We start from the raw sequence: 72,089 nt of genomic DNA, 5'->3' as shown, positions 1-72,089 counted from the left end.
TATCTTTTCAATTAATTCATACTTTATAAACGATATACAGCATTTTTTTTTTTGACATATGATTAATGGACGAAATTAAAAAAATTACATATTATGGAGTAAGTTCGGTATACTACTCAAAAAAGCCTTATTAGTTCCAATGATACAAGCATTATACGAAGTAGATAAATTAAAACTACTTAACGATGTTTAAATAGATACGAAGGAAACGGTTGGTAATTAATTTTAGTAATTTGTAAAAAGCAAGATATAAACTTGTTTGGATATGTTTTTTTGTTTTTTTTTTTTTTTTTTTATTTTTTTTTATTTACTACTCATAAATTAGATCACGGTAGAATAGATAGCAAGAAACTTGTTTCAAAAAAAAAAAAGATAGCAAGAAACTTGAGCATAAGACAAATGTATTACAAATTCAATATCATTAGCAATTTAATTAATTAAGGAATTTTAATTTTCTAATACTACATACAATTATTCATGAAGTTGTTATGAATTAGATTAATTAGATCTAGATATATACTCTCTTTCAATAGAAACTTGTTTTTACAATAAAATGCAACAGTCAAATTTGTATGATAGGTTAAAATATGTTACAAAGAGGATGACTCTTCTGTAAGTGGTTGGGTGTTTATGTTTGGAGAGGCGCCATTTCATGGTCTTCCGAGAAACAAACTTGCATTGCCGATTCCACTATGGCAGCGGAGTTTATTGCTCTTGCTTCAGCTAGTAAGGAAGCTGAGTGGTTGAGAAATCTCATGTTTGAGTTGCCTTTATTGCCAAAGCCAATGTCACCGGTGGCGATTCATTGTGATTCGAATTCGGCTTTAATAAAGGCATATAGTCAAGTGTATAATGGTAAGTCTCGGCATATTTCACTTAGGCATAGCCTAGTGAAAGAGCTTATCAATGATGGGGTCATAAGTCTTGACTATGTTCCTACAAAATTGAATTTGGCGGATTGCTTTACTAAAGCAATGCCAAGGCATTCCATCATATTTGCTTTGAATGGAATGGGCTTATGTCCAAGAAACACGAATTTGTAAAACCCAATCTAACACTTGAAGAAAGATCAAGTCTTAGATTCAATGTGGTTGAATTACATTTTTGATGTTTGTTAGCAATGTTTGATGACCCATATTGCTATGGTACTTGTGATGTGAAATGTAGCGTTTATTTAAAGTTCTTAAAGATTTAGAGTTGAGAAGCTCTAAATGAAGGTGTCTTATCACAAGGGCACTATTACGTATATGAGAACCTACCTATATAAGTTCGAAATTTAGCCGCTTAAGAAGTCTAGATGGACATATAGACTTTTATGAACTTATGAAAGATACGGACACATGGCTGTATAACAGTGTCAAGTGATGTTAAATTCGATTTGTCTTGTGTGTATTTCACCTTCGAATGGCCAAAGATATCTGTGTGATTCAATCCATAAGGAAATCATGGGATATGATCATCGTTAAGTGTGTTGTACTAGGTGTCAATTCAATCCGTAGGGACATTGGCATTGATGCATGAGATGTGGCTTAATTGATAGAAGTGGAGAAAGTTTTAAAAATGTACACTCTAAATGGGGGAGGATTGTTAGTAATTTAGAGTGTGGTTGGGGAGAGGCCGCGGCTGTGGAGCCTCATAGAGCCACGCCCGCGCCCTTATGTGCCGCGCCCTCTCCAAGGGCGCGGCCAGCCATCTCCAGAATCTATGGGTGAAACTCAATTCATCCTGTTCGCGCCCGCGACATGGGCCGCCGCGCCCGTGGCCTTTGAAGCTACACCCACGGCCTTGGCAGTCGCGCCCGCAACCCTGGCAGTTGCAGTTTCGATTGTTCTTTTAATTGTGAAATTAAAAGAAGAAAGAGGGAAGATTCAGTTTTTTCTCTCTGGTTTATCCCCTCGATTCTCTACAACTTTATTTGAAGAAACTTGCAATCTCTTCATCTAAATCTCTATTAATTAAGCTTTTCTTTGAGAATTTGATCATCTTACTACAATTCTTAGTGCAATGATTGTAGTGTTCGCCTATTATATCTCAAAGTGACTTTGCGGTTCAACCCAAGTACCGTGGTGGGGGAAATATCACTTTAGGAAAGTGAATACACGCCTTAGACGAGTATCAAGTATTGAAAACTCACGTGGTCATACTCATTCTCATGTTCTTGTTGTTTTCATTGGCTTGGAGTTAGGCAATTGATTATCTTTCATACTTGTAGTTTAGTTTGTGATTTTCAGTATTTAACTTTCTAAACTTGTTAGTGCTTGGTTTGTGTGTGTAATTAATTATTATTATACTTTGTAATTTCCTTTTATTCCCATCTTTCGTAGTACTTGAATTTGTACTAGTAGGAGGTATTTCCTAACAAAATACGGAGGATTTTGAAAATATATATTTGTTTGGTAGGAGCGAGTAATAATTTGGAAATCGAACTAAATAAAAATGGGGTGATCAAGTTGATTTTTATGAGATCATATATTGTATATATACTACCTAATTATTACTTCGTATTCTATAAGAAATTAAAAAAGGTGCAAAGAATAATGATATATATGTACGAGGGTACGAGGTGATAAAGGTAATAAAGGTCTGAAGTGTTCAAAGGTTTCAAGTTTTGCATATATAGCTAGACCACTTAAAATACGGTTTTATTGATAAGTTTTGAGCTTGTTAAAAAAATAAAGGTAGAAAGAAAGAAAATTTTTTAGCTTAACAAATGTGCTTGAAAAAAATATCCAAGGGTATATATTTTTTTATAAGGGAATGTCAACGCGGGTATATATTCATGCAAGTAATGAAGTAGGGTTCATCGTTCATGAGATGACTAAAATGATTTGAGCTCAAAAGTGACTTATTGCATAAAGGTGACTTTTTCATATTCAACATAAGATTTCCCATTGACAAATTTATTAAGTTATTGTCTAGTTAACATGGAAATTTAATAAGTACATGAATTTGGATTGCTGTTAAAGTGTAATATTGAGATTTTTTTTTATAATATATTCATGAAATTGAGAAGTTATTTGATGGGAAAATTTACTTTGTAATTTGCCATGTGCGGTCAGGAGCCTGCCTTTAAACTTGGTATTCTACGTTTATTTGTTAATAATCATTTCATAAGCCCCCAATCGATCTCTTTTTATTTTAGGAGATATAAGAAAATAAATAGGTAGGAAACGTTAGATGAAAACAAATATTAATAATGTTCCATTTTCTTATAGTCCCCCCCCCCCCCTAATTTTATGGCTTTGTAAAAAAAAAAAAAAAAAAAAAAAAAATAGCAATACTTCTAGAATTGAAACTTTAATATATTGAACCTAAGTGTAAAAATTAAATATATCTCATAAATTTGTATTTATATGGATGTAAACAATTACACTGACATTTAGTGCTAATAATGCTCAATCTTTCATTAGTTTATTCACTTTTACTTAATTTTTTTTTTTTATTTTTTTAATTTTTTTTTTTTTTTTTTGTGAAACCAACTCACTTTTACTTAATTAAATTAAGGGTTGTATTCATTAGTTTCCAATTTTAAACTTGCAAACGCACTAGAAATTTCATTTGCTGTTGATATTTAAATCGTTCCTAGGCTACATTTGAGGTATACGGTCTAGCAAGTGAGCAAATGAACCAATTGCTGGCCAACATGAACTCTAATTTGGGGAATAAAAATTGTGGGAATGAAGTTATGAAACCATCAATTAGCAAACAGCCAAAAACCCTACACTTTTTTGGCCAATTTACTATTCGTCAAGTGGAGAATTTTTTATTTTTTATTCTTTCTTCTTTATTTTTTAGGTTAATAGTTTTGTTTAAGGAGTTTAACGTAGGATACAAATTCAAGCTATGGAAAAAGGGCAAACAAAAGTGAGTGCCCTAAAAAGATGAAAAGTTAGCAATCTATTTGTTGACAAAGGGTATCCGATGTACATTCTCACAAAAGTCAAATAAAAATTGATGCCCATTTCTAAATTATGTTTATCCAATTGGACTAAATTGAGGTCACATTTGTTAGGGAAAGTGGGGAGAAAGAAAAAGAATTGAATCAAATTCTTTTAAATATTTCAAAGCATGATGCGCCATATTATGTGGTGGAGATGGACCACTTTTCTTTACTATTGTTCGAGAAAATATTTTTGTGTTGCCTTGTTGTTAGTATTGGTACTAGAATTATTCAATGTTTTAACAAATTAACAATATTATCCTGTGTCTTCTAATATGAACGTCAATAAATTTAGTTGGTAATAAATTAAAAATGATACTAAATTTGGACATCAAATCTTGTCTACAAGTAATATCAACTGGAGTATCAACGTATCATCACATATTTGCATGGACTAATATAAGTAGGTGTAAGTCTCATACCCTCGGGTGCACCACCCTCTCATTTTCAAGACCCTGGGGATATATGAGAAGGTGCTAGATTAAATCTGCATGGAGGATATATGTAGATTTAGGAAATGTATGTATACTACAAAAACAAAAGTGATAACTAAAGGTGGGCCAATTAATAGTTCGATGTATGTGTACTATTGTGAAATACTAGAAACAATAAATGGAAAGCAATATTAGCCGTAGAATATGGTATTATCGAAATTGAAAGCATTCCTAAGATTTAACACAACAATTTCCCTTACTGTACTCTCAAATATATATGGGAAATACAAAACTCATAAAATAGTCATAATTGTTGTGCAATCTATTTAGAAGAGAACTTGATTGTATTGTGTTGTTGTATAACATACAACACCAAAAGACAATGTTAAAGTCCAAAACAAGTTGACTTAAGAGAGAGTGAAGGGGAGAAATTAGTAGAGGGGTAAAATAAATCATGCAATAGTTACAAAATCATCGAAAATGTGTGAAATGTAATATATAAACCACATTAGCATACAATATATACTGTATTATTAGACTCTTAGCCACAATGTGACCCAAAAGGTAGACACACTATACCATGCAAGGATGCCCCCTTAGGCCCCTTTTAGTCCAAAATACTATTGAGAGATCTTCAAAAATAATACAATTAGACTAGCCAAGTATGTATACAGATCGAAAGAGTTTTAAACCCATTTTCAATTTTGTCTGTTAACATATGTATACAGTCTAAATTTCCAATAGAGTTTCAACTTTAATTTTTCCATGCACAAAAAAAGAAAAAAAAGACCACATATATCTAATGCATTCATAAAAATATGAAATATCAATAAAAATAAATTAGTTTAGTTATAAACTCATCACTTTCGGTTGTTATCATTATGCATGGGAACCCAATAAAATCATGGCCAAAAAGCCTTTGACTTGTACAGTAATAAAAAATGTAGAAATAAGGAGGTAATACAAGTGAATTACAATCAATGTTACTCAAGGGATACAAAGGTTATTTCGGTATGTAAGTTGGGGGTAAAATAGTCAAGCTCAGATTTTTTTTCCTTCTCCCTCCTTCTACCAAACTAGCTCACAACAGTAGATCCAAGGCTCCAAAAATTTTCCTTCTTGCTCCCTCTACAATGCTTCCACGAAATAATAGCTTTTCCTAAGGGGTTGATATGACCCTACTTTACACTCTTTGCTACTAGGTTGTCTTTTTTGTTTCACAGCGAAGCGGCGTTGGGGCCATTGTAAAGAAAAGAAGAAGATGACAAAGGGGAGATGAAGAGGAAGCCGGAGAGATGGTGATGGTTTTGATGGGTTTTGGGTGGTGGTTGTGATGGAGATGCGATGGTGGTTGTGATGGAGAGGCGGCGAAGCTAGAAGATGGGTTTGATTTTTTTATTTTTTTTTTTAAAACCTGCCACTTGAGTAACAAGATTTGTTGCTCCAAATGAGTAATTTACTTGGGCCAGCTCATAAGGACATATTTCCCAATGCTTTATTCCCAAATATATAGCGAAACTAGTAATAACATAATTTATTTAAACAATAAAATAAATACAAAGTTATATTATAGTTTTCTAATTGCAAATTTGTAATAATGCCAATTAAAAGAAAGTTGATCCTCAATAAATGAAAAACAATAGTTTAAACGTAGTTACAATCACATCCTTAACAGTTAACACTAACTAGGCGCCTAGCTAGGCCAACATATACTTCATTTGTTTTACAAATATTGCAACATGGATGAAATTACGCATTCCAAAGCATAATTTATATGTTAAATATCTATAATTATATAAGAATAAAAATTATAAAAAGTTGATATTGTGAAAGTATTTTACGAGACGAATCTAACAAAACCTCACATGACTATATTTTACTTTACGTATAAATCATAATTTGTGGTCAAACAAGCATGATTAATAGTGCAAAAGTCTCGTTGTTGCAATATTACTAAAATGGAGGAAGTATATTCCAATCCAAACTCAAGTAAGGTGAGCCATAACATGAGCGACCTCATTACTTTCCTAAAACCATGAAATAACATCAAAAATCCATAAGTGCATTAAGTCCCTGGAATTTAGATTAATTGATCAAGTCGTTATATTAATCAAAGACAATTAAGTAAAGACTATATCGCACAGAATTTAGCGACCCTTTGACTAAGGAATTGAAGAGGGTGGTCCCTTTCACCTTAGTAAAAGAGCTTACAAATTCGCCAAGAAAAAAAAAACGTTTGTAGCGTATGAATAAAATGGCCGTCATATAAATAAATAGGTGGTCCAAAAATTACAAATATAGATTAAATGGTGGTCAAAATTGTGAATGACGGGGTCACTTTCACAAACATGGCCTGATGAATTATTTAATTTAGATTTCTAGGGTAAATTAGCCTTTAACATCCACTAGAATTTTATTTTATTTTATTTACTGCATTTATTTATTTATTTATTTTTTTTAATTTTTTTTTGTGAGTATGATTAATGATCCCTTAAACTGAAACGTCAGCCCATTGAGTTGGACTTGAGATTTTCATCTAAAACTAAATTTAAGTTGAGCTTGGTTCATCTAAAACTTATAAACAAGCTTCCTCATTTAGATTTACTTAAAATGTGAGCCAATTAAGTTGGACTTGAGATTTTCATGAACTTCTTTAAATTAAGCTTGATTCATCTAAAAGTTATAAACAAGTTTAATTTGAAATATATATATATCCTAATTAATATAAATAAGTTAAAATTTTCAGGGTCAAGTCGAGTTTTAATAAATCAACTTACTTATATTGAATGTAATAACTCTATAGTACTCAAAAAGACTCAATGCTAACCTCGAACTCACAATATTAAAGTATGTTCTTATTATCTAATAAGCGAGTAGCCGTAAACTATAATGCATGTAAATAGTATGTTTTGTATGATTGGCTAGGAAGCTTATTCTATTAATTGTGTTAAAGCTACACATAACTGGTCAAATTTAGCATGTCCATCCTAACCATTAAGTAAGTAATGTTAAGACAAGTACGAAGATTTGAAATCATACGTGATTATTCCCAAATAAATTGAGAGGCGTAAGGAGACCTTGTATGTTATTATAGCTAATTTTGACATAAATAAGTTAGATATAGAAAGAAGCAATTTACTCATTTCATTAATTAATCAAGGTGACCGATAAACTAACATTATTGCCCCATTTCGGTCAAGTTTAAAATAGATATTGATTTCATATGACATGTATATATCTAATATATATAGTAATATGCGTCTAGAAATTCAAGGTTACATACTATATAGGTTTATAAGCTGTCATACACAAACCATCAATACCCTTTGTTATTCTTACAATGTTTGCGAGATGACTCAAAAGCAAAAGGACCAACTGTGTAAAGAGCATATGGAATTGATTGTTGTTTTACACCTATTTCTAGGTTTAAGAAGGCACCGCGCTTGCGCTTTCCTCTGTTGATGTTGCACGATGAGCTCTTTGGTGCAGATTTGAACACCACTCTACATCTATATATATGCACCACCAGCACGGACCGTCCTTGGAGCTTGGATGAAGAAGTAGCCATTCTTGTTGGTTATAGCTCTTTGCTTTACACCACGTAAATAGTTTTGACAATGTAGTTCAACTTTGGCACCTTTTATAGTTCATAATGAAGCAAAGAAGTGTTAGATTAATAAACCTTTATTTAACAAAGTTTAAGTGCATAAAAATTATTACAACAAATCCGTATGTATCATCCCTTAATAAGTTGAAAGAGTAGCACCATGGTTGTCGGCAATCTTTAGGGTGCTTCTACATATGGTGCAAATGGACAGATCGATATATTACAGACTAAATAAATACTCTTTTACAAAGGAACCCAACACCATTTAATTTGATTTATTATAATATCCTTAATTAAGTTTTAGTTGTCAGCGTTAGACCATGCAAATATATGCGATTAATCAATATAAGATTATAGGCTTATAGCAATTTAACTTGGTATTCTAACGTATAAAATTAACACCAAATTATTTGACATAACTTAATTTCACTTTAGAAATTATTTGACATAACTTAATTTCAGTTTAGAAATTATAGATGTTTTGTATAATAATGCTTATATGAAGTCCTATAAAGAAAAAAAAAAAAAAAATTTAAAATACGAGTACGTATGTAGTATATATTGTAATGCTTGTATGTAGCCCTAATTCTATTTGTTTTTTTTTTTTTTTTTTGACAGGTTGTTTAGTGTTAATATATTATGATAATGGAATTTATGGACAACTACATCTCTTTAAAAACCTTAGTTTTAGCTTTGCAATAGATTTTAAATTTATGACGACTTTGAAATATGTCTAAACACTATATTTCCCAAACTGAAATGTTTAGGGACTTCTGACAGTAAAAATTGGGTGCTTATAGTATGTTAATGGTCCCTTAGAGTTAAGGTATCAAGTCATAAGTGACTTTCTAAAAAAAAAAAAAAAAGTCATAAGTGACTTAATTTGTGTTGTTAAGCTATGATCGTTTTATTTTTCTACCCGGCCATTTACTTAATGTTCTAGTCTGTTGGTGTCTTTTAATTTTCAACTAGTTAAGTTGTATAGCATGTGAAAAAACTACGTATATGTTCTTCATTCGTCCTTCCTTAGCTTTCATGAGACATAACGATAAAATTTGATCATATTTGAAGGCAAATGCTTAGATTTTCAAACAAGGACAGAGGGGACCTTCCACCGGGGCCATTTGGGGCCTGGCCCCGGTAAATTATTGCTATTAATTAGTTAATAAACTTAGATTAACATATTTTACTTATAAAATATTAGAACATAGTGATTAGTTTTGAGTGAGAGGTAAAAGATTCAATCCTGGCCCCTCTAATATTTTTGGCCAAGATCCGCCACTAAATAATGGCGACTTGATTGAGAAGACTTGATCGAAGATGCTTAATTAATTAGTAAGTCAATGTACGTAGCAATGCCTAAGCTAGTTAATTAAAATTATCCAAAAAGTCCAAAACCTTAATTACCTGTTCGAGCATGCTCGAATATTGACTTTGCCATTTTAGAATAGTTAATGGATCGCCGACATTGATGAGCGAGTTTAATTAATTTACCCAACTTTTTTTAACCTATTTTGGGTTTTGCACCATGTACACCTGTGGTATTATTATTTTTTTACTATTTTTAATCACAACATTTAATTTGGAAATTTACATTTTATACTTACCACTCATACTTTCTTTTATTGCTAATATACTTTGTACTCGTATTTGGTAAAATATAGGGGGTGTTTGTATTTGAGAAGTTTGGGGCAAAAAGACTAAAAGAGAGAGGTTTAACTGACCCAAGCTTGTAATGTGAGTGTTCGATTGTGTGAGGATTGAGATTTGAGAGAGAGAGAGAGTTTTAAATAAGTTCTAAATGTTTAATAATCTTGAAAGAAAAGCTAGTGATTGAAGCATTTTAGTGAAATGAATCTTTAAGTTTATCCTAAAGTTGATCAAGCTTGCTCAAATTAGCACGAGTAATAAAATATCCATCCTTAGTGGTCAGTTTACTCTGCAAAGTAGTTACGAGTATTGGCTAACAATTATTTATCAAATACTTTTATCCTAATCGATCAAAATTGAAATCATTTTCTTACATGTCTAGATTCTTATTACTAACAGCTTGTATTCTATAACTATTTTATAAGAAGCATACACAGTTAATTTTATTCAAGAACAATGGTTAGGAAAATCGCTAAATATCATAGAATATACCAAAATAGTAACAGAATACCAAATTCTTATAAATGTAAATATGCTAAATTCTTATTACTAAAAGAATACTACAAAGTGGTACGTAAGTGATGAATATTGACCCAAATTCCTCCCCTATATATAATAAAGTTATGTAACCGATCATAATTTGTAGGGAGCCAATTCTTCCCGATATGCTCTATAAATCCTTGTCTCTAAAGAACCTGGTTCTATAACTTCTTGACTAGCCGATTTCATATGTTATGTTAAACTTCATTCTAAGTATAAAGCCTCTCAATTATACTACGTATAAGCTATGGCTAGCTCCTTAATGTTTACGAACGTTATGAACTTACGGTTACCTTCCATAAAATTTTGAGTGGTAAGCAAGGGGTTATCGACGTATGTACCATGATCTTCTAAAACTAAGTTTTTCCTCACACACGTTTTCAAATCACGATAAAATTTATTATTTTGATTCGTCAAGACCTGGTGAGACGTTAGTTGTCCCATGGAGAAGACTGATCCGTGTAACTCTTAAACCCCAAATTATTCTTAAAGTTTCATTTCACAATTAATTAAATTAAATGTTGACATTTTACGTTCATTTCAATTTCAGTGTATGTTTAGAGGATTAGTTAATGAAAGTGGGTTACAAGAGCCACAGGCCCACAGCCTGTAAGGAAAAGTTGGTTATTTAGCCCACTAGACATCAGCAGATACAAATTTTTCCCTAGACTCTAATGTATGCAGCTTCCCCTACACCCCCCTTTCTATACTACGTCGTTTTATCTAGTAGCACTTTTTGTATATTTTTTTCCTTTCCTTCTTTGCTTTCAATTCAAACAAGTATATAAACATTTTTACAAACCTCATTTGCTTCATTTTCTCTCTCTTCTTTTTCACTGATATCATTTTCTCTCTCTTGTTTTTTCTTTTTATTATAGTTTTTTAAATTTCTCTCTCTTCTTTCATGGAGATCAATGTAAGTAATTCGTACTTTTAATGATAATCAGTCAATCGATTTTGATAATGCTTTGTTTTATGATTGTAATTGTATGATTATAATGTTTTGATTTCATAGTTTTTGTTGTATTGATTTTAATTTTGATAATGCTCTGGTTTTGGTATTATTGTTGTTGTTATAAGTTGATTAATAATTTAGGTTGTATTGTTCTTCTAATTCGATTGTTTTTTTGTTTTTGTTTTTGTTTTTGTATTTTTTTTATTGTAATGTTATTATTTGAGTGTTGTTTTTTTTTTCCAGTTTTGTGTGTTTTATATGAGCATTTATTGTTGTTTTAATTTTGCTAATCGATTATTTTTACAAGTTTTATGCGTCGTATAAAAATAATCTTAGTTAAAATAATGATCACTTCTGTAATAGTAAATGTTCATTTATATTTAATGTATGTTTTATGTAGTAAACTATATGTTTATTGTAGTTGTATTTGAATATATATGTTGTATATGTGAATTTCAATTATTTTCATTGTTTTGTAAACGCTCATATACATTTTAACTAGTGAATATATTTTAATCTTTGTTCAGTCGTAATAATATTCATTTATGTAATTATAAATGTCATTTATATATATATATATATATATATATATATATATATACATACATACTTGTGTTTATGGAATTATATGTTGTACATGTGACTTTTAATGATTATCACTATTTTGTAGTTTCAAAAATAATGTAGTTATGTAACGATAGATGATCATTTTTATTTTTACATATGGTAATTTAACTTTAATTGACCAAGTGCATCATTATAATTGAACATTATTGTTGATGTATTTGTTATTTATTACATGTTACATTATTGCAGTGGGGAAAAGGATGTTATTATTTTTGAATAAGCAAGTAAGTCTGAGTTAGTGGGGAAACAATTTAAATCTGCTGAAAAAGTTTATGAAATGTGTTCAAATTCCAATTATGTGGTCAAGCCAATGATCAAGTTGCTTCTAGTGTTCAAAAGATCGAGTGCTCAAATTCCTCCCGTTAGCTTCCAGAAATGTACAAATTCCTATAAATGCTCAAGTGGCTCCTAATATATATAAGAATACCTTTAACCTTTTGCTATTAAGAACTATTTTTCTTATTGAAATATTAATTTTTTTTTTTTATAATTCTTCTATAAGTTTTATTTTAGTATTTGAAACTGATCATCAGTTTCTAAAAGTGATCATTAAGTTTTTTTACAGAATCATTTAGCCTTTGTCAATGATCAAAATTGATAAACATAATACTTTACATAAAACCCGCAATTTTCATATAAAATTGTAAGAATTATTCTGTAAACAAATAATATCTAGCAAACTTTAAACGTACAAAATAAAAATTAAACAACATAGAGTAATTCTGTTAACAAATAATATCTATAAGTTTTATCAACCAGCTATGGATATATATCTATCCATAAGTGAACATATTATATTATGCCTTTGCAAATCTTCTTGCTGATATTCTATTATTCTTAGACTCATGGTTTTTTCTTCTGTAGTATTAGTTGAGCAATGTGTTGCATCCTCAGCCTGCCTTCTGATTTGGCCTACCTGTTAATGAAAATAAATTGTTATTAAACTGAACATTAAGTGCTATATAAATGATCATTATATGCTACAAAATTGAATACAAATTAATATAACTTGTTTATTAAATTTTACTTAAACTATTAGCTTTAAAGGCACAAACCTAGATTTCTTACTTATTGTTCTCTTTTTGCCCAGATTTTGAAGAAATTTTAAAGTTGAATTGATGGTTTATATATACTTCCTTTATTTTATGACAAGAATGTATAAGTATAACTAAGTTTTATATTTATATATGAACATTTAGTTATCTATATTTGAACATACTTTTTTATTATGTATGAATGTGTGTCTTGAGTTTCTTAAAAAAAAAAAAAAAAAAGTGTGTCTTGAGTTGTATGTACATCATCTCTTGGTTGTACTTGATATTCACTTAGCTTGTGTGCACTTCAATTGATTAGAATCATTTAAATAAAAATCAATAAAAAAGATGTTTATTATCAACTAATATGAAAATAAACATATAATTTATTAAAAGTAAACATTATAGAAATCATACTCTAGATTTACTAATTCAGGTTGAATTTCGTCATCAATATTTGGATTATCCGTCTCTTATTCACTGAAAATTATTTAAATGTCAACATAAAATGTTATTTAAAATATCTATATATAAATGAACATATATCAATTTATAAATACACATACAATACTACTCTTTTGCAAATTTCCTTGCTAATCTTCTGTTGATCCTACATTTAGTAATTTCTTCAAAAAGCATTAGTTGAGTGTGTATTGCATCCTCAACTTCCTGCTTTGGTCTACCTATTGATAAAAATGAATAATAATGTTAATTGTTATTTAGTAATATATAAATGAACAATATATTTTAACTAAATAAACATTTAATGAACATTATATAAATAAACATTGTTTGGTTTAAAGTCACAAACCCATTTTACATTTGATTAGAAGTGAATGTTTCCATGTGTTTCATTATGTAAACTCCATAGTTTGTGTAATCCGCATTACTATGCCACTTTAAATGGCACATCACTGCAATATATATTGTTCTTGTATATTAGTTTATATACAAAAAAGAGAAGAAGGGAAAAAAAATGTTATGTATTTCATAAATGTTCATATATTTATGTACAAATGAACATTATATTTGAAGACAAATGAGCATATTTTTACAGGTAAATGCTCATATATGAACTATTAAATATGAATAGCATATCCATCTCTAAATTTCATCAAGTGTTTCACTTAAAATGGTATAAAAATTACAATCCAGCTTTGTTTATTATGCATTTTATAAATATTCATTTATGTATGTAGAAATGCTCATTATATTTAAAAATAATGAACATATTAATAAATGTAAATGCACATATATAAACTATTAAATAAACATTAAAATGTATGGTATTTCAAGTTTTGTATGCATTCATAATATTTTATACAAATCATTATTCGTACATGTTTAAAAAATAATCAAATCAGAATATGTTAATGAACACATATTAACATGTAATTATAGGTAAACATGTAAATAATTTCATTAATATGGAAATGAACATATAGTGCTTTGTAATTGTTCATTTTACCTATGCATCCGAGATATTATTTTTTCAACGGTAGAACTCTACGCTTGTATATTTTTTTAAAAGTGTTGGATCTACAATAGGACAATTTTGTACATGATTTTTTTTTTTTGTATTTTTTTCCAATGAGGTGTTTTATCATCATCACTGTTTTTACATTATATATTTTTTATTAATAATTTTTTTGAAGAAATACTTGTAAATTTAAAAAGTTTGAGTAAATATATACTTACATTTATGAAGAATCTTGTTTTTCGTCTCTGAAACAGATTTCTCTGAACTGAAAATTAAATTGAAACAAGTAGATGTTGATTTTATTACTACACTACTAAAAATTACGGTTTTTGCGTCCGTCGCAAACGGTCGCTGAAATAGCAAAAACGGTCGCTAAAAATAATTGCAACTGTCAACGGTCGTAACGTGGTGGTCGTTATTCACTTGGTCGCAAAAAGTCATAATTGCGACTGATTGGAGGTCGCAATAAATTTGCGACCGTTTTCTTTATTTTCAACGACCGGTATAACAGTGGTCGCAAATTTTTCATTTGCGACGACTGAAGGCACTTTCTAAAAGTTTTTAAAAAATAAAAAATATATATAAAAGACGGAAACAAACGAAAGCAAACATCAACGAAAATCCATAAATCAAATCAAACCAAACCAAACCTCAACCTAAATCAAACTACAAATCAAATTAACCCAAAAACAAACCACAAAAATCAAATCAATCCAGAAACAAACCACAAAAATCAACCCAAAAACAAACCACACCAAAGTCAACCAACAATGAAACCTAGCAGAAATTAACCCAAAATTACAAAGCAAAAACAAACCACACAAATCAATCAAACGAAATAAAAAATTACCAAAAATCAAACCCAAATTCAAAACGAAAATCAAATCCAAGATGAAAAAAAACCAAACCAAAATTAATGAAAAATCACAAAACCCAGAATGAACAAAAATTCGACCAAAAAAATCGAACAACAATTCGGCCAAAAAAATCGAGAAATAATTCGAGTCAAAAATTAAATCCACAAAATTATACGAACAAAATACGACCAAAAATTGAACAAAAAAAGTAATAAAACCACATAAGTTGAAAATAAACAAAAACAACCAAAAAATTGAACCCACAAAAATAAAATCGAACAAAAATTATACCCACACATATAAATTCGAACAAAAAAAAAACCACATAAATAAAATCGAACGAAATAAAACCACATATATAAATTTGAAAAAAAATTAAACCTGCATAAATTTGACCAAAAAATCGAACAAACAACGAATTACACCCACAAAAACGAAAATAAACAAAAACAAACAAAATTTTAAGAAAAATCAACATACCTTTCCAAATATTTCTTCCTCTTTGGATTTATATGGTCAAATTCAACCATGAATACTCCAGATCTGGAATTTTTATGGTCGTATTTTACCATGAACACCATAATCCGGACAAGAAAAAAAGAATAAAGAAGAAAAAGAGAATAGAGGGAGGAGGAGAGGTAGTGAATATGGTGGTGGAGGAAAGAGTTGCAAACGTCGGTAAACATGGAGGATGAGGAAAGAGAAAGGAAGGAGAAGTGAGGAGAGAGAAGAAAGAGAAAAGAGGAAAAAGAAGAAAGAGAAAGGAAAGAGAAGAGACAGAAGGCCGTGAGAAAGAGGAGAAAGCGGCGTGAGGTTTAAGAGAAAATTAGGGTTAGAGTGAATAAGGTACCCTTTTATACCCGTTTTTTATTTTTATAAAAAAAAGTCTTTTGCGACTGCTAAAATTACGACCGCTTCTTAAGCGGTCGCAATTTACGACCGTTTTTGGCGGTCGCAAAAGGGTTTTTTTTTTTTTTTTTTTTTAATTTAGAATTATTTTAAAAATGTTCAAATTACCTTGCGATGGTTTAAAAGGGCAAAAATGGTCGCAAATCTGCGACTGCTTTAAAAAACGGTCGCAAATCTGCGACTGCTTTAAAAAACGGTCGCAAATCTGCGACTGCTTTAAAAAACGGTCGCAATATTGCGACTGTGCTCAAGACGGTTGCAGATTTATATTATGCGACCGTTTTGATGACGGTCGTAGAAAAACGGTCGCAATTTGACCGAATTTTAGTAGTGCTGATTATTCGAAACAGTCACTTTGAAATTGATCAATAATTAACATAAATACTTACATTGATACATTTTCAGCAATTGAATTATCAATTTGTTTTCCGAAACACAATCACAAACATATTCTCAAAAAATTAGGGTTTGTATTTATTTTTATTTATTTATTTTTTGCTATAAACATGAACATTAATACGTACTCTTTTGATTTCCGTTTTTTTTTTGGTGAAATTTGCTTTGATTGTTTGATTTCGTCTCTAATGTCCGCCATTGTTAAAGTTTTAGAGCTTTAAATGAGAGAGAAAATGAAGAAAGATCGAGATGAAATGACAATTTTTGATTTTGTGTGTGTGTGTGGGGGGGGGGGGTGTTGGGATAGTTCTAGCCATAAATAATTAATCAGCAGAAGCCCAAAATAATAGCTAGTCAAATATACGAAGCTGGGACAATTCAGGCCCAGTACTTTCTATATATTTTTTTTTATTTTTTTTTTACAATCACTTTCTCTAATTTTTAACATGTAACATTTCTTATTTCAATCAATAATACTATCTTTTATTTTCAATATGTAAAAATCATAGAAATTTAACATTGTGAAAGTAAAGTACAAATAAAAACGAATTTTACAAACTCCCACTTGATTACAATAAAAACAAAGTGTTAAAAAAAATAATAGAAAAAGTAGATAATTAGAAATATCAATGGTCGAACTTCATTATAAGTGTACTAATAAAACAGATGCATTATTTTAGGCGACGTTTTCAATTACATGAAACCATTATGAAATCCAATAATAATACCAAGCAAGGTTAAGGGGAAAAAATAGAGAGAGGGGAAAGAGAAGAGGGGGGAGGGGGGGGGGGGGGAATTAACAACCACCTCATTAGTTACGTAGTATTAACAACGACCTTATTTGGCTTTTTCAAATTCTAAGCTAGCAATTAAGTGTTGAATTACCTATTTACTTGGTGAAAGTCTAATATATCCCTTTCATATTTTCATATTACGTATAATAGATACAAATTCTAATTCTAGCTTGAATATCTCACTAATACAATTGATAAAAACATACAATCCTACGAATACTGATAATATATTACGAGTAATTTTTTAGGAAAATAGGAAGGGGAGATATTCTTTTACTCCGTATGTTCTTTCATTTTCAAGCGAACAAAGTCCAACAACAATCAAAACATTGCGTGCAAGATGCAATTGTTTCCAATTCCACAACATTTGACATTAATATCACTTTCAAATTTCAAAGTAACCATACACAAGTGAGTAATAATCATGCATCTTTGCCATGTTATTATTCTTCCTCGCTAAAACACATAAAACAATACTGAAATACACCTGACACAACTGAACTCATCCTCTCTCTCTTTTCTCTTTCCAATCTCTACTGCATAGTGCATACGATAAGTAGATAAATATAAAACGTTACATAAAACAAATTACATTAATAGACGTTCATAAAAACCAACAAAAGCATGGGGAACTAAATAATTCACTTTTCAAATATTTAAACTTTTTTTTTTTTTTAAAAATATCCCTTTCTAGTGTTTGTAACACTTGGAAGGCTCAAAAGCAAAGGGACCCACAGTGAAGAGAGAGTAAGGCAAAGGCTTAGGTGGTGGGGCCATGGTTTTGTTAAAGAAGAGGAATGCCCCTGAAATCCCTCCATTTAGATTGGTTGCATGGGAGCATGGCCCACTGTTATTGGGCTTTTCTAATAGAAAGACCTTGCATTTATGGGCCCCATAAGTGGTGATGTGGTTTGGGGCCTCAAGAAAGAAGAACCCATTCTTGTCCGTTGTTGATTCTTTCTTTATCAAGTACTTTGTGTTCCTGCATCTTAGCTCCACCTTTGCTCCTGTTTTCACAAGGACCATAACACAACAATAAGTATTAGCAAGTCACGTGTTGTTCGGTGTTATTTAACGTTTATGTTAAGATTTGACATTTGATATTGAAACTCTTTTGAAAAGACGTTGAAACTTTTACTTAATTTGAATAAAACTACATAAGCTTCCTCTATTGTGGGAGATCTAGTTGTTGATACCAGTATCACTAATTATAAACAATGTACTGTACCATAAGTTTGTTTTTTTTTTTTTTTTTTATATATATATTTTTTTTTAAGTAGTTTGTTTGAATAAAGTGATGATAAACCCTTTATTTAATTTGATATACCACATATTTTGGTTTGATCGACGTACTTTTACGATCTTTAATGTACATATAGTTGTACACTTTCTGTACTTAACATCTTTATTAAGGAAGTTTAACCATGAAATATGGTCAAAGTATCTTCTTTGAAACTTTGTCACGGGTAAGATGTACCAAAAAAGGGCGTACTTTGTTGTATCCTTTAAGGCATACTAATACAAGTAATATTGTTAAACCCATACGTAGTACTTATAAAATAATTAAGGGTAATTTTAAGGGTAATCTATATAAGCATTAAATATATTTTTTTAAAATGAAATTAAGTTGAGGATTCATGACAAAATCACACACAGATTGGTATAATTAATATTAATTTATGCTTAATAATTCTTTTTTAAAGGGCTATGTTTATCACTTTCTAATATTTAAAAATATGAAGAAAAAAAATAAATACTACTAGGAGTAGCAAAAAAAACTTTATGCTACATTATAATGCCTTCATCCTAGGAGTCTAGAGTATATATTTTTACATTTGGAAAGTTTCTTAGGTAGGATAGGAAGAACTTGTGAGTAAAATAAAAATGAAGAGAGAGAGAGAGAAACAAACCAGGAAGAGGGGAGGCGGCAGTGAGAGTAGCAACACCAGAATAAGAACAATTCTTACAGTAAACAACACCTTCAACAGCCACCAACTTCCTAGGCGGCATTACATGATGAGGAGCAGGAGCTGGAACAGGCGCCTTTGTTGGCGGGTAAGACGGGGACTTAGCTGGTGAGTGCGCGGGGGCGGAGGCAGGAGAGTGAGACTTGTTGTGGTGGTGGTGGTGGTGGGCAGTGGGAGCGGAGGCAGGGGAGTGAGACTGATTGTGGTGGTGGGTTGGGGCGGGTGCGGGTGCGGGTGCGGAGGAAGGTGAGTGAGATTTGTTGTGGTGGTGGTGATGGTGGTAAGGGGCGGCGGAAGGAGAGAGAGTGTGGTGGTGGTGGTGGGTGGGGGCGGCGGCAGGGGCGGAGGAGGGGAGGGCGTAAGGAAGGGTGTTGAGCTCATTATCAGTAGTAGCAGTAGCAGTGAAGAAGGTAGCAAGTGATAGGACTAGAAGAGAGAGAAAGAATGCATGAGGAAGAGAGAGATTGCCCATGATTTTGTGAAGAAAGGGGGAGAGTAATGAGGGGAGAGAAAGTGGAAGGATTTGGAGGGTTAGAGTGGAGTGGTGCTTCATTTATAGAAGGGTTTAAGGGAAGGAATAGTGAAGTGTGAAGTTGCTTGGGATGGATAAAATGAACTGTGGTTAAAAAAGTGGGATTTGTGACATTGTTTGAGCATATTTTTGATGGGTCACTCTTTTTTTTTTTTTTTTTTTTTTTTTTTTTTTTATCTTTGGGTTAAGTTTGTCATGATTTGCTTTATGGTAAAATTGGACATGTACACATTTTTTTTAATTATGACTTGCTGTCTTGCTGACCATACTCACCATTGTCATTGTTGCTGCACACTTGCACTAGAATTCAAGACATTGTCGAATTTTCACGTACAAGGAGGCTACTGGCTACATTCGCGAGTGATCGATAGTGAGTTGAGATGAGTTGGAATTTGGGGTGATTTGATTTATTAATTAAAATCCTGCTAAATAACTACTTTAAAGATTAGATTTTACTTCAAAGATTATGAAGGTTGGCATCACGAGTCCGCATGTTTCGTAATAAGCTAGCTAGGCATGAGGTAGTCTGATCTGAGAAGCACACATGATAGCCTAGGTTGTGCACTTGTGCTCAAACAAGCATGTTGTATATTATGCCCACTCATTTTTACGTTAAAAAATATAATTTCTAGAGTTGCCATCACCACAACACATGGGCTGGCCTGGGTTGTTCTTAGACTCATTTTGGAGATGCCAACTTGACCCATGTCCAACTTTAGACAAAGTTGATTTATAGGAAAAAGGAAAGAAAAATTGTGATTTCTAAGATGATTTGATTCGAATAAACTATAATTTCTTTCTTCCAAAAAAAAAACCTGTAATTTCTTTATAAAGAATAAAATAAAAATGAATGTTATTATGAGACAAACAAATATCTGTTTAAATAAACTTTATTTTTTATATTTGATAAAATAAAAAATACTTAGAAATTAGTGAACACAAACAATAAGATTTATTTTGATTGAAATGAGCAAATATTTACCTATATAAATTGAACTGATGTGAATATAATGTAGTTTGAGATGGACTTCAAATGCTTTGTTTTGTACCTCATTTTCATACACATTCCCTTAAATAATCTTCACGAATTAGTTTATAAAGATCTTTCTAGTATTGCCGAAAATGCCAACATGACCGTAATGATCACTTATAGTAAAAAGGTTATTTTGGTTATAACTTAATTAAAGTGCCCGACTTGGACCAAATCACCGCGCGACAAAATTAAGTGGTTATTACTCATAGTGTTGATATACTTCTTTCTAGATTCTAATAAATTAATACTGTAATATTTTTAAGCGGATTAAACTTTTGTTTTGTTCTATTAATGTTTTATAATTTTAGCCGTTAGACTAATTGTAATATATTTAACACACTGCGTTAGAATTAAATCATAGAGCTTTGTGTCAAAAAGGATACAAGCCTACAACTTATTCGGAGCTAATGCATGGTTCTTGGCTTCTTGCCAACCAAGCGTTACTACAAATACAAAGTGGAGGAACTTAACTTCTTGCAATTGTAGCATTAACGGCAACTTGGCCATGCAAATGCAAATAGATGATTCCAAAGCTAAACCTTTTTAAATTATTTCTTAAATCATAAATAATGCCTCAATTCCGGGACATTAAGTTCATTTTATGGGCATGCAAGTACGCAACACACTTTGGAAATATTACTAAGCAATTATATCCTCAATTACCTAATAACAACTTTTTTTTTTTTAGAATTTTATAGGCAGTGAGATATACAATTGCAACGACACTTAATTCAGATAATAATTCTTTTAATCCAGTGTGAGTGTGGTTGTTACCTTATTGTTAGAAACGTATTACTCGTAGTTTCATGCTTAAATTAGAGCATATTTGGTTAGTGTATTTTTTGGGTTGGAAATGGATTCAATTAAACTATTATCGTTATCGAATGTTTGATTAAAACTTAAGATATTTGGTAACAATTACTTTTACCTATGGGTAAGGGATTCCACCCATTTGTAACCATTCTAAAACCTAACGTTACAAATACCCTTACCCTCCTCAAATACAAAAGGATTCTTTTCTATAGTTAATTAAACTAAACAAATGAAAAGGTAATAGTTACATGATTCCTTTCCCTCCTCTTATTTGTTTTCTTTTCACTTTGTTTCCATTGTTCTAACCAAACGTCCTCTTAGTCATGTAATGTGGTGGGTTCTTATAAGTTCTCACGTGTTCATTGTTACTCCGTACTAGTTAGTGGGTTTGATAGTGGTTTCCTAAATTTCAGCTTTGGTTATCTATCATTAGCTTATTTAAAGACTAGTTCAGTTTAACTGTTTAAGTAGCAAATGTTCAAATCAATGTATAATTTGCTCCCTTATTTTTCTTTCAGTTTAGAGGTGCACGCAAACGTGTGTGTACGATACTTGATGATTTAAAGTATAAGTGAAGTGTTACCAAAACAAAAAAAAAAAAAAATCCTTAGTAAACTGAGAGAAAATATTGAGTAAAATTATCATAGTGGTGCAAGCGTGAGAAATCAAACTTGTCTAAGGGTATAAATTAAAGAGAACGATTTTATGACACTAAGGTTAGAGGGATTAACATAAAGATTTATAGGGATGATTAATCAATATGTAATAATTCTATGCAATCCACTTTTAATCTAGACTAGTCGTCTTCAAACAAAAGTACTCTATAGTTTATACAAGTACTCTTTGCCATTATATTTTTGGTCAAAAATAGCAATAACAAGTGCTTATAAATTAAAAATTGCAAGTTACGTTACAGAAATACACGGGAGGGAAATTGGTCAAAGGATATGATACACTCCTTGTTATCTGCTGCATGGATATTATTGTATACTATACTTGCATTGCTAAATTTTCTGTTGTAATCTTGTACTAGTAGTTAACTTCAGAACTAGGTTACATCAATATGTTAGCTAATACTATAGCTTGATTTTCTCCTCATATTTTGCACCTCACGTATAACTTTCTAATGAAAATTGAAAATTATTGACCTCTACACCAGCCCCATCATCCAAGGCGTGACACGTAAATGCAACAGGCTATCCATCTGCAGGGGTGAATCTAATTTGAACTAAGGCTGTGAAAGTGCACATTAGAAGTAACATTGATCCATAAATACTGAATTATGTATAAAGCTCCAATATTGATCAAAGTGGTGTATATGAACAATACGAAAAGTATGTCAGGGTTCTTAGAAAAAAAACGAAGGGAGTAAGAATAATAGTCGTATATACTTGTGGTATTGCGGAGAGACTACTTCAAACTTCAATCTCCTGCGTGCTTTTATTACCAAATTCCAGTGATAGATAAGCTTGGCTCTAGGCGGTGTTCGGGAAAGGAGGACCATTCTCGAATCATGGCCCATGTATAAATGACACATAGCCTTTCCATTGGACTATCCTTCTCGTGTTAAATTTAAACTGTGTTACTATCGATTTTTTTCGTGCTTATATTGGGTTGAGCCCAAACCACAAGTCATAGCTCATCAAGCTCACAGTTGTCAAAAACAAAGACTTGACCGATTTGATTCGATCAGGTCCAAAGAATGCCCAATTTAGATTGATTTCGACTTATATGAATACAATAATTTACTTTAGAACTGCATGACACAACTTTGAAAAAGACACGGCTTGTTTGGTTGGATGTAGGAAGTAGAAATTCCCATGAAAACTCAATGCCCATGAAATTGTAATTCCTACGAATTGCCAAAAATTGTTTGGTTGGATGTGGGAATTTCTACTTCCCATGGGAAGTTTCATTACCTAGAGGGGACTAGGTAAGTTAATTCCCCCATTTTGTGAGAAGTAGAAGTTCCTAGGAAGTCCCACTTCCTATATTATTGTCAACCAAACAAGTATATAGATATCTATTTCCTAAGAAAATAAACTTCCCATGAATTTATAGGCAACCAAACAAGTCCTAAATACCCGAATTGGCGCTAAGCTCAGCAAGTCAGCACATGCACAACATGGCTTACACATGATGGGTTGTACACTTTTGCTCGGCTCATACCGTGATGGGATAGGTGTAGGATTTGGTCATATTTAAAGCTAGTCTGATTCACTGTTAACCAAACACATATATGGTACAAGCAATTGTACTATGCACACTATATAATCGCACTCTTAAATTGCTCTTTTGTACACTTAGTATTCTCTTAATTAACAAACTAGATCTTTGAATATTTGCTTGATATAGGTTCTTAGAATTTAAAAATGTATTCTCTCTGATTCTAATTACGTATCGTAATACTTTGACTTTTACACTACATATTTTTACATTAGCTCAAATATCAATTTTTTATACTTGTATTATTTTCAGATAACACATCAATTTTTTTTTTCCAGCATTATCAATTTCTTTTATATCTTTTTTAAGTAATACAGAGTACATATTATGTGCTAATCGCAATCTCACATTCTCAGTCCTATTTTATTTTATTTTATTTCTTAATAAAATTAAAGTATATATACTTTATTTCATTTCTTCTCTTTTCACCTTCTTTCACCTTCAATAAGATATTGACAAGATTTAATGATAAGAACAAAGGGAATAAAAAATAGGTTTGGAAAGTAAAAGAAGGATGGTAATTAATGTAGTATTTCCCTCACAATGGGTATACCGGTATAATAGTAGTAACTTCTTTTTTTTTTTTTTTTAAGAACATAATAGTAGTTAACTAGGTACCCACCTTCTCTCATTACTTTGAAATCTTTAATACTTCATCCTTCTTACTTTCTCTATTACATATTAATTGCAAATTTAGAATTTTTATATCTCACAAATATTACCTCAAAGTTACAACTAATATACAATGAAAGAAGTACTATGATTTGTCCTAACCTTTATTACTTCATCCTACTTACAAAAAATTGTACTAACCTTAATTTTCATCACTTGTTACCCATGTAATTAATCTATTCTTAGCTTTTAACATGCTTTTCTAAAAAAATGATGTTTTTTCTAAAAAATTGATGTTTACCAAATTAAGCATAGAAACAAATTATACAATGAAAAGAAGAGAAAATCGGATATTATATATCCTCATATGTATAGATCAGAGTCAAGGAGATAATAATATTAGCGACTCAAATAGTTAACCTTAAATTCTTTATGCAATTTTTTCATGCTATAATTATTATGCATCACATGCAAATAATAGTTTTATGTGTTCGAATAACATGACGTGGGTTGGTGTATGTAGGCCGTGCATTATGCTCAAATTGTTGATTGTAATGCATTAGACATTGTCCAAATGAAATTAAAGATAGAAAATTGTTGACGAATGATTATAGTTTTGGAGATTGCTCTACCACAAATTACATAAGTGCAACAAGCTCCACGGAAGCAACAGATACATGCAAAATTTTGACAACGGACATTGCTAGCTAAACTAAATAATAACATTAACAATATATTTGAACTACTAATGTGACAAATTAATTCGAATAATGTATTAGACAGTTCAATACATATTGTAAAGACATAAGTATATTACAATCATAACAATAACACAAGATTAACGCTAGTCAACGATGCTCCCGTACAGCTTATGTCCTTAATTTAAGCTTCCTAAACAAATAATCTTCCTTCAATCAAAGCTTAAGTACATTAGTCAAAGCTCAAATTTCTTCAACCTCTCAGTAATCCTTGCAACAGTATCCGTTGTCGCAGCCTCACCAATCTACACAATTGTAAAAACATAACTTTAATTAATTCCCTTTTTAGATACAAGAAAGATAATAGTTAGTTAATGATAAAGACAGATGAAATATTATGTGTACTTTTTCAACATTGTAATATTACGTTTAATTTGCTTAATTACTTTTTTATTTTATTTTAATTTTGTCTAAAAAAAAAAAAGCTTTTTTTATTTTAGGACTTTTTGAGAGAAACTACTTAATAAAACCCAAATTTTATGAGAAACCACCTGCTAATAATAAAAAATATTAGTAAGAAACTACCTAATAAAAGGTAAAGTGTTGTAAGATGCTACTTTCGACCAAATTTCCACCGTTGACTTAGTTTTACGACGTTGATCCACCTTATAACACCCCTAGAAACTACCATGAGGATTGGTTTTCTAGGTGGTAAGGTTATTTTCGGGGTGGTGAGAGGATATTCCGAGTTAATGAGGATAGATTAGTGCTTGGGGATGATGGTTTTTGGGGTTAGAGGTAGAGAAAATTCAAGTTTATACCCACGATAAACAAAAGTTGTTTATCCAGGCCTATATTCGTCATTTTCCAATTAAAAAGTGTGGGTACAGTTGTCATTTGCGGATAGACATTTGACAGACGTTAAGATTTGCAATTGACCATAGTTAACCATGGTAACACTATCACCACTACATCATCTTCCTCATCCTTTAATCCATAATTAAAAAAATCAAAAATATTTTTATCTCCTTTCTGCAAACCTACCATGAGGTTCAATGATGGAAAATAGAAATCTCATAGGTTCAATAGTAGAGGGTAATCAAAGCTTAATTTCAAGCTTTCAATGGAGAAAACAATGGAGGAGGGGAAGCTCACTTATCCTTTGGGGTTCACCATGCCCTAAATCACTCCATTTCTCAATGTCGGTGTCGGTACGGTGGTCGGTTTGCAAGAAGAAGATGAAGATGGTGGTTGAATTTCGGTTGTGGATTGAAGGAGTCAAGGAGGAAGGAGATGAAAGAGGAAGATGGTGATGGTTGTGGTGGTTTTTGAAGAAGAATCGCCGTTGCTGAATGCTCTGATGAGTTTCTCAATGAAACACTAGCAAAATTAAGGAAAAAAAAAAGGGGAAAAATGTTAACCTGGGTTAGTTCACCAAACGTCGTCAACGACCTCCGTTATTGATGGATAGGACTCACATTTATTACTTTTTGAAAGTTTATTATATTTTATTCTCCTTCTCTTGGGATAAACTTGTTTTGTTTATCTAGGAGATAATGGTGGAAATCCGATATAGGTAGCATTTTACTACATTTTACTAGCTTTTTACAACATTTTATTTTTATTAGGTAATTTATTATAACATTTTTTTATTAGATAGTTTCTCACAAAATTTAAGTTTTATTAAGTAGTTTTCGACAAAAAGTGCTTTATTTTATTTTTAAATTTGAGGATTTGCTACACGCGCGCGTACTGCTTTTTAATTCTAGGTCTACGGAGCATTATCTGTACCTAAGACTTTTACTATGGAGTATAACTTAAAAAATTCATTTGATAAATATAATCACTTTTCATTACATGATGAATTTTATGATAATCTTATTTTGTTGGTAAGAAAATCAGCTTATTCAGCAAAATTTAAATTTGACGTTTAAAAGAACTCAATTCAAAACTTTTCCATGTAACTAATATAATTAAAATATAGTGCAAAATTATGAATGTAATTTAAGCATTATCATTACCACTATTTATTATTGACTAGCAACAAATAAAGTACTCGTATATACCTGTGCATGAATAGTATGAAGGACAATATTTCCGGTAACACAGTAATTAGCATTAACAACTTCAGCATTTTCTTCATGAAAAATTCGAATTGCCTCAGTGAAAACAAACTGGCACTCCAACCCCGTAACCAAAGTCACCACAAGGGCGCTTCCATTTACTCTCACTTCAATTTGGACTGGCGAATTCTTCGAATAATAACTTGTTCTACTACTTGATACTCTTCTATCCTTGGTTTGCTTCAAATTTTCGATATTCGTTTGTAGTTGTTTGATGAAGTTTGTGGCGTCATCTATTTGATCCGGAATTGCCTGCAAATATTTATGTACACCATCATCGTCAATGACACGTTAATGTTGTAACATAATGTATTGACTATGTAACAACTGATTTAAATACAAACATAGGAGAGGTAGTAACTAATATATGCCCTAGTAATTGTTGTCATATATGTTGATATAGTGCACTTTATTGCACCGTGGCATTAAAATCCAGACAAAGGTATTGTATGTATAATACATTACTCCCTCGACCTTTAAAAGTTCTTTCTTTTGGGATAATAGTAATCTCACAAATAAGTCAAAATAGGAAGAACTTTTAAAGACGGACAAAGTATATATAGTCAAAGATATCTATGAGAGGGAGAGATAGAGGGACCTTTGGAGAGGAGGCATCATTGCGAGGAAGAAGGGAGTTAAGTTCTGAATATAGAATTTTCAATGTGTTTCTTCGCTCTTTCTCTACGGTTTTCCTATCTCTTTTGGTTGAGGAAGACTTAGCGGAGTTGCTTATCATTATTTTTGATATGATGAGCATAAAATACAAATACTTTTTCCAAGCTAAGCATGCCAATTCAATCCAGTTCATTAGATATTTATAAGTAGTAAAAAGGGTAGAAATGTAAAAACACACTAACAAATAAATTAAGGTGTTTCCAAAGTTGGAAAGCAATGCAAATAATTTGTAGGTAATGTGCGTGGCCGTGTGGGGATGCATGTTTGACAAAATGTATTCCTTCGCATGATTGACTATATATGTATGAAGCATGTGTCGAAAATGTATTAAAAAATTAGAGTAGCTTTCACATAAAAACAATGAGAGAACGTATTGGGTGCGGCAAACGCACCAAATAATTCGTGTGTCAAATATATATGATATGCAGTATTTGATAGAGGATATGTACAACTTGTTCGAGGATATGTATTATTTGATAGAGGATATGTACAGTTTGTTGTAAGATATATATTGTTTGTTATAAGATATGTAGTATTTGATAGAGGATATGTACAATTTATCTTTGATAGAGGATACGTACAGTTTGTTAGAAGATATGATGTAGTATTTGGTGGAGGATATGTGTTAGTTGATTGAGGATACTATAGTTTATTAAAGGATATGTAGTATTTGATGGAGGATATGTAGTATTTGATAGATGACATGTACAATTTGTTGGAGGATATGTGTTACTTAATAGAGGATACGTAAAGTTTGTTGGAGGATATGTACTATTTGATAGAGGATGGATATGTACAATATGTTGGCTTACCTGGTACTTTTGTTTGCCGATTTCATCCTTTTGTTGGCTGATATGTTCAATCTGTTAGCTGATATCTATCTTTTGTTGGCTGATATGTTCCTTTTGTAGGCTGATATATATGCTTCATTTGTTAGCTGATATGTTCTTTTTGTTGGCTGATATACATAATATCACATCCTGTTATAGATGATATCATCCAACTTATTATAGATGATATAATCCTAGACAATAGAATTTATATTATAAAAATAAATTAAAAGGTCAACAATGGCAGAACCACCATTGAAGGTGTCGTACTAAGCTCCACTACTAGAAATAGGCTGTTTTCCGACGGAATAGTTCCGACAGACTTAAATTCCGTTGGAAAATTCGATAATTCTGACGGAATTTTGGTATGTCCAAAATATCCGTTGGAAAAGATAAGTTGTGACGGAAAATCCCTCAGAAATATTCCGACGGATTTTTTTTCCCTCGGAATTTACTGCTTCCAACGGAATATTCCCGTGGAAAATATCTACCGACGGAAATTTCCGTCGGAAGCTGTAAATTCCGAGGGAAAATAAATCCCTCGGAACATATTAATTTCCTACGAGTTTTAATTCCGTAGGAAATTTCTGACGGATTTTAAATCCGTCGGAATATTCCAACGGAATTTCACCCTATTCCGACGGAATTTTATAAAAAAAAAAACCTAAATCTAAAAACACGGAACTCACATAACACCCCCCCTAATTCTCTTTCTTTCCTATTCTCTCTCCACGCCCCTCTTCTTCTTCTCTCTCCTCTCTCCTCTCTCTTTCTTTCCCTCTCCTCTGCATGTCTGCTTGTTCTTCTTATTCTTTCCCTTTAATTTCTCAGCCCTCCTTCTTCTCTTCTCATCCCTCCTTTTTCCCCCTTTCTCTTTCTTCTTGATCTCCTTATCACTCCTCTTTGCAACACCACCACCACCACAACAACCACCGTCCGCAACAACCGCCAAGAAGAACACCACCGCAACAACCACCGGCTACATCAAGGCCGCGCAAGAACACCACCATCGCAACAACCTCCGACAACACCGAAAACAGATCTACATTTAATTTTGGTTAGAATTAGATCTAGTTTTATTTTGTTCAAATTTTCAATGTATAACTTTTTGTTTTTGAAATAATTGTATATTTAAGTTAAATTTTTGCTAAATTTCGAATTGTCAAATTTCAATGTATATTTTTGTTAAATTTTGAATTGTGTTGATTTTAGATCTATTTATTTAATTTTTAATTTCTGTTTTTTATTTTATGTTATGAATTTTGTTTAATTTTTTTTTCACGGGTTAGGGGTTTTTTTGGTGGGTGGTGAGGTGGGTTCGGGTTGGTGGGTTATGGTGGGGTAAACCGGATTATTGGCGGTGGTGGGTTAAGGGTGTGGTTAGGCGTGGGTGGTTAGGGTGTGGTTAGGCGTGGTGCTTAGGCAGTGGTGGGTTAGGGTGTGGTTAGACATGGTGGTTAAGGCGGTGGTGGGTTAAGGGTGTGGTTAGGCGTGGTGGGTTAGGGTTTGGGTTAGAGGGTTTTGGTGGGTTACGGTGGTGGGTTAAGGTGGTGGATCTGGTGGGTTAGGGTTAGGTGGGTTAAGGTGGGTGAGGGCGAGGTAGGTTTTTTCCTTTTTTTTTATTTTTTTTTTCCGACAGGTTCCGACTGAAAATCCGTCGGAAGTTTCCAATGGACTATTCCATCGGAAGGTAAAGTATAACGACGGAAACAGTTCCGTCGGAACTTTGCGACAAAATTTCCAATTAAGTCAAACTTGACTCTGACAACCATAAATCCGTCGGAAATTCCGTCGGAATGGACCGTTCCGACGGAATTTCCCTCGGAAGATCGCGAAATTCCTACAAAAGGTAATGCGACGGTGCCTTCTGACGGAATTCCTTCGGAAATGGGCATTTTCGACGGAATTTCAGGGTTTTCCGACGGATTTTTTCCGTCGTTGATTGGCTGTTTTCTAGTAGTGCTCATGGGTATAAATAACACGCTCGTTTCTCAACCAAAATACATGAATTTGTTATCAAAACGCTCACAATTCAACATACAATCACATTGGACAATCAATTTCAACAATTATACATCACACATGAAAGCCCTAAATCGATTTTTTTGGGCATTTTCAAAATATCCGAGAATGTCACACAATTATCAAGTCAATTCAAGCATAAACCATGGACAAATATAATCAACAATCAACGAGTTTCTCGCCGTCAAGGATACCACCGCCAATAACAACGCCGCCGATGGGAGCGATAATTGATATAAAGCAAAAATCTGCTGGACTGACGAAACATTTGATCAGGCTGGACTGACGCAATAGTTTGTGAAATAATAAGTGTAGCTAGTTTGTATCACCAAGATACTTATATAGATGTATGTATGTATAATGGGAACACATTTACAATGGTTGAATTATGTTATATTCAAAGACACATGTAGTAAATGCTAAGGTTCACACTTATATATTACGACAAAAAATTTATTGACGAATTCTAAAAAACTTAATTATAAGTATTTAAAAGAGACAATAAGGTCCATTTTAAAATAAAAAAAAAAAAAAGAAAAAAAAGGGACAATAAGGGGGTCAATTTATTGGTCCCGATATACCCATATTGTGAATCTGCTAATGCATACCTTAAATTACAATCCTTTATTCCATTTATTACTTGACCCAATTTAATGATGTAGATGATTTATGGTGAAATTATGCTCCTTCAATTTGTTTGTGAAATAAGGAGGTCAATTAATCTGTCCCGATATACCCAACTAGCAGATCATTTATCTACCTCATGAGAATTATTATAAGTTGATTAAAAATAATGTCAAAATTAATGTGGCTAAGTTGGTTTAAGCCCCAAGCACAAAATTAAATGATAGGATATCATAGCCTAGGTACATACATGTATAAGATATGGTTTCACAGGCTGGTAGCTGGTTAGCCATGCAATGACAAGAAAAAGGCTTGGTGGCTAGCTTTATGGTACGTGATGAAGATAGTGCCTTCAATTCTATGTGGCAATTCATCTGAGACCTTTTGAACCATTATTATGTACCAAGTACAGTCAAATTAAAGGTGTTTTGGCTGCTCTAAAGTTTTAATTAGTTGTAGTTTCTTTTTCTTATATAGGAAATTGATTTTAATAATCTCATCTTTAACCGGTTCGCTGCTAATTATCACACCTTTTGATTAATATTTAATAATTTCACCTTCAAGGGGTATTCATTTCTAATGGTCCCTTATGACCGGTAACTTGTTATTTGGGTAAGTTTTTTTTTTTTTTCTAATAAATTCCTTGGCCACCAGGAGGTAAGAAAAAAAATTAATTTTTTAATTTTTTTTTTAAAAAACGATAAGGAAGAAGGAAAGGGAAAAAAAATAATTTTTTAAATTTTTAAAAAAAAAAATAAAAAAAAATATTTTGACGAATCACAAAGTGACATGTTGCATGTTAATCTATTATACCGGTTACCAACAGGTTAGGGACCATTAGAAGAGAATGCCCCCTAAAAATGGAATTATTGGATAATAATCAAAAAGTGGGATTATTAGCAGCGAACCGACCAAAGCTGTTATTAGAATCAATTTATAATAATTCAAGTTTATTATATAAATCGCGATTATATACACTTTAGTTAAAGTACAGAGGGAGTAATTTGAATGGAGTCTGATCTAGATCTATTTCACTATCACTACCAAATTAAAAAATAAAAAATCCATGTGCTGAGTTTTGACAGTTTGTCATATTGGAAGCATATTCATTAATGCTTTTCATCAACACCTTACACGTATCTTCCTCTATTCCTGGGTTGATGTTTGTCATTAGCCAAATTGGTGTAACAATATTTTTTTTGCCAAATTTGATGATGACGTATCTTCCTTTATTCCTGTCTTTTAATATGATTAATTCTTGCCAAATTTATTGACGTGCCTTCTCTCTTGTAGTCTACTTATTTAGTTAGCACCTTAAGTACATGTATGTGATGAAAATATAATAATAATTATTCTCAAAAACAAGATTTAATCTTAATACATTCATACTTCCTCCTTTTTCTTTTATAGTTACAACAATTTGACTTTTACACTATTCATGTATTCCACTTTGACTACCTTTAATTATTTATAGCTATGAAAAAATATAGTCATGTGAAATCTTGTTAAATTCGTCTCGATTTATACTATTTTAATATCAAATGTTTACAATTTTTACATATTAATAATAAAGATATTAACGATTGAAATCATGTATCGACAAGCGTGAAAAGAGAAGTGTTGCAACTATAAAAAAACAGAGGAAGTATGTTAGGCCCGTATATAATGTATAGTGTACGGGCTAATATAATAGAGCCCTAGTTTCTATGATAGGTTGTATATATATACCTATTCATACTCTAATACAACTACGGAAAATTAATTCGTGACATGGTATCAGAGCCTCTATACTCTCTCTATACTCTAAACCCTAAAACACAATCTCTACCATCTCTACAATCTCTACCTCACTAAATTTTTTTAACACTCTAATTTCTCTATTGCGTGATCGATCATATGCATGGCTGATAAGATTGATCCCTCCTCTCCTTTTTATCTTGGTTCTGGTGATCAACCTAGAAATTTGATTACTCACGTGTTCTTGAAGGGTGATAATTATTTGGCATGGTCTAGGGCTATTACCTTATCGTTGAAATCTCGGCGAAAATTCGGGTTTGTTGATGGTTCCATCTCCAAACCAACCGAGAAGATGAAGTTGTTGGATTGGGAAACCGTCAATTCGATGCTGGTTTCTTGGATATTGAAAGCAATTGACCTGAAATTAGCAGCCTCCATGCCTTATTTTGAAGAAGCACATAAGCTATGGGTGTACTTGGAGAAGCGCTTCTGTGAAGCTAATGGCCCGCGTTTGCAACAACTTCGCGCGGCTATTACTGGTTGTAAGCAATCACCCACCATGAGCATCGAGGACTATTATAACACCTTGATGGGGTTGTTTGATGATCTCAATCGCCTTAAACCTCCCCATGGGTGCGAATGCGGTTTGTGTACTTGTAACGTGGCTGCCAAGTATGAGGTTGATAAGGAGGAAGAAAAATTGCATCAGTTTTTAATTGGTGTTGATGATGATCGCTACGCTGTGGTTCGCACGAATCTTCTTTCTCAGCAACCTGACCCTACTCTTGATCGTGTTTTACAATTGTTTCTTCAGGAGGAACGATCTCGAGGTATTGCTCAAGTGAAGGCCCTAACGTCCAAGGATGAAGCCCATGTGTTTGCTCTTCCTCCTGACCGAAAGTCATCTCAGTCGACGCCTCGCATTGACAAATCGCGCCTCTTCTGCTCTCATTGTAAACGGGCTGGCCATGACACCTCTGGCTGTTTTATGCTTCATGGCTACCCCCAATGGTGGCTGGACAAATATGGTAAAAAAGGGGGAGGTGCTTCTTTTGGACAAGCTACCTCTATGCCTGGTAGCAGGTCAGCTGCTACTACTGGGCTCTCTGCCTCGCCTGCTATGGAACACAACAAGTCCACGGTCAGAGCACATACCGTGGGCAGCCCACTTGGTGTTGCCTCGTCGGTGCCTTCTCCAGACACTCTTTCGGCTTTATCCGAACTCCAACCCGAGCATGTTCGTCTGTTGTTGAATATGGTTAATAATAGGCAACCACTACAAGAAAAAGGCCAGATTCCGACGGACACCAAATTCTGTTGGAAATCCTATATATTCCGGCGGATTTATATTCCGTCGGAAATTTCCGACGGATTTCCTACGGAATAAACATCCGTCGGAATATATGGACATTCCGACCCTCCTCTCCCCGCCTCCCTTCTCTTTCTCTCTCCTCTCTTCTTTCCTCTTCTCCTCTTTCTCCTTCCTTTCCAGCCTTCTCCATGCTCTCGTTCCTCGGCGCAACTCCTCTTTCCTCTTCCCCTCTTTCTCCTTCCTCTCCTCTTCGCTGTTTCTTTTTCCTCTTCCCCTCTTTCTTTTCTTTTTCGTTTCGTTTTCGTTTCCCCACTTGTAGATCGATCTCTTTTAAAACAACAACAACAATCAACGGCCGGCCACACGTCATCGACAATCGAAATCGCCGGCAGCCGCATGTACTAGCCAAAACAGCTTAGGTGTGAGTGTAGATCTTAGGTTTTTGTAGATCTTTGAATTTTTTATGTAATTGTAATTGTGTAATTATATAATTTTTTTGATTTTCGTTGTTTAATTTTCGATGTTATGAATTTCGGTATTTTTTTTAATTAAATTGTGTTGATATAATTTTGTTTATTTGGGTTTTTTTCGGATGTTTAATTTTTGAATTTCGTTGTTTAATTTTTCGATTAATTCGCTTGTTTTTTTTGCGTTTCTATGGATGAATTTGTTTTTGTTTGGATTTTTTTGGGTTATTCGGTTTTTTTTTTGCGTTTTTTGTAGGTGGTGGTGGTGTGGGGGTGGCGGGTAGTCAGGGGGTAGGGGCAGGGGGCAGGGGGTGGGGTGGGCTGGTGGCGGTGTGGGTGGGTAAGGGGGTAGTCAGAGGGGCAGGGGGCAGGGGGTGGGCTGGTGGTGTGTGTGGGGTGGGCTGGTGGTGGTGTGGGTGGGTAGGGGGTAGTCAGGGGGCAGGTGGTAGGGGGTGGCGCTGGGTGTGGGTGTGGGTGGGGGTGGTCTGGGCAGGTGGGGTGGGGGTGGGTCTGTTTTTTTATTTTATTTTATTTTATTTTATTTTATTGACTTTTCCGACGGAATTTTCAGTCGGAATATACCTTTTTCGACGGAAAATTCCGTCGAAATATACCTCTTCCGACGGAAAATTCCGTCGGAAACCTACCCACCACCGATGGAAATTTCCGTCGAAAATTTGCGACAGAATTCCAAATAAAGTGAAAAACAGTGCCGACAGAATTAGATCCGTCGGAATAACGGCTTCCGACGGAAAAGGTCGAATTTTCGACAAAGGCTGTTGCGACAAACTAAATCCGACGGAATTCCGTCGGAAAGCCTGATTCCGACGGAATTTCCTATGTTTCCGACGGAAAATTTCCGTCGGAATCTAGCTGTTTTCTTGTAGTGAACATGATAAGATGACCGGTGAGTATTTTTCCTTGTCTTGGATAGTCGACACTGGGGCCTCTCATCATGTTACTGATGATGACTCTTGTCTGTTGGATGTGACCTCTATAACTCCATGTCCCGTCGGGCTTCCGGATGGTGCTCATGCTATGGCTACAAAGAAGGGTCGAGTGTGTCTGGCGGATGGCATTATCCTTGAAAATGTTTTATTTGTTTCGAAATTAAATTGCAACTTAATAAATCGGTGTCAAAAATGATTGATGATTCACATTGTTTTGTCCGATTCACTGACTCTTTATGTGTTATACAGGACCAACGCTCGGGGAGCCTGATTGGAGCCGGTGAACGGATAGATGGACTCTACTACTTCCGGCGAATTCCTACAGTATGTGCGGTGACGAACACAGAGGTTTTTACATTTGAGTTGTGGCATCGTCGTTTGGGACATTTGTCAGACAATATTGTCAAGTTAGTGCCTGCTATTAGTGCTAGTTTTAGTAGAAAATTTTTGAATAAGGCTTCTGAAATTTGTCCCCAAGCTAAACAATCACGGGATAGTTTCCCTGATAGTAATAGTAGAGCTAGTCGAATTTTTGAAATGCTACATTGTGATTTATGGGGTTCGTATAAGACACCTTCTACTTGTGGTGCTCACTATTTTTTTACTATTGTTGATGATTATTCTAGAGGTGTTTGGGTCTATCTGTTAACTGACAAAAATGAAGTTTATTCTTCTTTCTGTTCTTTCTTTGCCATGATAAAATGTCAATTTGATGTTACTGTGAAATGCGTACGGAGTGATAATGGTACGGAGTTCAAACACATGTTAACCTATTTTAATGAACATGGCATTCTTTTCAAACTTCTTGTGTTGGTACACCTCAACAAAATGGTCGCGTAGAGCGTAAACACCAACATATTCTAAATGTTAGTAGGGCTTTGATGTTCCAAGGCAATTTTCCAATTACTCTTTGGGGGGAATGTGTCCTTGGGGCGGTTTATTTGATTAATCGCACTCCATCCCGCTTGTTATCCAATAAAACCCCATTTGAAATTATTTTCGACAAACAACCAAATTTTGATGAATTACGGGTGTTTGGGTGTCTCTGTTTTGCTCATAATAAAAAATCTAAGGGTGACAAATTTGCTCCTCGAAGTCGAAAGTGTGTATTTGTGGGCTATTTTCATGGTAAGAAGGTTGGAAGTTGTACGACTTAGACACGGGTGATATATTTGTTTCTCGTGATGTTAAATTTCATGAAAATGAATTCCCATTTGTGGCTAGTAGTGACTTCACACATTCTCATGTAAGTGTCGACGAAATGCCTAATGTTGTTGGTGGAGTTAACTTCGATTTCTTGGATGATCTTGAACATGTTCTTGAGGTAGGTGACACCTCAAACGAGCTGGCTTCACAGGATAGCAGTGAAGGCACCGTGCTTGACTCACCCGCATCTCCTGCTGCTACCCCTTCTGCTGCTTCCTCTATTGTTGTTGCTGGCAGCCTGGACCGCAGCCACCTGCGGAGCCCAGTGCTGACCGCGACCCACCTGTGGCGCCTACTGCTGCTGGTATTGATGGTGCTACGGTCAGCAACCCAAGGGCGGTTCCAAGCTCCTCTCCTCTTGATTTGGGACGTGGTCAACGTCTAAGGTACCCTCCAAGATGGCACCGTGATTATGTGGCCCATACTGTTTCTCTACCCGGTCCATCTATCTCTCCACGTTCATCGTCTACTTCATGCTCCTCAGGTACTCCCTATCCTTTAGCACATTTTGTGAATTGTGATAAATTTTTTGTGCCACACCGTGTATTTATTGCAACGGTTGAGAAGGTGGTTGAGCCGCGTAATTTCAAGGAAGCTATGCAAGATGCGGGGTGGAGGGAGGCGAGGCAGATTCCTTGGAAAATAATGGTACGTGGGTCATGGAGAAATTACCTCCGGGTAAGAAAGCTCTTGGATGCCGATGAGTGTACAAGGTTAAGCTTAACTCAGATGGCTCGGTTGAAAGACTAAAGGCTCGTCTCGTGATCTTTGGTAACCATCAGGTTGAGGGTATCAATTATAACGAGACATTTGCTCCTGTTGCTAAAATGGTTACTATTCGTGCGATTCTTGCTGTTGCCGCTGCGAAAAATTGGGAGTTACACCAAATGGATGTTCACAATGCTTTTCTACATGGCGATATGGATGAGGAGGTTTATATGAGACCTCCTCCTGGGTTTCATGGTCCTCAATATGGTCTGGTGTGCCGTCTTCAGAAATCTTTATATGGACTACGGCAGGTACCTCGTTGTTGATTCTCAAAATTGGCCTCCTCTCTGAAAAGGTACGGATTTTCGCAATCGTACTCTGACTACTTTCTCTTTACTATGAATCATGGGGCTATTCATCTTAGTGTTCTGGTGTATGTTGATGATTTAATAATTTCTGGGAATGATTCTTCTGCAATTTCAACGTTCAAATCATATTTGAGTGACTGTTTTCATATGAAAGATGTGGGAGTGCTGAAATACTTTCTTGGTATTGAGGTTGCTCGGAGCCCGGAAGGCATATTTTTATGTCAATTGAAATATACTCTTGATATTGTTGCAGAGTCTGGTTTGCTAGGGGCACGACCAGCAGGTACTCCTATTGAGCAAAATCATACTCTGGCTAAATCGGAGACTCCTCTTATTGCAGACCCCGAAATGTATCGCCGTATTGTGGGTCACTTGATTTATTTGTCTTTTACTATACCTGACTTGGCCTATGCAGTGCATATCTTGTCTCAATTTATGCAACAACCTTGACAAGATCATTGGGAGGCGGCCCTTCGTACGGTTCGCTATTTGAAAGGTTGTCCGGGTCAAGGAATCCTTCTGAGTTCAGACTGCAATTTACATTTGACAGGTTGCTGTGACTCGGATTGGGCTAGTTGCCCTTTGACGAGACGATCGATTTTTGGCTGGTTGGTATTTCTTGGTGGTTCCCCTATTTCTTGGAAGACTAAGAAGCAACATACTGTTTCTAAGTCTTTTGCAGAGGCAGAGTATCGCTCGATGTCTAAAGTTACTGATGAGTTAAAATGGTTGAAGTCTCTACTCTACAGTTTGGGAGTTTTGCATCCGCGTGCGATGAGCTTGTTTTGTGATAGTCAATCTGCGTTGTATATTGCGCAGAATCCTGTCTTCCATGAACGCACTAAATATATCGAGGTTGATTGTCATTATGTTCGGGATGCAATTCAGGAAGGGGTCATTAGTCCGTCGTATGTACCAACAACGGATCAACTAGCATATATTTTCACTAAGGCATTGAGTAAAAACCAATTCTTGTATTTGCTTGGCAAGTTGGGCATTTGTGATTTGCATGCTCCAACTTGAGGGGGGGGGGGTGTAAGGCCCGTATATAATGTATAGTGTACGGGCTAATATAATAGAGCCCTAGTTTCTCTGATAGGTTTTATATATATACCTGTTCATACTCTAATACAACTACGGAAAATTAATTCGTGACAAAGTATTAGTTTATCTTTCACTAGCTATGCTTACCTACTTCACTGCCTCATTTAAGATTCTACAGAGTATTTTTAATTAATCAATAAAGTTTAAGCCTTCCAACGAAGTTAACCTTACAATCCAAATGGTATACATATAATTAGTTTTTTTAGATTATTTTAAAAGTATGTATACGAATAGTGTGTTTGAGAACTAATCTTAAATTGAAGAAAGATAATTGAAGGTGAGAAAATTATTTAAATTTATGATGTCCGATTGTCAAAAATAAAGGCAAAACTACTTTAAAATGTTAAATTGAGAATGTGTGGATTAAATTCCTGGTACTACGTGTAGTTTATACAAGTTTCCCCTTAATCAAAATATATAATTTACATCTTTTTACATACATGTTTCTACTCTTTCTTTTTTATTTTATCCACCTTATTTTAATGCGTATACATTTTCACTTCTTTTATCCACCTTTTTCACGTACTGCCAGAAGAAGCGTCTTTACCTACCAACAATTCAAAGCCGTAGGTAAACAGTCTATAATACTGTTGTCTATAAAAAATTTACAACTACTTTTTAAAATTTTTTTTTCTCTAATTTTCACCGACTACCATGGCCGTCAGTAATTTGAAGATCATAATGAAATTTATGTCATTGCTTTTCTCCCGCCTACATCCAACTAACCTTCACCTCTTATCCTTCTCTACACAACCCCATAGCTGCCCACCGCACTCTCCCCACACCAATGCGCGCGTCTCCAACCATTCATGGCGTCAATATATAACAAAGAGCTTCTCAAACATCTTCACATATATATACCATCTATTATCTACTTTTGTAGTGCTCTTAACACTAGATAACAAAGATAAGTTGTGTACTTCAGTGAGCTATGATCCAAGGCAAAAGGAGAAGCAGCTGGATTTTTCTGAAGTCGAAATTTTCAATGGCTTATGTTTGTCTTAGTGTATTATTCAGAGTTATTTTAGATCAACATAGTTTTTTGCTTAATACTTTTAAACCGTCCTCGTGTATCATCATATAGTACCAACTCCATTTTTATTCGATCTTGACTTAGCTTGTCCCAATTAAGCACCACAACTTATAACCCCAAGCTACTAAGGCCTAATTAATTAGTGACTCTACCATTGTTTTATTACATACACCTTTTTCATCACTTCTGCATACCAATCCCATCACCAAAATTTTCATTAATAAGCTAAGAGTCCCTTTGTTCCAATATATATATATATATATATATATATATATATATATATATATATATATACATACTTGAATCATTAGCTAGCTATGGAGTATCATCAGGCGATGTGGTGTACTACTTTGGAGCGACAATCTAATAACTCTTGCGTACTTATCAGACCGGGACATGATATGATACAAGAAGAGGTTAATGTAGTTGAGTAGGGAATATTATAGACACATATTGTCTCATGCTCATGGATGTGACAAAGGTTTATGTACTGGTTGTCACAAACCTATTGCAAGTCTGCAACAACTAACCACACGCCTAAATTCGACTTGTCAAATGAAGATAATTAATCCATAGGTGAAGTAACAATGATTTGGTATCTTGTGTGCACTCAATAACATGCATGAAGATAACATTGCTTCCAAATACTATAAAAACATGAGACAATGCTATTAAGGCACATGATTAACCATACAAAGTTCTCACGAACGACAAGCTTTTCATATATTACATAGGCTGATTACGTCGAATCAGAAACATAACAATAATACAAGACAATCACTAGCTTATATTAGTAGATAGATGATATCCATCATCATGTAAAACATATAAGAACGACTTGAAATTATTATATCAAGATCTAATGATCGACATTACTTATAAAACCCATATATTATTATGGATCCCAGGTCATGAACTTTCATCATGCCTAGGTAAATCAGCATATATCCAAACCCCAACACTTAGAGCTCAAAGTTCTTCAACCTCTGAGTAATCCTTGCAACGGCATTGCTTGATGCAGCTTCACCCAACTACAAAAGATTATAAAACCAATGTTAATTTTTATTTTTTTTTTCTTTTCAAGTTTCAATATATATATTCCAATCTGGTTTTGTATACGTACAAGGTATGTAGTAATTGTTTCATAATATAGGTTTTGTAACAAAAACCAGTCAAATTAGGGATTTTTATTTTATTTTTTTAATCATCCATCCGCTTTAACTGTTAATTGTTAAGAATCAATCAAGGTTGTTTCCAATTGAGTGACATTCAATCGTAAACAAAAATAGTTTTGTTATGCAAATATTATTAAAAAAATAATGAATTTTAATCGGCAAGAAAATCAATCTGTTAAAAAATACTTTTTTAATTAGTAAACCTAATTTTAATTTAGTCAAAATCAGTTAGCAAAGCTTGCTTCAAAAAAAAATCAGTTAGCAAGCTAGGCCATGCCCTGATCGGACTATACTAAGAAACCAAGGTAACTAATTGAACAAAACATATTTAGAAATCATTAAGTGACGTTTTAGAATTTATTTATTTATTTATTTATTTTTTTAACAAAATACCCTACTTATTTATTTAATTAACCCTCATCCCTAATTTTCTCACATATTTTTTCTATCTTGAAATCATAGTACATACACAAGTATTTATAATAATTGTGTATTCGTTGTTATAAATTAAAATAATAAACTACGTATATACCTGTGCATGGATGGTGTGAAAGACAATGTTTTCAGCAACAGAATAACTTGCATTCACAACTTCAACATTTTCCTCATGCAGAATTCGGAGTGCCTCAGTGAATACAAACTGGCACTCCAATCCAGTTACCAAAGTCACCTCTATGGCACTCCCATTAACAGTCACTTCTATTTGGACCGGCGAATTCGTGGAGTAGCCCCCTCTACTGCTACTAGACCCTCCGGCACCCTGCAGCTCATCCCTAGTTTGCCTCAAATTTTCCACGTTCTCTTGCAGCTGCCTTATGTAGTTTGTCGCGTCTCCAATTTGATCAGGAACCGCCTGCATAATTCATATACATATACCATTATTAATCTCCACTATTTATATAAACATAGTACTAGTAAATATTATATTGATCATAAATAATTAAGAAAGAGCCAAATAATTCTTTGTTCTTAATTTGTAGCACCATTTTGTTGTGGTAAGAGTGAATTATTTAATTAGTAGTACATCATCAAATAATTTTATTTTTTTTAACCGACCGATCTCAAGTACAAACCTCCCACCTTTCAGAAGATAAAGGTAGGGTTTTGAAGCTAGAGCATGCAAAAAATAATGAAAAACTTGATTTAATTTCGAACGTTTCTATCTTCAAATTATATAACGCTAAAATATATTGTTACTCTAAAATGTATCTTAATAGTTATTTCCACAACTCTAGACTAGACTAGGTTAATGATATAATTGAACTACGCTTTATCTCCCACCTCTCACAGGGTGGAGGTTAGGGTTTTGAAGATATATGTGAGACTCTCGCGTCTAGAATTAATTCTTGCGTCATATATATAGTATAATTTAGCTAGACTAGTGATGACTGTAACTAAATTTAAACTGAGGTATGTAGTATTATGATGCACAATATAGTATAATGCAATACTAATAACGTAAAATGCATTAAAAATAAAAGATCGATTGAGATAGAGACCCTTGGATAGGAGGAAGGATCATGAGGGACAAGGGAGTTGAGTTGGGAACAAAGGTTCTTCATTTGGTTTCTACGCTCTTTCTCGATGGTTTTCCTATCTCTTTTGGATGAAGAAGAGTTAGAGGATCTTTTCATGGTTATTGATGAGCTAGTTTGCAACAAAATGCTAACACTGAGTAATAGATCACTTAATACCTAAAGTGAGTGTATGTTGTTTAATTCATGTCACTACAATAACTAGGTATTTATAAGAAAATAAAAGGGCAGAAATGACCAAAAAAAGTATTAATATATATATTACGCTAGTAGTATGAAGGGAGTAATTACCTTATAATAGAGAGAATAAATTAACAAAGCAAAAGTTTAAGGTCCAAAAAGGTTAAGGGTGTGGGGTTGCGCATATATTCCTGCTTTTGACAAATCTTTGTTGACGACGCTTGACTATATATATATGCATCATCATGTGACGAAATATATAAAAACTATATTATATAATATATTTATATAATTGTAGTTTTCACATAACAACAAGGAAAGTACGTACTATAAGTAAACATCAAGATATAACAGACATAATGGGAACAAGTTAAAAGGGTAATAGTTTATGTTTCACACTTAAATTAATAGGGATAATTTCTTGTGGTCTCCTTGGATTACATTAACGTTATTCAACATATATAGCCGAAATAACAACTTAATGTTGGATGTTCTACTATCCATGGGGACGTCCAAGGAACTTTAATTCTTAGAATTAGTACATGGGAACTAATTTCTATTATGGTCAAACTTAAACTTCCTTCCATTGACTCAGATGAATGAATGATGATTGGTTATTAATAATTGAATTGACATAAATTAGAAATTGTTTGACTGAGTGAATGTGTGCATGCTTAAGTAACGTATGTATGTGCTCATTTATGTACGTATATTTGGACGGTTATGCTAGAGGTCACTCAACAGTAGGAGCCTAGGAGGTTCTATCATTTGAAATGTACAAGATCTTGGACTTTGGACTACATCATCATCAGTGTCGAAGCCAGGATTTTAATATCGGTAGCTTAGGGTACTACTGATCACATACTAATCGACAACAAAATAATCTAATTTAAACACATTTAAATAGATAATAATTGAACTACTGATTAACAAAAACCACATACCATGCAGTGTGAAAGAACTATATCTATCATTGATTTGATAAAGTATATCATCAGTCACTTAGCAAGCTATAAACCACCTAACCATTATTAAAAAGAGCAAGAATAAAGCATAACATCGTAGAACTAATTACATCGCAGATTTGATTATCTATCGCCCTAATAAAATGACTTCATCTAAAGCAATAAAATATGTGAGTTAGAATGAATTTAGCTTGAAATCCACTGATACATAGTCGTTTGGGTGAAAAATACTCATCATGTAGTGGTCCTCTAGATATTTATGGAGATTATGAAACCCTGGCCTAAATCTTCAATCCTCACCAAACGAACAAACAAAAAAATTAAACACAACAGAACCAATAGAAGCCCCTACAAAGATTCACAAAAACTGAGATGAGGAAAAAAAAGAGATGAAATAAAAAAAAGAAAAAAGGGAGAAGAGTGAAGGAAAACTTTAATAAAAATTAAAAAATTCTGACCATGAAGGCTAGAAAATTTCTCTCAAGGAAGAACTCCTAGAGGAAACATTTAATTGATGTAGGTCTGCTATTTCATGTTCGGTATAAGCACCCCGCATGTTGAATTAATTAGCCCATGCCCAGTTGGTCAACACCGAGCTAGTTAGATCCTACAAAAAGATAATAAAAAAAGGTAATAGCTAGTTACGTTGTTTAATAAAATTAATTGTTTAAGGAGCTTAAATTTTTTAGCATCTTAAGTTTTATTTTAGGTGTTAGCCAAACATTAGTAATTATATAAGTGCCTTAGAGTTATAAGTCTTATAACTGTTAGGAAATAGATGAGGATCAATTGATTTAGGTTATGTGTTTGATATGCGTAGAATATAGACAACAATATATAAAACATAAATTTGAGAAATAAAGTAGAAAATAGATTAGATGAACACACATATATACGTGGTTCGGTAAACAAGACCTACGTCCACGGGATAAGGGATAGTATATTCTTATTAGCTTAGCTTTCATGGAGGATAAACAAAAGAGATAACAAAAGGAGATACAACACTCTCCATCTCACAAAATCTCTCAAAAAGTGGATTACATGACGACTTGAATTGGCTAGGCTAATTAATCAATATTTAGCACTTCTAATTGTCCACCCAATGCCTCCTTATATAACATAAGGAAACCCTAAAGAAACCCTAAATTATTCCCCAAGGAATACTCAAATAGCCGTCAAAGAAAAGATATAATTTTAGGAAATATCCCATAAATTATCCTTGAAGAACCGAACTACTGAGCTATAGCTTGGCAGCTAGCTAAACCTTGCCGCAAGTCTTCATAGGACCGAGCTATAGCTCACTTGCCTAGAGCTATAACTCGCCCGCTCGTCGCAATTTTCCAGCTTCGTCAGGTTTCTGTAAAACAGTCATAACTTTCTCGTTTCTGATTGGAGTTGAGCATATGACCTATCGTTGGAAAGATCTTGAAACAAGCTATCACCTCCGACTTGAATCATCTCAAGATCACTTCTGGATTGAGAGATATGAGCGTTTGAAGTTGACCATTTGCCATTATACGATACTAGAATTCAAGTCATATTTAACAAATCTCCACCTTGAATTGAAATCTATCAACAAACCAAAAACCAAAAAATCATGAAAGCATCTATCCATATCGTAAATTAAATTACCAAAGAAGTCCTGGAAGGAACGGACTCCACCTCAAACAAATAATTTAAGCACTAGTCTAAAGATAAGAGACATCCAATGGGTAAACCAATAACATGTGAACCGGCGTGTCTCCGATCACACAATCTTGTAATGCCAATATACGGCCTAATGAGAGCATAATGTCACAACACGTCAAGCATACTTGGGATATGCATACAAAATTGACCCATCTCTCTACAAACCACTTTTCATCAAACACGTCTCTAGGAAATACATCAAAAACTCCTAAGCACGCGATAGATACAAGGTGAGCACTTTTCCTTCATTGTACATCCAATAATAATCAAGATTGCAAATTAAATCAAAAGCAATCAATAACCAAGAAACTCTAATCTTAAATACGGTTTCCCAAATTCATCAACATCTCCAAAAAAAAAAAAAATCAACAAAAAAAAGTTCATTGAGAATTTGAAACCATGGCCAATAATCAAGTCTTCAATAACCATAAAGCAAACGAGACATAAACGAATTACCGTCAAGATCACAAAGATCATAAAAATTCATCACCATAGTCTCCTAAACTATCCCCTTCAAAATCTGGAATAACTTCATCTTCAAACACCAATAAATCGAAACATCGACAAACCAAATATTTCTCAAAAAAACATAATCAGAATTTTGTTGTCAAACAAAATATCAAACACTCCAAAAAATTAAACCTTAAACGTAAAATTTCTATAACCTGGCTTTGACACCAATTTGTTAGGAAATAGATGAGGATCGATTGATTTAGGTTATGTGTTTGATATGTGCGGAACATAGACAATAATATATAAAACATAAATTTGAGAAATAAAGTAGAAAATAGATTAGATGAACACAAAGATATACATAATTCGGCAAACAAGACCTACGTCCACGGGGTAAGGGATAGTATATTCTTATTAGCTTTCATGGAGGATAAACAAGAGAGATAACAAAAGGAGATATAACACTCTCCATCTCACAAAATCTCTCAAAAAATGGATTACATAATGGGTTGAATTGGCTAGGCTAATTAATCAATATTTAGCACTTCTAATTGTCCACCCAATGCCTCCTTATATAATATAAGGAAACCCTAAATTATTTTTCACATTCTATCCAAAAAAAACTTCGTCACCATCGTATACAACAAAATTTCGCGAAATAAACTATTTATGAGCGTGTTTGATATAAGTCCATAAAAATATCACCATTCAGATGTCCAAAAAGAAGAATCACACCATTCAAACAGACTATTGTTGAGACAATAAGGTTAAATATAAAATATAACTTCTAGGCGCAGCCACCCCTTCGCACCCCCCCCCCCCCCCCCCCACACACACACAAAAAAAAAAAACGCCCCAAATAGAGACTTAAAGCTCTGGCACTTTGCAATACTAATTCCACGAGATAAAATCAGATGAATAACCTACAAGTTCCGCCTTCCTAGAATTAAGAATCCACATAGCATAAGCTCCATAGTCTTGAAGATAGTCAAAGGCTCAAGGAATAGATCAGCAAAAGATGCCAGCCATGTATGCTTACAGAGGCAGGACACAACTAAGTGCAGAGGAATCCTAGCAGCTCTACTTGATTCTGCTAGTTCATATAATTAACATGAATATATATTCTATAATCTATATTACGAAGTACGTAAAAAGAAACACACTGCAAGCAATCAAACAGCATCAAGACACAAAAAAGTTCCATGCTAGGGTTATGATATGCCAGATTATAGAGCTAATATTGGCTGCATTTGTTCTATTTCGACAATGTTAGAAGAAGTGCTTCACAGCAGCTTATAGCAACACAAACAGCAATATTACTAGAACTGGACCGGCACAAACCGGTCTGTGCTCAGGGTGTCAGCACTGCTCAGAATAACAGCAATAGCAGATTTAAGCCCAAAAAAAAAACAAAAAAAGAATTACTTATACAGGAAATCAATTGTCATTGGTCAGAACAGCAAGCAACACCATTGAAATGAATTACTTGAAAAATGCTAAAGCCAGGTTTACATGAGATTACACCATGGATTCTCCTCGTGGAAACAATATCTAACAGAAAGATTACAGTAATAATCTAATGGAACAAAATTTCAGGCACTTGAGGAAGACTAGTTGCATATTTATAAATCAATTGTAACATGTTCAGCAGATTTCAACTACTTTAGTTACTGAACTCTGTAGCAGGTGGTACCCAAGACCGTGGAGCATAACTTCCTTCTACATCCAACCCTTTGGATCTCCCTACAAACCCAATAAAATAACCTTAAATGCTCATATAACTAAGGTAGCTAGCCAAGATTAGCTGGCTCTTGGTTGACTCATCAAGGGAGCTAAGAGTTGGAGATGGATTCAAGCAGGACTCTATTTGAGCGTGAACTCAAGCATAGCTTGCAGCAGCTCACAAGTCTGGTTCATTGGTAATCTAACCACATCCCCCCCCCCCCCAACACCTCTCTCCCTCTCTTCTCTCTCTCTCTCTCTCTCACACACACAAAACAATTAGGCAATTAACCATGCGTCAAATCACATCTTTAGTGATGAACTGGATTTAAGCTAGAAAAACACAATAGAAGGAGATAATAAATTGGAATTGATGATGTGTGAATTGCAGAAAAAAGTAAGATATTCAACCTTCCAAGATACTTATATTTCTTCCAACTACAACTAAAATAAAATGGAACACTCATTAATATTTTCATGCCTTCCCTCTCACTGATCTCTTCTATCTATAGAGCTAACTACTTGCTTTCTCTCCAAGCGAGACAAACTATGCTAAGTTACCAATAGTACCCCTCCCTATAGTTGATGCCTAACAGTCCCCCCACCCCCAAACAAACAATTAACTTTCAATGAAGGAGAACAGATTGCATTCCCAAGAAAACAAAAATCAAGACCTTATGTATAAAAACTGACAATGGAATAACTTGCAATAGAATTTTAAGGCCCAAGGTATAAAACTGTTAGCAGGCTTTGAGCCCCCACACATCCTTTTTAAGATTTCGCCTGAATAAACTTGGGCGGGCAGAGCAAAGTCTAGTAATGTCTGCAGGAGTAACAGAATATATGACAAAACGAATAAACATCTTAGACACGAACAAATCAGAGGCTTAGAAATTAGAAGAGTTCTATTAGCACAAAAGATCTCTTAAAGAAAGAAAAAGGGGTACCTGATTCAATTACATGCAAGGACTCTTTAAATGCAGGAAGCTAAAGCAGCAGGTGTTCAGTTGTTCACTCATCAGAAGCCTTTAGATACAAATTCTTCTCCTCCAGTTACTTTCAATGGTGAATTTACATTCAAGTTGAAAAACATGATTTCATGTAACAAACATTAATGGCATGAGAACTTTATGCACACAAGTACATGAAACATTTCAAATATACACAAACAGACAAACAGAGCCCCTGTCAAAACTCAAAAAACTCTTCTATGATGACAAAGGTTTCATAATTCATGTTTATGGGCAAATGTAAAGCATGGAGTTTAAATATCCACAAACATGGGTAAAAAAGAGAGGGGGGTGTATCCAATAATATTTCCAGATATCTTTCCTCTTGAGATTCAACATTCACAATGACAGCCAATCACTAAAGTTCTAATCAACGAAAAGAAAGTTCAGAAGAAAATAAAATTCTATATTTAAAGGCCATCAGAAATTATGCCCCGCAAAAGCTAACGATGTTGCAACCAAAAACAACCTCTTTTCCAATATCAAAATGCATATTGCTGTGCATGTAGTGTGTATAAGAAGCGTTCAAACTCAGCATGCCCACTACTCTATTGACTCCACTTGCATAGATGTGAAATAGTAATACAACCAACAGAGACTAAAAATAAGCCTATTAATTACAAGGTAATCTGATTGAACTACAAAGGCAAGGTCATAAGGAGAGTCAATTGAACTTGGGTTTAGGCATTGACTTAGAATGAGAATGAGGGGGACCAAGCTTTTGTATCCAATGAAGAAATCCCTTCTTATGATCTTGAAAAATAGAATTCTGTACCGACTTCAAGGTCCCATCATGGGCCAGTGAAGATTCAAACTGCTCAAGAACTTTCACAACCTGCCAAAACTCAGGCCTCTTCTCTGGCTGTGCAGACCAGCATTGTTCAATCAAAGCTCTCATGGCAGGAGGACAGCTCTTTGGGAAAGCAGGCCGCAAATTCTGCAATATCAGATGGTTTTTGGGTCAGATAGTAGCTAATTTTGCATCTTATTTTAATAAACTGAAAACGCTGAAAACAGTTCTAGTAAACAAATCTGCTAACTTATACTCGTAGCTAACAATCATCATCAAATGCTTTCATAATAGACAATGATACTATCCTCAATTCCTCAGTCAGAAGTATAAGATAGCTTGGAATTTGGTAAAACACCAAAATAACTTGCTTCCTGAATCAAGGGGACGTGATAAAAAACCGGAAAAAATTATTATACTTGCACAAGCTTGCACCTATTCAAACTACAATTAACAAAATCATTAGAGACTTGTAACCTAGTACATTCAAATTACAATGAACCCACTCAAAATTGAATCCCAACAGGGGATTATAGCTAAAGCTAAACTAAAAATCATCCATTTTACAGCTTAATCTCAAACTAGGCAAAGCTCCGGGTCAATGCGGGTAATATGAGGTTAATATTGTTAGATTGGCGTAATTGTTGATAAGAAATGAAATTTAATATATATGAGAATATATAATGAATAATAATTATGAGTGCATAAAAGTTTACCCATTGTTTAAATACATTTAATTTCTTAATTTAATTGAAAAGTTTCTCTCGTCTTTGGATACAAGATATTAAACGTTAAGGTGGTTTAATAAACACAAATATTGTAGTAGAATAGATAGTAAGCTCTTCACACCTTTAATGAGAGCTTTTGGTTTGACTCTTATTAGACACATTTATTAAATGTAAAGTAATAATTGGACTTGAAGCCGAACTAAGAGTGAAACGTGGCATGGTAGAGGATAACTTACCATTGACATTTAATATAAAATAAATTAAATATTAATTACATGTAGATAAGTGCAAAATAGGCAGGTTTTGATCCATCCAAAGAAATTCCGATATATTAAAGACATGCAAATTTGTATATTCAAGCAAAGACATACTAGCCAAAACCACGTCCTAGTAAACAAAAACAAGACATACACAAACCAACCTTATTAACAACAGCATAAGCGGCCTGGATAGGGGTCATGTCCTCATAAGGAATGTTTCCTGATACCATTTCCCATAACATTAGTCCAAAGCTGTATACATCAACTTTCCTTCCATAAGGCTTATGCCTAATCATCTCAGGAGCCATCCAGCGGTATGTTCCAGGATCATCAGCAAAAGGATCACAATGTACTTCCTCACAAGCAATCCCAAAATCAGCAATTTTCATGTGAAATGATTGATCAATCAAAACATTTTCAGGCTTGAGATCCCGATGAATGACACCTTGTGAGTGCACATAATCCATTCCACGAGCAATATCAAGCGCTACAGGGATTAATTTCTGTAAAGGAAGTGTTTCATTTTCAAGCTTATGTAAATATGACCTCAAAGAACCCTCCGACAAGTATTCTGCAACGATGCAAAATACTGGTGGTTGCCTACACGCTGCCACAAACTGAAACATACAAAATAGTACATATGATAAGTATGAGTTTGATAATGATTACAAAAAGGAAGCTCAATTATGTCATCACCACAGTTTCAATATGAGATACAGATTACAAATTATAGCAAATGGTTTGCAAATGTAATATAGTTTAGCAACCAAAACAGATCTATCTCCAATAGCACCAACAGACAATGGTGGATGATGAAAAGATTGAACAAAACTCAATGAAAACATACATAAACAATACTTCCTCTGTTCCACAAATATTGCAACTAGGATGAAATTACGCATCCCAAAGCACATTTTATATGCTAAATATCTATAATTATATAAGAGTAAAAATTATAAAAAGATGATATTGTGAAAGTATTTTACGAGACGAATCTAACACCACCCCACATGACTGTTTTACTTTACGTATAAATCATAATATGCAGTCAAACAAGCATGATGAATAGTGTAAAAGTCCAGTTGTTGCAATATTACTAGAACGGAGGAAATATTTAACTAGATCAAGAAGAATCAGCTGCAACTAATGGAAAATATGTAACAAAGATCATAGATACATGTATTACAAAGAAACCCCTACCCGATAAAGAGACAAATGGAGCAAAGCAAGTTTACCTTAATTACATTAGGATGGTGGAGGCGTGATAGAAGAGAAACTTCTCGGTTAAACTGCTTCTCTAAACGAGAAGCCAAGCTTCCATTTTCGTCATCATCTGGTATTCGGATAATTTTCACAGCTACAGGTTCATCCTTGTATATTCCATGGTAAAGCCGACTGTGAGCTCCATGAGCAAACCTAAGCCCAAGAAACAATTGTGAAAGATCGACCATGTAATCATCAGCAGCTTCTACAGATGTAACTTTTCCCCCTCCATGATCAAAGTACTTTGCCCAACCAGAATCCTTCTTCTGCTTCAATCTACTGAAACTTTTCATAGGAGAGAAATTCCTCAATGGACTAGTATTCCTCCCATTGGATTTCCTGCCGTCTGGAGAATCAAAACTAAAAGAAAAATCAATTGTTTTCTTATCAGGCTCCTTCCTTCTCGGAAGAGGTGTAGAAGATCTCTTTTTCTCCAACCGAGCTTCCTTAAAGGTATCCGAAACAATAGTTTCCGGCAGAGGTGATACAGATCTTTGCTTATTTGTCAACGGATTCTTTTGAATCTGAGGCTGATAAGGCTCTCCAACCTTGCGTACAGGGGCAGTATCAGGCTCCTTAGGCTTAAATTTCGGAATTTCAACTGTACGAAATCTTAATGGAACGGAGGCCAATTTAGATGAATCAAGTCGATGACAGATGGTGTGCGAGTACTTAGCTCTCCTAATCCAGGAAGAAGACTCTTCATCCATTGGCCTCCCACGAATTCAAAACCCTTATAAACTACAAAATGTGATGATCAAAAATTACTTGCACCCAAATATACAAACTCCTCCATCAAAACATAAACCCCAGACTATCAACACCGGAACCCGAAACCACATCCATCACCCTAATTACACTATGTATTTACAAACCAAAATAGAGCTTCAAGCCCAGAATTTCTGAATACCCAGAAACCAACTAATCTTCGAAAATCGAATCGAATTTCAGAAATCTTAAGCCTGCGATGATTGACAAGAAACCATTTCACACCCACAAAAAGAAAAAAACTTTCACAAAGAAAAATCAAAAGTAAAAGTCAAATAACACCATTCCTAAAAGCCCTTTAAAATCCCAACTCAGATAAGATGCATAAACAATTCAATTAAAACCCAGAAAACGACAGCTATAGACGACTAAATTAGCAATCAAACAAACAAAGAAAGACATAATTAAGATAAATTATCAAAAATCATAAACAACCCCAAAAAAATTAAACAATAAAAAATGGCAAATTACTGCGAGAAATCAATGAAGAATAGCATCATCAACAGCAACAACAAATAATGTATTATTAATATAAAAAAAATAAGAAAGACCCAGAAACCATAAATGAGATTAAGAAAAAAAAATTAACAAAAATGAACCAAAAATAAAATATGAATCAAAAGGAATTACATACCAGAAGGGTAGTTAGGAGAAAGTCAAAAGCATAATGTTTTTGAAGTTTGACAAAAGATATAAATTTTCTCTCTCCTCTTCAAACAATAATTAGAGAGGATGAAGGACAGGATCTATCATTTGAGGGGCATAGCAAGGAGAATGAAGGAGAAATTAATCTCCCAAAATTCTGAAAAGTATGAGCAAGGTGTCCTTAAAGCTTTATATAACTTTAAAAATTAAATAAAAGTGTCCTTTAATAGTATACGAATTGTATACGATGCTAAGGAAAGCGACAAATGTGAATATTGGAAAAAAGGACTATGGAGTACTCCGTATTTGAATGTCTTTTTTTCCTCTCAAGTATGTAAGAAAAAAAAAATGAGTCTTTTTATATTAAGCACGATATTAAGCGCGAAATACTTAGTCAAGGTGGATGAAATTTGAATTTGTGAATTGTGCAACCTTGGCCTCTGATACTATAATAGAGGATCGATTCAACAAAAAAATTTAAGCTGGTAGTTGAAGTGTATGATTGTGTTTGTACTCTTGATTAGATGTCGAGCATGTTAGATATGAATGTTGCTGCTCTCACATTTTCATCCCTGCCTAAATTTTCATCTTAACACTGTTCAATCAGTCATGATGGATATAAAATTCAACAAATCTGATCTCGTCAAGGGCAAAACTAATTTAATCACTGCCCAATTACCACCCCACTTATCCCATCCTACCACCTACTTTATTTGCCCCAAAATCTACCTGGCATGTCAAATTTAAGTTTCATTTCAACATACTTCATATATAGTTACATAGAATTAAGAAAACAAAATAAAACAACATTGTTGAAATTATTGGCTTAAATTGTAAGGAATACTTAGTTTTACTCCATAGTATTTTTGAAAATTAATGGATTAGACATAAAATAATACGAAGTAGAGTAAACCCTCAGCCCCCAAGGGCACCACCAATGTTGATTATAATTTTATTACCATCCTCACCCTAAGCTAGTTACTACCCACAAACCTTCATCCATATTAGTTTAAACATGCCCCATTGACATCCCTACAAATCCCTTCTATCATGAAATTGGTGAAATTTGAATTTTGACCTCACACTTAAATGTTAAAGAGATATCCAACTTTTCTAACCTCCAATCGCTCTGAACGTATCATGTAAAAAGAATGTAAATGGAATTAGGTGAATTTAAGAAGCTTCAATCATCGATCAATATAAAGCTTTTTTTGTCAAAATTTCTCTTAAATACATGTTACACTATTTATTTATTTATTTATGTATTATTTATTTTGTATCTTTCACTAAATATTTTAACCTTGTTACGACTTGAGAGTAGTATAAAGAGGAAGGGTAGGAGATTTAAGATTTTCCACCCTAAATTTCTTTTCTATTGAAATTTGATCTCACAATGTAAGGTTATGACTGAGGTGCAAACACTTTCTCTCTAGCTAGGTCACCCCTTCTTTTTATAAGTGTAAACACTTCTAATGTTGGTAGTGTATTACGAAGCACTAATAACCATGTTAAAATCCCATTCTATATATTCTCATCTATGTTACAGAGATATGGGTATCCATTTTCGACACAAATACGTGGTCAATGTTCGACTCGACTGTTTTGTGAAAATTTTCCATGATTTGAACTAAAAAAGAAGTGTCCAACTCATGTCTGAGTGTCGAGGATCCGACATAATTAATTGAGTTAAAATAAAGAGTACGAGTAACATAGAATGTCATAATGCCGTAAAATAAGTCCCATGGAGTATAAACTCATTTAGCTCTTATATTATTTGTTTTTAATTATTACACTAAATGGAAGTAGAAATTTTGGAAGTTGTTTGATAAAACATATAATAATAATAATAATACTTATTGAATATTTTATTTACCAAATCCACCATTAACTTAGTTGATTACCTCATATTCCATAGATAAGTAGAATGAAGTTTCCCAAGAAAGCTCTTAAATGATATTTACAAATTTACTAGTATGAAGTGTACACTTTATATGTGAAATTAAACACTTTCTTATTAATTATTTGGCTTAATAACTTCTATTATTTTGCTCTATTACTATAAAAGAAACCCATTAATTAAATAAGACTTGGCTCACTTGGTAAATTTTTTACCTTATACGTATAATATAGACTTTGGATTAATTTATTACTCCATGTATGGGTACATAGAGGTTGGATTCTCTCTTACCTCTTCTCCTTGCCTCCCAACACCTAGCTCGTAAATATTAGATAAAACTAAAATTACGAGGGTTGACATAGTATGATATGATATATGGTATTATGAGATAAACCAGTGAATAAGGTAAATATATTGTGCTAACAAACAATCTTGTGCTCGACTTAATCAAGTTTTAGTAGTGGACGAATGTGAGGCCATATATCAAATAATGATCGAATATCTAATTGCATGGTACAATGAAGGGAATATTATAATACAAACTTTTTATTATTTTTTACTAATGTGTAGTTATATACATTAATAGTCAAAATTAAATATTAGCGAACAAGCTAATCAAAATGACATACCCTCTACATAGGAGACCTTATGAGCCTCAGCTACTATTACTAGAGAGAGAGGGGAAAAAAGGGAAAAGCAGAATGTATGTCACAAAATAAAACGGGAATATGAAGGAATATCCAATTGTAAGCATCAAAATGATGAAATATTTGAAGGGAGAGTGGAATAAGGGTCCCCCACGAAATAGGGTAATAAACATGAAGTCAGGAGAAAAAGACGCTTAAATTGCGTATATCTAATTCCTCTGGTAGGCGCAAATATGCTTCCAAATTCCGTGAATGTTAGATTAAGATTGCGTCTTTGTCATGGAATGAACAAATCAAATGTATGTAATTATGATTGCTTTAATAAATATCTAAATGTTGTTGAAACAGTTAAACTTTTATGTCTTTGAATACAATAGATTACAAGTGTTTATTGTTTCCAAATTCCGCCTTATACATAGTATATTAAAAAGTGTTCAAAAAAGAGGTTTTATACGATGTAATGCTTTTTTTTTTTTTTTTTTTTTTTACGGGAAGAAATAATATCATTAATAAATAGTCATACACTCATACAACATCTACAATAATAAAGATTTGTAAACCACAAATTAGAGAAATTAACATAACTTTTCCAATCAAAATCATAACTAATTTGCATATTTGGCATAGATCACACTCCACCGCTTCAATCCTGACGCGAGCAATGATTTTCGATGTTTGTGCATCTTTCCAAGTAGAGACATTCACAATCTGCGTTGATGTTTTGATCATAGAGTTGATGACAAACCCTAAACCCATATGAATCCAAATCACCTTCCCAATTATTATCAGATTCCTAAAAACAAAATTATCATCCATAGATGAGAATCAAAATCCCACAAAATTGGGAAAAACCCAAAAAAAAAAATTGAGACAGACACTCACAAATGGAGAGAACAAAACAAAGCAAACAAATTAAAAGCAAACCAAACAAATACTTAATAAAATTAAAGAAAAAGGATCGAAAATAGTCTAATTTCTTCCGATCTAAACGGCCAATAAAACTAAAACCCTAGAGGAGAGAGGAGAGAAAAGAGAAAAGGAGGCGAGAGTCGTCAACAATTTTAAGCATTACAATGTGATGCTTTCTAGTCTTCACCTTTTATGTCATAAATTTAATTTTTAAAATGTAAATATAATAATATACAAGATTCTCACGTACAACCTCAAATTATCACACTAAATTCTAGTTATTAAGCTATATCGTATTTCATGTTTACTTTTGAAAACAAAGTATTAAATGTGCAACGTTTATACTCCATTAGAGCATTGTCTAGGTCCAGATACTTTTTTTTTTCTTTTCAATCAATGATTGTTTGTGAGACAATCATGTCCAAATAGATAAAACTTCTTACAGAAGAATAAAGCAATATAAAAAAAAAAAAAAATTCCCTAACTTGGCATTGATATAAACATGACAAAATTCTTCTGATTTTTCCCAAAAAAAAAACCACTAACAGCATATGTGGAACGATTTGTCAAAGTGGTGTTAAAAAATAAATTAATTGCGACAATAGTGTTCACTAGAAAATATTTCTCAAACTAGTGTCCATGTAGGATTGGAAAATAACCCAAACCTATAATTTATTATTGCTTTGTGTTAAAAGTCTAAATAAAAAATAATTGGGAGAGATTGTTATATAGACCCGGGTGCATCGTACACTCATGAGTATTTTGTTATCATTTTGATAATTGTTTCTTTTAATCATTTCATGAAGAGCGAAAAATAAAGAAAAATTTAACAAGAACAAACCAACTTTTGTCCCGTTCTCCCAAAATGAACCAACTTTTAAATCTATCCAAAATAAACACAAGTCTGTATTTTTTTTTTCTCCCGTAGTGAACCTAGCAGGTCACTTGACCTGTTATAGTAGGTTGCAATCCACGTGTCACGTTCTCATTGGTTAATTTTTTTTTATTTTTAAAATTCCGATAATTAAAAAAATATTTATTTTTATTTTGAAAATTTAATAATTAAAAAAAAAAAACACCCTCCCTTCCGATCAATTCCAGCCCCCCGCTCCCCACCAGCCACCCCTTCCCTTGCTGACGGCCGGCAGCCGGCGCCTGGCGCCTAACCCATTCCCACGGCGCCGTCGACCTCACCGCCTTTCCCTTTCCCCCACCCACGGCAGCCCAGCCTTCCCCTTTCCCCATTTCTACTACCCCCGACACCACCCAAAGCGAGAAAACCACAAGAGCAAGAGCAATAGGAGAGAGAAAACACAACAACAGAGGAAACCACAACATCAACAAAGAGAGAAAAACGCCTAATAGAAAGAAGATTGAAGATGAAGAAGAAGAAGAAGAAGAAAGCGCAACCCTACGCAATTTCTGGTGCTTCCTCTGCCGTAACCACCTGATGCGGTGGTGCCCTGCTCGCTGCTACTATTGCTGCGCTGCTCTGCTTTTCCAATTCTTCCAATTCTCACTCCAAGCTTCCTCACCGTATCACGCAGGTTTCTAGGTTTAATGATGTTGTCTCTTACTGGTATAAATGTATAATCCCTTTCCTTTTTCATGAATTTTACAAATCGTTGAATTGAATTTATTTATTTTAGTATGAGCTAGGTCAAGGTTAATTTTGTTTGAATTGAATCAGCCGGCGCCGGGAAGTGAGTTGGGCGCTGGCCACCGGTAGGGGGAGGGGGGGAGGAGGGGCTGGCAGTGGGTGAGGATGGTTTGAGTTATTTTTTTTAATTTTATTTTGTTAATCTAAAAAAATAATTAAGGAAAAATAAAAAAATGACTGGATCTTCCGGTCACTGGTCATTTGGGTTTACTAGGAGAGAAAAAAACACGAACTTAGATTTATTTTGGGCAGATTTAAAGGTTGGTTCATTTTGGGAGAACAGGGCAAAGGTTGGTCTGCTCTTGTTAAATTTTCCAAAAATAAACTTGGGTTAGTTGGGTGTACGGTGCACCCGGGTGTATATAACAAATTTTAGGAGTCTCAAAACTAGTCCTCTCAGGTTCACTTCACCATTGTTCCAGACATTGATGTTAGATGCAACATCGGCAAGGAAGCATAGTCAATCTATGATATCACTACCGCTCTATCTGTCCTATTCAGGTATGTTTTCCTTCTTTTCTAACTGAAATTTCTATGGGCTTACATGACAAGTAGATTAGAACTTTGACTAAACAATGTAAATCAATACTGTAAAATTTAACCTAAAAATGAATAATTATTCTTATATGTTGCCCAATTATACTCATATAAGGTTGGTTAATTAGATTTTGCAAGTGGAACTTGTTAGACATGCACCACTTACACTTACACTTGCACTTAGACACAGAGTCATAATACCCATTATACAAATTCATGTATCCAATATACAAAAATGCTAGACATTTTTTAACATGTATAATACTTCGTATTCATAATCTATACGGTTGGTTAGTGATTATTGTATCCATTTTTACTACAATATTAAAATATAGAAGCATCAATTATTAAGACTCTAGGCTACAGAGATCAAGATATTGTAAGCGTTAATGATAAAGAATTTGATGCATATGTTAATACGTATTTATTAGGATTTTATTAGAAATAATCATCTCTTCAATGATTTTTCTAGCCATTAAGTTATAACTCCTAGCTTCGTATTTTCCAATCCTACATGAACACTATTTTGAGAAATATTTTTAAGTGAACACTATTTTCGTAATTTATTTATTTTTTAACACCAATTTGGCAAATTGTTCGCATATGTCTTTCATTTTTTAAGTGTGGCATTTTGATTTACAAAATTATTAATGCATAATTTTAATCATTAATATACTTAATTGTAGCATACATTAAAATGAATGTAAAACATTTTAACAATAAATTTGTTTTTAATGATTAGTAAAAATATGTGATCAAGAACTCCTTAGCATAAAAATAATGCAGAAGTGTATGCAATTTTAATTAACCAAGGAAGTATTAATTGATTAATGATGATTCAAAATGAAATGAGCCTGAAAATTTTCTTGTTTTATGTTTTAATATGCTAAAGCAATTTATTAAAAAGGTAAAAATTAGGGCTTGAATCCGTGATTTCTTTACACTTGGTTATGTTTGAGAGAAATTTAGCATCTAACCGATATTATTATCTGAACATGCCAAAACCTAAAAGTAAGAATGTAATTGATCTTTTAGTTCAAGTATGTTCTAGAATTTTTTTTTGCTTTTTGAATATTTTTAAATTCCTTTTTTGTAACTATAATGATTTTCATATGATATGAATCATTTCAACTCAAGTGTAATTATTAGAGTTGTCCCAATATAATTTTTTTGAATATCAATTTTTTTATAATTTATACATATTGCTAATTCAAGATTTTTTATTTATTTATTTATTTATTTATTTATTTATTTATTTTTGGTGTTCCACCCGATTCAGCCCTATGGGCTAATCCGAAATTCGGGGCTCAATTTTGGGTGGTTAGGTTTCATCCCCTCTCAATTGTTGTTGCGGGGAATCAGACACACGGTCCTCCCTACCAAAAGCAGTCCCAATTACCACTGCACCAACATTCAGTTGGTATTCAAGATATTATTGATCAAAGTGTCTTGTTGTCAAATATGTCGATCAACCTAGTGTATTTAAAAAAAACAGAGAAAACATCTTACGGAGTATTTCTTTTAAGTATTCCCTTTAATCAACTAAATTTTAATCGTATTCAGGCCCAATTTATTCCGGACTAGGCCAACTTATACAAAACTAGTTTTGTAGAAATATTAAGAGAGTAGTTGGGCTAGATTATTCTTGCCCAACTTAATATTACGGGCTCAGGCTTCTGATTTCCACAATAGATGGGCCAAGTTGCCAAAATTCGGACCAATTGTGCACAATTATATTTATGGGTTTGATACTTTGATGTTGCCCCTTTCCTTTTGTCTCTTAAAACTTGGAAGTAATCAACTATGTGGGGAATTTGAGGATCCATCACCCAAAATAAAAATGCCAGAATGATTTAGGTGAGAATCGATCCGTACTTAGCGACTGAAAAACAAATTAAAGTAGTTGAATTATTTAGTAAAGAAGTGGTTGAATTATTTAGTAATAGACTTGAATGTTGAATAAAAAAACCACTATTTCACGTACAAAAAAATGTTAATCAGACCTTTCTGCAGATTTTGCAATTCTTATACATTTTTCAAGACAATGAAAATTGATATGAACTTAAATAACTAGAGTAAGGCCTTGTTAGATTGTACTTTATTAGTCCAAATTCATGGAAAATGTATTTAAGGGTGGTTGTTTGGTTAACATTTAAAAGTAAAAATGTGAGAAGTGGAAATTTCTAAGGAATTTGGAATTCCTACAAAACATGGGAATTAATTTCCCACACCCTACCTTGGTCACTCAAACTTCCCACATGTATTTTGGGTAAAATTGCATTATTGTCCTTAAAATTTTAGAAAAGTAGTTAAAGTTATAATAATATATGGGTATTACATAAAGTTAACCAAACAAAACATAGGAAGTTAATTCATGGGAAATCCAATTTCCTATATCTCAACCAAACACGGTTTAGTATTCCCTAGGCAATAAAAATTCCCATTTATTGTAACTTTCTATAAACGTTTAATTCTCATATACAACCAAACGAGGCCCAAGTATTCCATATAAAATTTACTACTCCCTCCGTCCCCAAAAGTTCGACCCTTTTGGCCTAATTTTAGTCCCAAAATGTTCATCTCATTTCCACTTTAATACCCTCTAATTTGCAATAATATTTGTGCAAAATTAGCTTCTCCATGCAAATTTTGCTTTTTCTATAAACTTTTATTACTTTCTCTCTCTACTTTTTTGCAATTCCGATGTAAATTTCCTTTTTCAATTTACTTTTCTTAGCTTCCCCATATACTCTTATACTTCCAATAACTTTCTTAATACCCGCGAAATCAACCCAAAAGGGTCGAAGTTTCGGGGACGGAGGGAGTATTAACTAACAAGACAAGTAGCAACAAGAAATGAAGATTGCACACTATTGCAAAAGCCATGTTTGGCAATCTAAAGTCACAACTACAACACACACTCTACCTACTAGTAATACATTCCGCAATTCCTATACACTCTTCAAGACTAAAGGAAGGATCATTGATTACGTACAATACAAAAAAAATGATGATAACCCGCGAAATGGAGGAATTGTTACACAACTGCAACTGGTTTCCTATGCATATCCATCAATGCTATTGTTAGCATAGAAGCTGCCCGTGCAGGCTTGCTAATTTGACTCGAATTAACGCGATTTGCTGGTGCATTAACCTCCTCTTTTCTCTCATAAGGAGTGCTAAACCACTTTGCTTGCTTGTATTTTTGCTTCCTCCAAGGTCCCATGTGCATTTTCTTATCCTTCATGCACTTCTTGGCTGCGGCACACAATACCTTGATCAAGGCCTTTAGTCGGTCGGCTTTCCCTACGAAGACCTCGGGCAAGCGACTGACTAATCGGTTGTAATCGTCGCTTGCTCTTGCAATCTCAAAGTCCGCTCTGAAACTTAATTCGATTATCACCCTTACTTCTCCCCTTTTCGAGCTTGAATTATCAACTACATCAATGAATGTGTGCTCACCTGTAGAAAAAATGTGAAAACATTTAGCTCAAACATTCCAAAACAAAAATAATTCGAGCTCTAACATGTCACTTAAAGGTCAAGAGAAAGACGATACACATACAAGTGATACAACCCTTAGAGCTGTATATAAGAACCAAAAGTGAAAAACATTAAACTTATTCAAATATCATAGCATTGATCAACTTGTGATTAAGCATTCATTCCAAATTCTATTATAGCGTAGAGAATGTATTAAAGTTATATACATCCCTGTAATTTTTATTGGTTCGTCTAGGGTGCTACTCTCATTTTTTCATAGGTGTTTTCGTCTTTGTCTTAGTATATTACTAATTAAGTGTGCAGTGGGTTTTGGAGTTATAATGCTACATCTTTTATTTAAGTAAATTCAAACTATGGATCAATAGTCAATTCAATCCCACTTAAGTTAGGCTGGCTGGATCTAGATCCAAGTCCATAAAGATCTAATTGTAGAGTAACCAACAAACAACTTGCATTATCGCCCCTTATATGAGAAACAGATTCCTTTCTACAAATTGATGAAGATAGTAAAGACAAAGGGCAGTAAAAAAAAAAAAAAATTAACACTTTTAATAAGCGCCAACAATTAGAGGTGGTTAGTTAGCTAAAACTTTAACCAATCATGAAGTATAGAATAATGTATTATTTCTAGAAGTCTTTATATAGTAATTAATATCAAAGAAGTAAAGAATTTAAATTATATGATAAGCTGACATCTTCATCGACTTTTAGCTTTCAGACTTTTCGTTATAAACTTTTGAGTTTTGAGGTACTATATTTTCACTATATACTAGATGTTCCAAATACTCGTTACATGTACATATCATTGAATGAGATCTATACCAACTTTCAAATTAGTCCACCATATAAATAAGATTAAAAAAATACAAACAAGAAAAGGTATAAGAAATTAAAGGTAGGCAGACCCTTCAAATTCGATCCAAAACTTGTTCAAAATACTTATCAAATGACACAGATCCAGCACATACAACTAACTAATTTGAATACTCTAGATAATCTTCCAAAATTAAATTTGACACTTTTGACCATTGACGCATTGATTAAGCAGTGTAAAGTTAGCAATTTGGTAACTAAGAACGGAGTACAAATATTTTTATTTGTTTCACTTTATCTATTTTTATTTTATTTAGAATTAGAATATGTCATATTGACAGTTGCAATTATAATATGGCAATCATACATATATTTATACGAGTTAATAGTTATTGACATTAAATTGGTACTTGTTAAAATTACTCCGACTTGACTATTAATTACGGGGACAGATAATATTATGCTTCCTCTTTTCTTTTTAGTTGACACGTTTCTATAGTTATGTTTGTCAATGCACATATTCAACCGTTAATATCTTTAATTATTGAAAAACAAAAATTATAAAAAGTTGATATTTTGAAAATATATATCGTGACGAATCTAACAAAACCTCACATGACTATATTTTTCATTACGTATAAATCACAAAATACGGTCAAAAAAAAAGTGTAAATAGTGCCAAAGTCAAAACGTGTCAACTAAAAAATAGAGGTAGTATATATTAATGGAAATAATTTTAAAAAACGGAGATAATATTATTTACGATATGAACAATTCGAATTTATACCTGCAGGGATTTCTGGTGTACTTCTCCATTTTGTCCGGCAAATCGCGCTGTTGTATCCGGCTATTCGAAGCCTACTAGAGACCTCTCTTATCATGCAACTTCGGCAATTGTTTCCCGCCACCGCTTTGCCGCATTTACAATAATGCCCTTGATCTTGCAACTCTTTCAATGCCTCTTTGGTCACATTTCTAATACCCGTTTCTAGAGATGTCGTCCGGCACAATGTTGCCTGTAATTTATCATAACATGATTATTAGTAATAAATTAGTTCGAGACAATCTCATGCAAAAGTTCATATGTTATCTCATAATCATATTTTCTTTATGACAGAAACCTCACATATATTATAATTTCGTATTAAAAAATAACTTGGTTTCAAAATTATCAACTCAAAGTGACCTCAATTAGAACGATTTACCATAGTTATGTAATGAAGTTATTAATCCTAGCTAACAAACTTAATAACCAAATACATTCAATAATCTATACATATTATCAGTTGGTACAATAACTTTAATTTTGGAAATTGAACGGAACAAAAAAATAGCTAGATAAAACAAAAATTTGCATGAAACATTTCAAAGTCGTACTTATTCAACCAACTCTGTTTTATATTTCTAGCCTTTTTCAGGGGTGTTTTGAAATTTCCCTATAAATAAAATTAAAAAGACATTTCTAGGAGAGAACCCCATGAAATTAACTACGAAGTATGTGAAATGATTGATTATTATATAACCAACCCAAAAAAGTTAGCTAATTAATATAAAACTCAAAACAAAACAAAGATAAAATGTTACCTGCAAAAGATTATGCTGATTTTCCCAAAAAGTCTTATTTTCTTCAAAGATATTCCCCGAATTCTCCCCTTCTTCCTCTTCATCAAATATAGCATCACCCTCTTGATGATACCCTTCATTACTCGTGGTACTCTCAATAGACCCCTCCAAAAACCCGAACACCGAATCCGACGAGCTAACCGCTAGCTCGTCGCAATACTCCAACTTCTCATCGCCCATCGAAGTATCATAAGCCAACACCCGGCGCCCCGCCGGGAACCTCCCCGGTGCTCCGGTGATAGCCATGTATAATAATATCACACGTGTTATAGGTTGTAGGACAAGAAAGAAAGAAAGGGAGGGATATTCTAGTAGTAGGTTTATTTTTGTTACCACAAAATTTGATGGTATTTGTTGTTTTATGTGAATTTTAAGGGGTTGGTTTTATAGTTATATTTATAAGGCGAATGATGTTTGAAAATGGGTCCCACATATTTGGATCAACATGGGACCATCGAGTCGCCGCGCATATGGTGAACTAGGAGTAGACAGCTAAGTTCCACGTCAGATTGTTACTATTGTTTGATCAATGATTTTCTCAAAAATTAATTTACCTTGTTATTTTTGGTTGTGATACTTTTTGGATATACTTCATACTTGTATAATATGCTCGAATATTCTCATTTTTTCTTTAGATTATCCTCTTTCATTATTAATTCATCTTTGTGTACTTTTAGCTTTTGGGAGGAATCCAGTTTGGAATATTTTAAGAAATGCTAGGAATATAGCATTTTTACAAAGTTTAAGGACAACTAACAAAGGTAATTTATATTGTAATTCATATGGTTGATCTTGTTGTATCTCGACAATCTTTTCTTTGATGCAACAAAGTTATACTGTAACAATTTATAATACTTTTTTTTGGAGAAATTTTCTAAATGAATATAATATGTGATGGTGTATTATGTGCATGATACAACTGGTTGTGTTAAAAGCATTGTTATGCAATAGAGAAATGAAAAGTGATTATCTTGTAAAACAGTCTCAATAAGAGTGTCTGCTTGTATATATTTATTTACTCTGCAGTCAATAAAACCTTCATTGTTAAATCTCACGAGTTAATATTAAAAAAAAATGTCAATTTACTTATTATAAATCTCACAAGTATATAAATAGTGTAAAAAGATCAGCGTGCACTTTACTACTTTATTTGTATAATAAGTTATAATTGTAGCTAAAGAAATGCATTATATCTATTTAAAAGCAATGGAAGTTTGTTAAAAATTAATAAATAAGTAAAATAAAATAAAAATAAAAAACGTAATGGAAGTATATGCTAAGAGTATTCTTGCAATGAGAATATTCAAGATTATTTCCAGTGTGAATTTTTGTTATTTGTCATTAAATTATATACCCTACTTCGTAGATGAAAATATCAAATAGCAATAAATACTTTAAAAATATTACTACTCCGTGCAATATTCTTAAAATAATACGGAGTACCGAGTAATACGGAGTAGTTTGTTAAAGCTAGCAAATATTGGTACTGTTCCATTGAAGGAAAATGAACATAGCCGAAGAGTTGCAAGCAATACAGATTACAGATGACCTATGTGACAATGAGTCTTTCTCGTGAATGCATGCTGTATGTTTATGGAACAACCATGCGAAGAGGGACCCACCACTGCCAACAAGGATTTGATCTCATCTAGATTTCTCTATTCTCTATTCTATATTCGACTATTCGTACGTGGCATCTATAAATTCACCTCATTACTTATTTTTCAAGAATACCATTTTCCAACCTCTTATGATTAGAATTTTGTTTTTTTTTTGAATCTATCAAAAAAAAAAAAAAAAAATTTGTTTTTTTTGAAGGATCTTAGGATTATACTTTCATCTTTTTTCTATATTTTTGGTTGTGTCTGAGTGACTGACTCGGTAGTAATTAGTTCCAACAATCTAGAACTGAAATATGTAAATCAAATTAGTTTCAAAATCACCCTACCTTCAAATTAGTTTCAAAATCATCCTATTTAACTAATTAGTGGCGGATCTTGGCCAAAAATATTAGAGGGGTCGGGATTTAAAATTTACCTCTCACTCAAAATTAATCACTACTCCCTAGTATTTTATAAGTAAAACAAGAGTATTTAAGTTCATTAACTAATTAATTACAACAATTTATCGGGGGTTGGGCCCTTAATGGCCCCGGTGGAAGGTGTAAAGGATAATGATGATTTATTATCATTATTAATTACTATTTATAGTTTATTGTGTAATCCCTTGATTTACTCATTTAGGTTGATAGTCAAATATATCCCTTATTCTTAACTAATGTACCTAGACAAATACTCTAGTGTATCTAGTCATAGTCTAATGCTTACTTATGTACCATAAATACTCTTGTATACTCTTCAATATAATCAAGCTTTCTAACTAATTCCTTCATACATTTCTATCAGAAGGTCCCCTCTGTAGCTAATTGAAATAAATCAAATTAGTTTCAAAATCATCCTACCTATTTATAAGACAAAAGCTAACGAGCATTCTGGACTATAAAATAAGTAAACTAAAAGTGAAAACATTAAAGTAAAATAAACATTAATTATACTAATCGATGCGAAGAGCTTTTAACATACATTCCAATTTTAATATTATTTTAAGTAATAAATTAACTAATTATCTAACGTACCGGAGTTAAAACTAAAATGTACAACGTACATTTTTTGCAACAAAAAAACTATCTTAGACTTTTTTTAGTTGCTAAAATAAATTAGTACCTCGAAAAAAGAAAAAAAAAAGAAAACAAAAAGGTTGCTAAAGAAAATTATTGGAAATTTTTGTTGAATAGATAGCTATTGGTGTTTATATTTTTTCAAGAAAACAATAAAAAAAAATAAAAAAAAAATAAAAAAAATAAAAAATAAATTGAGTAGAATTTGAGGATTGAGGATTTGCAGAAAGTTAAATTATATTTAGTATCATGACTTATAAATTATTGTGAAGCATACAATTTGTTTTCAATGGGGGCTCGATCTCACTTTCGATTTCATGGGGTATAGTACTTGATTTAGAGTTGCTCCAACTAGTACAGTAGTACTTGATCAATTTCGGAATTCATTTTACTACTTCATAGTTAGCTTCTGTTCTTTTGAGCTTCTAGGCAAGCAGAGTAGTGCAGAACAGATTGAGCCAGTAAAGTAGAGCAAAGCAGTTCAAAAGAACAAGACCTTACTAATGCGAAATGAGTCTAAATGCCTAGGAAGTACTCCCTCTATCCCATATGCACACATGCCAATGCACTAGTTTAACTTTTTTTTTATATAATTAAATATTAATAAAAATTATTTTATAAAACTTTATATTAATATTTATCTAACAACATATTTTATGATAAAATATGTTTATATTATGTTGGTAAAAAAATTATGGTCAAAGCTAATGCATAAATAGTGAAAAAAGTCCAACATCTTATGTATTATATATGGGACGGAGGGCGTAGGATTGAAAGTTTGAAATTAATGTTGGCCAAGTTCAAATTTTGGGATTATGATAATCCAACAAAACTGATTTAATTTAGGATTGAAATCAAATGTGACAACTTTTTTGCATATTTAGTACTCCCTCTGTTCATTATTTACATGCCTACTTTCCATTTTTCCACGAGAATTAAGGAACTTAAAGATTCCTTAAAACTCATGATTGAGAAGTACAAATATGCATGTGGGGTTAGAGAGAGATAGAGAGAAAGAAAAGGTAGCTGGTAATTATTGAAAAGATGGAGAGAGAAAGTGTTGGAAAATTATGTGAAAAGTATCAAAAAAAAAAAATGATGACAGCTCATCAAAAAGAGGGTATATTATTAAAAAGTACATTATTTAAATAGAAATAGACATGTAAATTTGAAATTCTAAAAAAGAAAAGTAGACATGTAATTAAGGGACGAAGGTAGTAGCTTATTTGTAATATTTTTTTAACGAGTAAATTGTAATTTTGGAGATATAATTGAGTCGTTGGGAAGATTTCTTGATTAGTCAGAAATACGCGGCGTCTAGAGCTAGTTAGTAACTAGTACCAACTCAACTTATTTTTGTTGTCTATTGTGGGGCCAAGATGTTCCCTTGTTTGATTCTCCATGCTCAAATATTAAATTACGCCAATCTCCACTATCCAGTCTCCACGTGTTAAGAGGGTAATTTAGTAATTAATTAAACTCAATTATTGTGAAAGTTCCTAATTATTTCTGATATTTTCACATGGCTATGAAAGCTATTGAACCTTTAGTCTAGTGATAGGCAGATTTTCGTGAATTTAAGTCCACATGATTGAGAAGCGAAATAGAAAACATTCAAATTATTCATAATTTTCCAAAATTTATTACAAACAAATCAATTCATAATATTCATGCTTAAACAATTCTTAAAGTGCACATGTTAAAACAATTTACTATTTAAGAAATAGTTGCAAATCTTGTCACATTTTTTTAAGATAACTTGCATATGTTTAGATTTAAATGTATCAAATCACTCATATTTAATGTGAAAGTGTGTCAGGTAGATTTAAAAAGGAAATTGCTATACATGGCCTTTAGAACTACATATAAGCATTGAATACACACTAAAAAGTCGTATAAATTTAGGAAATTATAAAAATATAAACACTAATTATACCGATTTACGCGTGTTTTTGTCATGAATTCCTAATTTTTTAAGAGTGTATTTAATGCTGATATATAACCCTTAGGGCTACATATAGCATTACCCATTTAAAAAAGTTTTCTAATTAATTATAAATTAGCATAATTAATACTTGTAAGTATCAAGGAATTAAGGATCCTTAATCCTAAACTAATAACTACTGTATATTTTCATAATACTAAATTTTATTACTTGTATATGATTTTTATCGATGCATAATTGCATATATTAATAGTAAAAATGTAGTAATTCCCAGTGGTGAACTCGTAATGATTATAGCTGGCCTGCTAAACTCATAACGTAGTAGTAGTAGAAAAATAACAAGTAGATTAATTAACTACACTTGATTTCAATTCCCAAAAATTCCTTTAAAAAAAAATGACAACCTTATTGCCGAACATAATTCTAGACAGTTACTCCGGCCTCCTTAGCTCCTAATAACTCTATAGAAGTGTCAAAAACTTAGCTGATCAACCCGATTCAAAAGTAATTTAAAAAAATTTAAATTCAGTTAGTAACTTGCTTATTTGGATATAATAATTTAGCATGACTCATATTTAAAAATAGACCTGACCTGACTTCATCGAAGCCAATCTGAACACACGAATTGGCACCTCTACTCATTCCTCCCACCTCATTTCTTTTCGGTTGTAACCTACCCCAATATTGTTGCAAGTACCGTCACAAAATTTACAACTTCTGCACTAATAATATGATACTTTGTCATAACCTTAATTAATTTTAGAAATGTGATATTCATAGAGCAGCAGCTTTAATTTGGATGTAACTAGGTTTGCACTAATTGATTATGAGACGATAAAGTTAGTTACTCTACAAACATGTAAGGATTTGTTCCAGGGGAAGTTTAATTTTCTTTATTACTTGGAGATGCAATTAGTTTACTACGATTTTTTTTCCATTTTATATTACATTGAGGTTTATTAATAGCTCAGATTTTTGTTTAGGTACTACTCATAAAAATAATAATTGGTGAGCGGTGTTGTTTCTGTATGTATAAAAAAAATTCCCTATCTCCTATATTCTGTTTTCCATAATTTGTGCATTATTTTTGTATGCCATTCATATTATACAGAAAACAACCTAAAGAAAAAAACAAGTTCATGAAAAAAGAGAATGAAATATGATTTGACATACTCACATACACAAAACTACAAAAGTGGATTGTATGTGAATAAATGTAATGCACGGTTTAGCCAACTTATGGTGAAGATTGAAGAAATAATGTATGTCGACATCCATAACTTCCATGAACAAATAATCTAAGTGGGCATATAATTCATGAATTTATCACCAATCTTGCTTTGCGATGATGAAGTTATGACTTTTGAATTATGATCGACTTTATATGCTATGAAAATGAAGAGTATATAGTATATATATGAACAGAATATGAAGACATTAGACATCTAAAGAAGTAACAACAAGGTGGCCACCTTTCAAATTAAATTTCTTATAAATTTAAAATATGCACCGTTATAAGTTTTTGGCATAATAATCACACCCAAATTTTTGGCTTCGAGTTTTTATTTCATACTTCGTAATAAGTAATATATATTTTTTTATTGGTGTAAAGAAAGGCGCAAAGGACAATGATATTTTATAAAAGAGATTTGATCTCTCAAGTTTTAGGTATCACCTTAATATTTTAACCAACTTCTTTTTTTAAAGGAAGATTTTAACCAACTAAACTAATTGACATTCATTATAAATTGTTCAATTAACTTAACTAACATTAGTCATAACTCATAAGTAATAGTTAAAGCCCAAAATTCTTTTACTCATTGGCATTCATTTGGTAGCCATAAGTCATGGTCGATACTAGATATAATTATGTGGTGAAAAAACATTGTTTAATTTAATTTAATGCCTGGTTTATAAGTAATATAACTCACAATGTCATAATAGTACAGTAATTGCTAGTGCAAAATTCAATATGAAGCAATTAAAAAAAAATGAAAGTAATATATACAAGTAGATCATATGAAAACCTGCCCACAAAGCTAATTTAGGGGTTATTATAACTTTTTTTTTTTTTTTTTTTTTTTTTGTGGGTGCAATATTATATACAAAGTAATTCCTCTATCCTTAAATTTTTGCCCCATCATAAAAATATGGGTTAAACTTTAAAATCTTTGACCATTAAAAACTTTTAATTTATAAGAGATGATATATTCAAGTTGGATTTTGTTAGATTCGTCTCATTGTATATTTTATTAATATCTAGTTTTTATAATTTTTACACGTATGAAAATGAAGATAAAATCATTTTAAGATGTGTCTTAGAGACCGTAAAAAGTCAAATGGAATATTAATTTTTGGCTGCCCAATACTCAATAGGGTTTTGGGCAATTGTTTAGGATTCAAGATGATTCAGTTTAAGCTATTATTTAGA

The 72,089-nt window shown here is 33.0% G+C and overlaps 6 protein-coding genes across 6 annotated transcripts; 1 reads left to right on the top strand and 5 right to left on the bottom strand.

Moving 5' to 3' along the window:
* Positions 1 to 17,569: 17,569 nt before the first annotated feature.
* On the bottom strand, positions 17,570 to 19,778 carry LOC110706919 (non-classical arabinogalactan protein 31-like). Its single transcript, XM_021884911.1, has 2 exons — positions 19,134 to 19,778; positions 17,570 to 18,230 (listed from the first exon to the last, which is right to left on the bottom strand). The coding sequence occupies exons 1-2, from the start codon at positions 19,741 to 19,743 to the stop codon at positions 17,914 to 17,916; spliced, it is 927 nt and encodes a 308-aa protein (XP_021740603.1). The 5' UTR covers positions 19,744 to 19,778; the 3' UTR covers positions 17,570 to 17,913.
* Positions 19,779 to 25,159: 5,381 nt separating this feature from the next.
* LOC110706730 (transcription factor bHLH162-like) lies at positions 25,160 to 28,009 on the bottom strand. Its single transcript, XM_021884686.1, has 3 exons — positions 27,826 to 28,009; positions 27,171 to 27,479; positions 25,160 to 25,409 (listed from the first exon to the last, which is right to left on the bottom strand). The coding sequence occupies exons 1-3, from the start codon at positions 27,982 to 27,984 to the stop codon at positions 25,341 to 25,343; spliced, it is 537 nt and encodes a 178-aa protein (XP_021740378.1). The 5' UTR covers positions 27,985 to 28,009; the 3' UTR covers positions 25,160 to 25,340.
* A 10,147-nt stretch (positions 28,010 to 38,156) lies between these two features.
* On the top strand, positions 38,157 to 39,149 carry LOC110706773 (uncharacterized mitochondrial protein AtMg00810-like). Its single transcript, XM_021884724.1, has 2 exons — positions 38,157 to 38,493; positions 38,677 to 39,149. Exons 1-2 carry the CDS (start codon positions 38,157 to 38,159, stop codon positions 39,147 to 39,149), a joined length of 810 nt encoding a protein of 269 aa, XP_021740416.1.
* A 1,985-nt stretch (positions 39,150 to 41,134) lies between these two features.
* On the bottom strand, positions 41,135 to 43,126 carry LOC110706729 (transcription factor bHLH162-like). Its single transcript, XM_021884685.1, has 3 exons — positions 42,938 to 43,126; positions 41,971 to 42,291; positions 41,135 to 41,294 (listed from the first exon to the last, which is right to left on the bottom strand). The coding sequence occupies exons 1-3, from the start codon at positions 43,070 to 43,072 to the stop codon at positions 41,226 to 41,228; spliced, it is 525 nt and encodes a 174-aa protein (XP_021740377.1). The 5' UTR covers positions 43,073 to 43,126; the 3' UTR covers positions 41,135 to 41,225.
* Positions 43,127 to 49,377: 6,251 nt separating this feature from the next.
* Positions 49,378 to 53,640, bottom strand: LOC110706918 (serine/threonine-protein kinase HT1-like). The gene is made up of 4 exons (XM_021884910.1): positions 53,436 to 53,640; positions 52,006 to 52,995; positions 50,932 to 51,387; positions 49,378 to 49,929 (listed from the first exon to the last, which is right to left on the bottom strand). The coding sequence occupies exons 2-4, from the start codon at positions 52,741 to 52,743 to the stop codon at positions 49,657 to 49,659; spliced, it is 1,467 nt and encodes a 488-aa protein (XP_021740602.1). The 5' UTR covers positions 52,744 to 52,995; positions 53,436 to 53,640; the 3' UTR covers positions 49,378 to 49,656.
* An 8,109-nt stretch (positions 53,641 to 61,749) lies between these two features.
* On the bottom strand, positions 61,750 to 65,471 carry LOC110706917. The gene is made up of 3 exons (XM_021884909.1): positions 64,998 to 65,471; positions 64,201 to 64,429; positions 61,750 to 62,558 (listed from the first exon to the last, which is right to left on the bottom strand). The coding sequence occupies exons 1-3, from the start codon at positions 65,280 to 65,282 to the stop codon at positions 62,134 to 62,136; spliced, it is 939 nt and encodes a 312-aa protein (XP_021740601.1). The 5' UTR covers positions 65,283 to 65,471; the 3' UTR covers positions 61,750 to 62,133.
* Positions 65,472 to 72,089: the final 6,618 nt, after the last annotated feature.

Source organism: Chenopodium quinoa, unplaced genomic scaffold (genome assembly GCF_001683475.1).
Source record: "Chenopodium quinoa cultivar QQ74 unplaced genomic scaffold, ASM168347v1, whole genome shotgun sequence".
NCBI lineage: Eukaryota > Viridiplantae > Streptophyta > Magnoliopsida > Caryophyllales > Amaranthaceae > Chenopodium > Chenopodium quinoa.
The sequence above is the reverse complement of the archived record's forward strand: the minus strand, read 5'-3'. Positions and strand labels throughout refer to the sequence as shown.

Coding starts and splice junctions, on each gene's coding strand:
- LOC110706730 (XM_021884686.1), bottom strand. CDS start 27,984: ATGCTCATCATATCAAAAATAATGATAAGCAACTCCGCTAAGTCTTCC. Junction 27,480..27,825: donor ATGATGCCTCCTCTCCAAAG/GTCCCTCTATCT, acceptor AAATATTTGCAG/GCAATTCCGGATCAAATAGA. Junction 25,410..27,170: donor TTCATACTATTCATGCACAG/GTATATACGAGT, acceptor ACAATTGTGTAG/ATTGGTGAGGCTGCGACAAC.
- LOC110706773 (XM_021884724.1), top strand. CDS start 38,157: ATGAATCATGGGGCTATTCATCTTAGTGTTCTGGTGTATGTTGATGAT. Junction 38,494..38,676: donor AATGTATCGCCGTATTGTGG/GTCACTTGATTT, acceptor TACATTTGACAG/GTTGCTGTGACTCGGATTGG.
- LOC110706729 (XM_021884685.1), bottom strand. CDS start 43,072: ATGAAAAGATCCTCTAACTCTTCTTCATCCAAAAGAGATAGGAAAACC. Junction 42,292..42,937: donor ATCCTTCCTCCTATCCAAGG/GTCTCTATCTCA, acceptor TGAATTATGCAG/GCGGTTCCTGATCAAATTGG. Junction 41,295..41,970: donor TTCACACCATCCATGCACAG/GTATATACGTAG, acceptor AATCTTTTGTAG/TTGGGTGAAGCTGCATCAAG.
- LOC110706919 (XM_021884911.1), bottom strand. CDS start 19,743: ATGAAGCACCACTCCACTCTAACCCTCCAAATCCTTCCACTTTCTCTC. Junction 18,231..19,133: donor TGCCGCCTCCCCTCTTCCTG/GTTTGTTTCTCT, acceptor TTGTGAAAACAG/GAGCAAAGGTGGAGCTAAGA.
- LOC110706918 (XM_021884910.1), bottom strand. CDS start 52,743: ATGGATGAAGAGTCTTCTTCCTGGATTAGGAGAGCTAAGTACTCGCAC. Junction 51,388..52,005: donor ACCATCCTAATGTAATTAAG/GTAAACTTGCTT, acceptor TGTATGTTTCAG/TTTGTGGCAGCGTGTAGGCA. Junction 49,930..50,931: donor CTTATGCTGTTGTTAATAAG/GTTGGTTTGTGT, acceptor CTGATATTGCAG/AATTTGCGGCCTGCTTTCCC.
- LOC110706917 (XM_021884909.1), bottom strand. CDS start 65,282: ATGGCTATCACCGGAGCACCGGGGAGGTTCCCGGCGGGGCGCCGGGTG. Junction 64,430..64,997: donor ATCAGCATAATCTTTTGCAG/GTAACATTTTAT, acceptor GATAAATTACAG/GCAACATTGTGCCGGACGAC. Junction 62,559..64,200: donor TACACCAGAAATCCCTGCAG/GTATAAATTCGA, acceptor TTTTTTCTACAG/GTGAGCACACATTCATTGAT.